We start from the raw sequence: 72,089 nt of genomic DNA, 5'->3' as shown, positions 1-72,089 counted from the left end.
AAATTCTCCACTTATAATTCTCTTCAATATTTCACCAAATTTTGATGCTACATAATCACAGGCCATTTTGTTCCCCTTTTTCCCATTTCTTTTTTTTTTATGATGAAAAAGTTTATATTTAGATTTATAGCCGGCTAGACTCAGTTTAGATGATCCCAATTTTGTCGGCAACATCCAGAGCATCATAGTCAGGAGCCAGTCGAACATATGCTTTCTTCTCTCCCATCAGTCCTGATCAAGGTGTTGGCCTTGGCCACATCAATGTCATACAGCTTCTTCACAGCCTGTTTGGTCTGGTGCGTATTGGCCTTGACATCCACAGTGAACAGGAGTGTGTTGTTGTCTTCTATTTTCTTCATGGCTGACTCAGTAGTCAGGGGAACTTGATGATGACATAGTGATCAAGCTTTTTTCTTCTGGGGGCGTTCTTTCGAAGATATTTGGGCTGCCTTCGGAGACGCAGGGGTCTTGGGTCATCGGAACGTAGGTGACATGCGGATCTTCTTTTTTTTTTTTTTTTTTTTTTTGTGACTGTGCACGCCTTTCAGCACTGCTTTCTTAGCTTTCAAAGCCTTTGCTTTGGCTTCAGCTTTGGGAGGGGCAGGGGCTTCCTTCTCCGCCTTCATGAAAGGCTCTTTTTTTTTTTTTAATTTTTATTTATTTATGATAGAGAGAGAGAGAGGCAGAGACATAGGCAGAGGGAGAAGCAGGCTCCATGCACCGGGAGCCCGACGTGGGATTCGATCCCGGGTCTCCAGGATCGCGCCCTGGGCCAAAGGCAGGCACTAAACCACTGTGCCACCCAGGGATCCCTCATTTTTTTTTTTAAGTAATTTCTACCCCCAATGTGGGGCTTAAACCCACAATCCTGAGATCAAGAGTGGTGTGCTCTACCAAGTGAGCCAGCCAGGTGCCCTTCCATTTCATTTTTTTTTTTTAAGGAATTATTTATTTATTTTAGAGAAAGCTCACATGCAAGTCAGGGGAGAAAGAAAGAGAGAAGCAGACTCCCCATGAGCATGGGGTGCAGAGCTCTATTTCATGACCCTGAGATCATGACATGAGGTGAAATCACAAGTCAGACTCGCAACTACTGAGCCACCCAGGTACCCCCATTTCATTATTTTCTGATACAGAATTCACATTTATTTACCCAATTAAAAATAGGAGCTCCATCATAAACTGTAAAGCAAAATTACAGAATTTCAAAATTAAATATTTTATCCTATTTGAGCTTTCAATTATTTATCCTGTTTAGCTTCCTTCTTATTTAAAAGTCAGATTTCCATGTTTTCCTGTTTGTAAGGCTTGTTATTTGCTAAAAGTTTCAAAATGAGAGTTTTTTGGCACACCATTCATTAAAATCATTAAGGATTCCAACTTAAAGAAATCAAAACATATAGGACCCATTTAAAAAACATGTTCACTACCAGTGGGGACAACGCAGGTTGATTTACAAAAGCTGCTCTTTAATACTTCAGACATTTTTAATGTCTGCCTAACACTGGGCAACAAAGTTCAGGGTACCATGTTTCTTTAAAAAAAAAAAAAAAATTATTGGGCAGCCTGGGTGGCTCAGTGGTTTAGCGCCACCTTCAGCCCAGGGCATGATCCTGGAGACCTGGGATCAAGTCCCACGCTGGGCTCCCTGCATGGAGCCTGCTTCTCCCTCTGCCTGTGTCTCTGCCTCTCCCTCTGTGTGTGTGTGTGTGTTTTATGAATAAATGAATAAAATCTTTTAAAAAATTATTTGAGGACGCCTGTGTGGCTAGTCAGTTAAACATCAGAGTCTTGATCTCGGTTCAGGTCTCAATCTCAGTATTCTGTGATGGGGCTCCACGCCAGACATGGGGCTTAAAAATAAAAAATAATTATTCAACATCACCTGCTCATAGATAATGTTTTGGGGGGTTATTGTGTATACATGTTTATAAATCGGTAAATTTTGTCAAAACTGCAATATCACTTCAGACCCATTAGAATGGCTGCTATGAAAAAAAAAGGGGCACCTGCTGGCTCAGTAGAGCATGTGACTCTTGATTTCAGAGTTGTGAGTGCAAGCCTCACCCTGGATATAGAGATTACAATCAATCAATAAATATCTAAAAAAATAGAAACAAGTGTTGGTGAGGATATAGAGAAATTGGAACCCTTGTACACTGCTGGGAGGAACATAAAATGTATGTCTGGCTGCTGCTGTGGAAAACAAATAGTATGGTGGTTCCTTAAACACAAAATGCCTATATTATCCAGCAATTCCACTCCTGGGCAGGGAATCAAACAGATACTTGTTTATCAGGGTGTACATTCAATATTGAGGGATGGATGGATGAATAAAATGTGTACATACATACAATGAAATATAATTTAGCCTTAAAAAGGAATGAAGTGCATGCTCTACACCACTGATGAAACTTGAGGACTTTATGCTAAGTGAAATCAACACAGACATAAAAGGATAAATATTGTAGGACTCCACTTATATGAGGTTTCTGGGGTCATCAAATTTATAAAGGCAGAAATTTAGAATTGTCATTAGCAGGGGCTAGGGGGAGGGAGCAATGAGAGGTATTATTTAATGGGTACAGAGTTTCAGTAAGATATGACAAAATTCTGGAGATGGGTAGTGGTGATGGTTGCATGATACTGTGAATATACCTAATGTCACTGAACTGGGGACACTTAAAAATGGTAATTTTTATCTTATGTATATTTTACCACTATAAAAAGTTTTAAAAATGTGTTAAATTTTAACAACTATAATATCTATTTTGACTGACAGCTTAGACACAATTACAAATTATATGTATATCAAAACAAATACCAAGTATATTCTGCTCTGTAGGTTTCTTAATTTAGTATAACATTATTTTTATCACAATAATCATTCAAATTTATGTAATGCTAATATAAAACTGACATCTTGTAACTATTTTCAAAGTTTTCTGCTAATAGAGCCAGTATATGAATAGCTGCCACTCTACTTTTTATTGGGTACAAGAAAATGAGCGAAATTAATTTAAAAGAACTCTGTTCTAAATGAAAACTAGGAGCACCTGGCTGGCTCAGTCAGTAGAGCATGTCTCTGGATCTCAGGGTCATGAGTTCAAGCCCTATGTTGGGCATGAGCCTATTTAAATAAATAAATGAAAACCAATTTTTCACATAATGATGTGTAAATGTACCTTCTGCAACTACACATCTTTAATTAATTTTCTGGAACACTCTTCTTAAAATAACTAGGAACTTTGGAGTAGATGATGTTGCTTCTTTACAAAGTCTGTCTCTCAGTTTCACATGGTCCATGTTATCACTCTGGCCCCAGTGGTAGATGGTAACATAAATAAGCATTTTATGCAGGTTACTAGCTTATTATCAATCTTCTTGAAAAATATTTGCTTTTTAAATTAAACATGCACTTTCATCTTATTAAAATTTTTGTTGCCTCAGTGATTCATTGTAGAAGTCTTAGAACACTTCCTCACTGGCCTCTTTGTCTATGGAGTTGTAGCCCTTAGAAGCCCCAGGTCTCAGGCATAGGTCTCAGGCCACAGTTTATGCACTAGTCTTGGTTTTAACTCTGTACTGCACAAGGCCTTTGAGTTGGCGAAGAAACATTCCTGGGATGAGCACAAACTCCAGAGCAGGCCACGGCTTCAGGGCATGGTCATCAGCCTTATTTCTGCTTCTGCTTTTGGCCCTGGTGATTTCCTCACTTTCTTATTAAAAGCACAGTTTAAAAAAAAAAAAAAAAGATGTTTCTTCTCTGTGAAACGGGCATGATGATGATGCCAATTCTATAGAGCTAATGTATGTAGAACACTTGGCATACTACTTGATAAATAATTAGCATAAAGTGCTAGATCATATTCTTCTACTAGTATTTCTTTGTATTTACTTTAGGAAGGTTTTTCAAAATTTTGAGTCTAGTACATTATTGGGTACAGCGCATGTTTATAGATTTCACAGTACCTATGAGAAATTTTTGTTTTGGAATGCCTGGGTGGCTCAGCTGGTTAGGTGTCCAACTTTGGTCTCTGCTCAGGTCATGATCCCTGGGTTGTGGGACTGAACCCTGCTTTGGGCTCTGTGCTCAGCACAGAATTTGCTCTTGTACCTCTCCCTCTGCTCCTCCTCACCCTCAAAAAAATAAAATCTTTAAAAAAATATTTTGGTTCTAAATATGTTTGTTTGGGTCAGCAAACCACTGCACTGTGTTTGTATAACTGTATCTCCCTGAAGCCACACAAAGAACATTTGATTCTTAGGGAAATGTGCTATACATTTACAAACATATGAAGTTTTGTGTAAACTATGATTCAGCAGTGTTAAGACTAAAATCAGCAGAGGGATCTGGGTCACCAGTGCTTCCTCAGTATAAAAAATAGCACAAAACTGCTTAATTTTAAATTTCATGAGAAATTTCATTTTTATTGATTAAAAACATGATTGTCTATGTGTATATACACAAACATACATTAAAATATTTGGAAACTTAAAATATATTTTTTGCATGTGACCTCATACGCTTGATATAAAAGCTTATAAAAATTCAAAGCAGTATATACTTGCTAATAATTACCAAGAGTTTGATCTTACTGTATTTTCGTCAGAATTTCTCAGAAGAAAATGCTCCGCATCACTTGCCATCAGGGAAATACAAATCAAAACCACAATGAGATACCACCTCACACCAGTGAGAATGGGGAACATTAACAAGGCAGGAAACAACAAATGTTGGAGAGCATGTGGAGAAAAGGGAACCCTCTTGCACTGTTGTTGGGAATGTGAACTGGTGCAGCCACTCTGGAAAACTGGTGTAGGTTCCTCAAAGAGTTAAAAATAGATCTGCCCTACGAACCAGCAATTGCACTGCTGGGGATTTACCCCAAAGATTCAGATGCAGTGAAACACCGGGACACCTGCACCCCAATGTTTACTTTTTATTTATTTTTTAAAGATTTTATTTTTTTATTTTTTAAGATTTTATTTATTTATTCCTGAGACACACACACACACTCACACACACAGAGAGAGAGAGAGAGAGAGGCAGAGACACAGGCAGAAGGAGAAACCGGTTCCATGCAGGGAGCCTGATGTGGGACTTGATCCCTGGTCTCCAGGATCATGCCCTGGGCCAAAGGCATGCTCTAAACCACTAAGCCACCCAGGGATCCCCCTACCCCGATGTTTCTAGCAGCATTGTCCACAATAGCCAAACTGTGGAAGGAGCCTCGGTGTCCATCGAAAGATGAATGGATAAAGAAGATGTGGTCTATGTATACAATGGAATATTACTCAGCCATTAGAAATGACAAATACCCACCATTTGCTTCAACATGGATGGAACTGGAGGGTGTTATGCTGAGTGAAGTAAGTCAATCGGAGAAGGACAAACATTATATGGTCTCATTCATTTGGGGAATATAAAAAAATAGTGAAAGGGAATAAAGGGGAAAGGAAAAAAAATAAGTGGGAAATATCAGAAAGGGAGACAGAACATGAGAGACTCCTAACTCTGGGAAACGAACTAGGGGTGGTAGAAAGGGAGGTGGTGGGGGTGGGGGTGACTGGGTGATGGGCACTGAGGGGGGGCACTTGATGGGATGAGCACTGGGTGTTATTTTATATGTTGGCAAATTGAACACCAATAAAAAATAAATTAAAAAAAAAGAATTTCTCAGAAACTTCCCAACTAAACCTACTAGAGAAATAAAAGAGGACAACAATACACTAAATAAAAGCCATCTGGCAATCAAAGCAGTATACATTTAAATTATAATTTTTTTTTAGTTTAAACAATTCTTAAAATCCTTTCAGAAAATATACTGAACCATATTTTAAAATATATGAGACTATTTTTCTCCTTTTACTGCTCCTTGCAAAAATCCTAGAGAAATGGATAGTGAGTGTGTTGGTACAAGGTGCTTTGAACACAGGCTATGCAGAAGGTCTGGTTTGCTGTATTTCCTCTGAGTAAAGCAATGAAGATAGAAACATGTGGACAGCAACCTACATAAATGCAACTTTGTGGAGCTTGCTATGTAGTAATATATTCTTCATATAATTTTTAAAGAACTTTTCCTAGCCAAATAAATGAATCATGCTCATTATAGGACAGTTCAGAGATTAAAGTATGGAAAAGAAAATAAAGACACCTCTACCACATAGAGGCACCTACTGACAATATTCTGGTGTGTTTATTTCCCATATTTTTTTCCCTAAGCAAACAAAAAATGTAAACATTGTATTATTTACAGAATTAAATATCCTGCTTTTTCCACTGGGTAAAATGGTAGTGAGTTGCTTACCTTTCCCTTTATATGTTCTTTGAAAGAATTTATTTTTTTAATGGCCAATAGAAACTTTCATTGAATGGATATACCATAATATAAAATAAAGAATGGTATTTCTAATTTTATAGCTTTTATTTTATATAAATAAAATTTTTATGTAAAATTTTAAAAGCTATAGAATTATAAATATATGTCACATTTTTGACAACTAATGCCTCCCAGAATGCAATAAATAGTACATGGTCTCTTCATGTTTTCATAACTCCTTAAACTGGCAAAAGCCAACAAGTTAGACACTGCACAAGGATACCACACTCTGAACATTTCAGGTCATATCTCAAGGGTCCATTTGAAAGTGACACGTGTCTATACCATCACACATGGATAATTGAAGGTCTGCTTGTGAAGTCCACGTGCTGAACTCCTACAAGCTGTAAAACAGAGTTGATGGGTTTGTGATCCAATCTATTTCTATCACGGTGTATAAAATGGATGTTGTTACCTAAAAGAGAATAGAATAAAAGGCAGAAGTTGACATATAGTATTATTCTTTTTTTTTAAATTTTACTTATTTACTCATGAGAGACACAGAGAGAGAGGCAGAGGCATAAGCAGAGGGAAAAGCAGGCTCCCTGTGGGGAGACAGATGTGCCACTCAATCCCAGGACCCCAAGATCACAACCTGAGCCAAAGGCAGACGCTCAACCACTGAGCCACCCAGGCGTCCCAGTATATAGTATTATTCATTAGATTTATTGCTTATTAGAATCAAGGAAGCCTTTCAACTTTTAATTAGTCTAAAGGGAAAAATTAATTGCCTGGAGTTCATAATATTCTCTATATAATGCCCTAATAATTTTTAATTAAGGTAATAAAGCATAACAAGGATTATGGTTTAAATGAGTGATACTTAATGTTTTATGAGATCCAAGGGGAAAGATTCTTAAATTATAACCTCTGTTAGGTTTTATTAGATGTAATTAAATAAAATGTCCTGTCAAACAGGCAGAATATGGAACTAATATAGATATCAAGCTGGAAAATCACATCTGTTTCTCAAATGTAATAATGGAATAAATCACTCACTTCAAAAAAAAATTCACTCCCAAACACTGATTTAATAGGCTATCTGCATTACAACCATAGACCAAAAGAGGCTGAAAAATCAGGACATTGACAAAGTCAGTTATAATACACTTAGATGTCCACAATCCTTTTATCTGTTTAAATAACAAATTCATAATTTATAGGTCTAGGGTCTTTTTTACTTTAATTTTTGGACTCAAGACTACAATTTTAATGTAAAACATACAATTAAGTAAATGTCATAAGAAGTATATTTTCTGCATTGTACTTACCTGTGGTATTTATAATAACTATAAATTTAATATCATAAATTGGCTGATTATCAAATAAGGCAAAATGAAATATAGGTTTAACCAGGAAAAGTTTGTATAAATATGTATACCCAGCTCTTTACTTAGAGGAACTACATTTCTTCCAGCAGGCAGTATCAAGATATTCTCCTTATTATGTTCCCAACTTGGCACACAAATGATGGTCTCTGTGTGCTCGTCACTTACACACCTGAACATGTGGTTAATTGATGCTGAGACATGGAGATTAGGGACTCAAAATAGGTCTGAAGATGGAAACAAGCCATCCAAAAATATGGCTCAATGTCATTCAGGGCTAATCTAGAGGACTTATTCTCATAAAACAGGGCCTCTTTTTTTTTTTTTTTCTCTAGTCTAACTGGTATAAATCCACAAGAGAAGGATAGATAAAATTAAAGGTTTTAGCTAGCCACAGTGCTCCAGCTGCAGAAAGCCCAAAAGCCATAATGTGTGGTCAAAAGCCTCCTTCTAAAGACTTCAGACATGTGGAGTTTATTAAAGTAAATGTTAATTTTATAACTTCTAGAAGCTACATTCACTAATGTGGACAATTTTAAAGAGGAAGAACAACAGAAAAATGTATTCACAATTTAGTGATTCACACTGTTATATGTGAGTGCCTGTCCCTGACTACAATACTTGATCATGGTAGAGATCCAACACTCAACCATGTAGCCAAAGAAATTCCAGGTGGTCCAAAGTGATCAATAAAGCTATTAAAACTATGTGGCTTATAGTAATTGTTACCAAATGAGCTGTCCCTGGAGCAGAGTTCCCTGACACTGAGCAAGTTTTGGAATCTTGTTAGATAGAAGTAACTGGAGTGATTTCTGCTATTGAGCAAAAAAGGAAGAAGAAAGAAGAAAGAAGAAAGAAGAAAGAAGAAGAAGAAGAAGAAGAATGGCTTGATGGTTTACTCTCTGTGAAAATGTTCACTTCCATGAACTTTTTTTAAGATTAATTTTTTTAAAGATTTTATTTATTCATGAGAGATAGCGAGAGAGAGAGAGAGAGAGAGAGAGAGAGAGAGGCAGAGACACAGGCAGAGGGAGAAGCAAGCTCCCTGTGCAGAGCCTGATATGGAACTCGATCCCAGGACCCCAGGATCATGACCTGAGCCAAAGGCAGATGCTCAACCCCTGAGCCATCCAGGTATCTGAAGATTTATTTATTTTAGAAACAAAGCATGCGAGTGTAGAGAAGTGGGGGAGGTAGAGAAAGAGAAAATCTCGAGCACGCTCCCCGCTGATTACAGCTCATGCAGGGCTTGATCCCACAACCTTGAAATCATGACCTGAGCTGAAATCAATTATCTGACGCCTAACCTACTGAGCCCCCCAGGCGCCCCACTTCCATGAACTGTTTGGTTTTTTAAAAGATTTTATTTATTTATTCATAGGGACACACATAGAGTGAGAGACAGAGAGGCAGAGACACAGACAGAGGAGAAGCAGGCTCCATGCAGGGAGCCGGACGTGGGACTCGATCCCGGGTCTCCAGGATCACACCTCGGGCTGCAGGTGGCGCTAAACCGCTGAGCCACCAGGGCTGCCCCCATCCATGAACTGTTTAAATAGTTTTATAGACATATATAATTCACCAAACCACTACGGATTTTTCTATCCCAAATACCTGAGATCATTCAGGCACATTACAACCAGTAAAAATACACAGATGCCTTTGAAAACAGAGGTGACCCCTACAAGCACAGAATCATGACTGTTACAATGTCAAATTGCTATTTTTACATAGTATCTATTTTATGAAGAAATGCACAAAAAGAGTGCTGGCTTTGGACTTTGCTGCTTACCTGGACCTAGGATGAGGGTTCCACCTTGCTGAGCAGGGTCTCCTTGAAAATCAAACAGAGGGCCAGTCACTGCCCTGCACAGGCTCCGAATGCTTCCTGAGAGTATATTTGATTTTATGTGAGGGCTCTTTCCTGAAATATTGGGAAGTGTCTTTAGATATTATCATTTTATATTCAATAAGATATCAGAAGATAATGGTAGTGCTCCTGTAAAACATTCTTGTTTTGAAGCATAGTTGACACAGAATGGACATCAGTTTTGAGCATACGATGTAGTGATTGCACAGCTCTATGGTTGGGTGAGGCTCCCCACAAGTGTAGCTGCCATATGTCACCACACAACACTGGTACAATACCACTGACTACGTTCCCTATGCTGTACCTTTCATCCCCATGATTTCTTCATTCCATCACTGGAAGCCTGTACCTCCCCCTCCTTCACCCATTTTTGCCCATCCCCCTTGAAATGTTCTCTTTCTGGTGTTATCTTACTTTCAACTTGTCTTCTTCCTTCAAAGAAAGGTTTCTCAGCCTTTCACTGTTGACATTCTTGACCACGTCTTTGTCCAGTGCCATGTAGGCTGCTGAGCAGCATCACTGCCTGTGTATCCACTAGACGTCACAGTACCATTCACTGAAGTTCTGACAAACCACAAATGTCTGCAGATAACACCAAATGTCCCCTTGGTTGAGAACTACTATGTTGAAGGAAGAAGTGATGAGATATCCCAGTCATCTGCCACAGAAAAATGTCAGCTGTAGGCACCTCAAACTGGCAGTGCTTCCCCCTACTTTTTCTTTCATACAAATTTTTTTAAATTTATTTATGATAGTCACAGAATGAGAGAGAGAGAGAGGCAGAGACACAGGCAGAGGGAGAAGCGGGCTCCATGCACCGGGAGCCCGACGTGGGATTCAATCCCGGGTCTCCAGGATCGCGCCCTGGGCCAAAGGCAGGCGCCAAACCGCTGCGCCACCCAGGGATCCCTCTTTTATACAAATTTTAAGTAATCTCCACACCTACCATGGGGCTCAAACTCTCAACCCCAAGATCAAGAGTCCCATGCTCTACTGACTGAAGCAGCCAGGTGCCCTTAATGCTTTCCCTTTTCATACCCCATTTCTTATCTGTTTAATCTCTCACCTACTACTATGTGTCTACACTCCTTTTCAAGAGACACTGTGGCACAGACTGGTATAGGCTCATCAAAACCCACTTCCTCTTTCTGGGCCCACAGCTAAACTGCATTTCCAGTCTTCCTGGCAGTTTGGTGTAGCCAGGTGACTATGTTCTAACTCATGGGTAAAATGATGTGGGTCTTTTCCTGGTCAGCAACTCAAAACTTTGGAGGCCTTGGGTTGAAAATGCCAGAGCCACGAGATGAGAGAGGCCCGGGTCCTTCCCCCTGTGTCCCTGCTGCTTGGAGGAAAGGCATCTCAATAGATACATACACCCGTCTTGAAATGAACAGAGAAGGAAATGGCCTCTCCCAGGCTCGGCTACCAAGACCTCGGGAGTGGTCTGTAACGACAGATAGTCCAGCTGCCTCTCCATCTTCCCATGGTTGTCAGCTTTTCTAACTCCTTTCCCACAGTGACTAATACTGCACTTTCTCTTCCTCTGAGCAAAGGGAACCAGTCTCTTTACCTTTCTTATAATTTATCTTTCTCCTATCCCTGCCTTTTATGTCATGCTTTTTTTTTTTTTGGCTTTTTGTTTTGATGGTTATGCTGCCTTTGACCTGCCTGAATCCTTAAGTATTTCCAGATATCTATCTTTTTCTTTCCTCTCTCTGAGTCTTCTATTTCCATGATGATGCACAGTCATCTTACCAAGAAACAAATATGGCCCAATAGCTTAGAGACCTGAGTAAAAGACTAAATTCTCCTGTTCCCTAGGATTTTATATCTAAAATATTTAAAAATCCAAATACCTAAGAAGGGGTCATTTAATATTTCCAAAATATTAGAAATTCAATTGAAGGAGATTCCATGACCTAAAATTTAACAATCTTTGCTTCAAACACAATCTAATTTTGCCCAGTTAAATTTAGTCCTTATGTACAAAACTCCTGTTTTTCAGTCTTCTACAAAACCATTACTCCCTGGTATTTAAGGGCTTTATTTTCTTATTCTTTGTCTTTATAAAATTTCTATTAATTTAAAGTTATTATATATTTTAGTTCCTTAATCTTCAAGTAGGACTATTCTCAGATTGATTCTGAGATTTCTGCTTATTCAGAGAGAAACTTTTAAGAGATTATTTTTTAAAAGATTTTATTTATTTATTCGTGATAGACACACTTAGAGAGAGGCAGAGACATGGCAGAGGGAGAAGCAGGCTCCATGCAAGGGGACTGATGTGGGACTCAATCCTGGGCCAAAGGCAGGCACCAAACTGCTAAGCCACCCAGGGATCCCTAAAAGATGATTTTATGAGAGAATACTATTTCCTGGTTGGAAATATAGCACTTTAACACAGGTCACAGGACTTTAAAAGATGTGAATATAACTTCTCTAATAATTATAAGCATATATTTTGTTCAGAATCCATTTTTACAATTCTGTATTTTTATTGTGTCAATGAACAGTGAGGTGTTACTAAGGTGAAACTCACAGTTTAGATCTGGAGTGCTAAATGATAACTTACGCTGGGACTGTTAGAACACAGAAAACAGTCTGCCAGTAAGTAAGGCTCTCAATCTATACATTGCCATTTCCTATACTGAGGAGAAACACTCTTGGTACACTCTACGTGTATGCTAGTTCATCATTAGTTTTAATAAAGTTTAGGTTGCTTTTCTCAAAAACAGCAGTAAAGGCATCATGTCAACTCTATGACTTGACAGTTCCCAACCCATCCCCTCCTCTCCATCTCTACTTCCTGCCGTTATTTCTTTCCAGCCTATTACTACCCCCCACTACTCGCTCTGATCTGGCAAGTTCCAACTACTCATCCACAGTGGACACATAACTATAACTTCTCCACCTCAAATGCCTGATGGTGCCCCCACTGCCTCCAGAACAAATCCAAGCTCCTTGACAGGTCACCCCAGACTCGGCCTGAATTAGCCACAACCTGTCCCTTGGCTCACACCAATTCCCAAACTGGCTCCTAAATTCTGGCCTGACGTAGGGACCCCCACTTCTCCAAGAGTCACAGTTTTTCATCCCTATCTGCCTTTGCATGTGCTACTTTCCGCCAGCAACACCCTTCCCCAGTCTCACTTCACCCAGCTAACTCCTTTTAGAGAGGGCTTAGATGACACCTCCTCTGAGAAGTCTTCCCAGATTCTTCTCTCCCCTCATATTTCTGGCATCGGTATTCCCAGTACATGTTCTCTATTACAAGCCCTTAAATTGTAATCAGCTGTTTGCCTCTGTCTCCCAGAAGAGAGTATGAGTTTCAGGATGGTAGGGTCTGTTTATCACTGTCCTCCTGGGAGCATCCACAAGGTGGAGATTAAGGACAAAAGCTCAACAATATTTGCTGAGGAAGAATTTGAGTCTGAGTTCTCTCAACTGGCATTTCAGAAGCCATTCTTTCTACCTAATACACACAGAAATAGTTCACCTAAGACTGATGAAGCTCTCTTAATTACAAAGAACTGCGTTAAAGGCAGGGAATGTGGACCTTGTGAAGACAAAATCTCATACTTCGACTAACTCTACTATCTGGCCACCTTAAGTGCATTAATAGGGCATATGACACAGTACAAGTTGCTATTCAAGTTCAATGAGGGAAACAGCTTCGGCTTGGAGGTGGGCTTCAAATGAAAACTAAGATTTCATCAGTTACAAAACATGCAGCTTTAAAAGCCATGGTGTTAAGAAAATATAACAACTCAAGCAACATTACTTTTCATTTAATGGCAGAAGTAAAATGTAGTCGTTGTTAAAAATACAAAAGCCAGTTTTCTAACTTCCATATTTTGGGGTAAGCATGGCAGTATCTTTTAAAACCTTTCTCATGACACATACACACATATGTACTCTCCATCTTTATGAAAATGTTTTTTATTTCCACAAAAATTGAATCATACTGAAAACACTGTTCTCCAACTTGCTTTCTTCACTCATTTAGTACTTCACAAACAGCTGTCTATGTCATTATACCCAGGAAACGAATCTTTGAGACTCCGGTGTATCGGGCCCACTTACTAGAATCATAAAAAGCAGCCTGATTTGTGAATTTACCATTTGTTTTCCTATGCACAAGTGTGAAAATGCACCATCAATGTTTTCTGATGAGATGTTTCATGTCTTACCTGAAGAGGCAATTCCTTCACCTCTTTTCATTCCCAATTTTTTATAGATTTCTCTCTCAGGATCAACATAGATTTCATGAGAATACCCAGTCAGTTTGCAGAAAGGCTAAAAAAAGATGTTTGGAATTTGTATAAATAAAAGTGAGAGAAAAGTAATGATAACCTATCTTTATTTTAGCAATGCAATCTACAGTTAGCGGTTCAAAAAAAATAATTTTTATGTCTGAAACAGATTTGTTAGTTTCTCAATTTCTGATATATTTACCTCAATATGATGGTAGGATGACTGTCCAATTACTATAAGGGTGATATCTGCTTCCTTTAGGAGAAAAAAGGGGCAGGTACATATTACCAGAAATTATATATATTTTATAAAACCTCCCCTTATCCAACTCTTCTGTTCCATTCGAATGCCACCTATAGGCTTCTAGAAGAATGGAATAAACAGCAAAATTGTGTGAGTCAAAGCAAAGCAATGTCTGCTAAAATGTTCATTCAGTCGATCTCTTGTTAAGAACTTCAAGATATTATAGTCAACATCTCCAAAAAAAATCTCAATGCTCCACCCAAAGGCATACACTAAAAAAGAATAAAAATTATTGAAGTAGGCTTAATCAGACAGGTTTTATTTTTTCACATCCCAATTAGTAAGGCCTGATGACAACAGATCTTAGTTTTACCAAGGTTGTCCAATTCTTTCACTCAAAAGCTCATCTGGGGCTCATCTGTGCCTGAGAAATAACATATATATGTGGTTGTCACAGGAATGTGGAAGGCACATCCTAACAAATACAAATGTTAACCTTTAAGATATTTTAGTATTTTCCTAAACAACTATTCCGAGTGGGTTTTTTTTTTTTTTTAAGGTTTTATTTATTTGAGAGAGTGAGCTAGAGAGAGAGAGAGAGACCCAGAGCGAACTAGCTGGGAAACAGGCTCCCCCACTGAGCAAGGAGCCCGATTTGCCTGGACCCCAGGACCCTGGGATCATGACCTGGGCGGAGGGTGGACTCAACCCACTGAGCCACCCAGGCGCCCCTATTTGGAGTGCTCTTATTTAAAAATAAATAAAGGGAATAAAATATCAATAATTTCTAGCATTTGCGCTTTTGGTTATCATTCAACATTGCAAATAGGTTACTAACATCAAAATTATTATGGTTGGTATGTTAAGAAGCAGGTAGTAGCGAATAAAGGAGGAGAGAAAAGACCTCGAAGGTCTCCCTCTCTTTCCTGAAGGTGTTGGAGAGATGTGTGGGAAGGCTGAGGGCCCGCGGCGGGGAGGGGTCGTACCCTGCACCTCACCCCACCGCGCTTCTTGTAAGATGACTTTGAAGCAGGGCGCGCTGCGGCTCTCAGGAAACTTACCTGTAAGACACTCTTGGGGATTTTGGCCAGATCTTCTACGTATTCCTTGCAAATGTAACACAGGAAATGCTGAAATCCCAACACGGCACAAAGGACAAGTTAGCGACCGATGCCCTCGGGCTCCAGAAAAGCCCGAGCCCTCGATTCGGCGTGACGCTAACGAACGCCCCTCCCGGCTGGCAGAAACGGTGTGGAGGGCGCCCGGAGGGCCTTAGACCCGGGGCGCACCCCCCCACCCCCCCGCCCCCGGGCTCCTCTGCGGCGCGAGGCCTCGGCTGCGCTCGGCTTGCAGGCCTCCGGGAGCCCGCGAGCGCAGCCGCAGATCGCCTGGGAGCCCCAGGACTCCGCAGGGGTGGCCCGGCCCCGGCTCCCGCAGGCCCCGACGGCCCCCGCCCCCGCCCCCCGCCCCGGCTGGAGGCAGCCTCGGCCCGGCCCTGCGCTCACCCGCACGAACACCACCACGGCCCGACGCTCCCGGAACAGCGCGCCGAACGGCACCCGCCTCCCGGAGGCGTCCAGCACCGGTAGCTCGGCCACCGCGGCGGACAGGGGCTGCCCGCGCTCGGGGCCGCTCGGGGCCGCGGCTGGGACGGCGCGGCCGCTGACCTGCTGCGTGACCGGGCCGGGGGCGGGGGCGGGCTCGGCCATGGCGCCCTGCACCTGACCCGCCGGGTTCGCGCCACCGGGCCCGGGCGGATACGGCCGCGAGGAGAGTCGGGCGGCGGCCGAGCTGGGCGCACCGGGCGTGGCGGGAGGACCGGGAAGGCGCACGGCCAGGGGCGGGGCGGGGCGGGACGCCGAGGGCGGAGCTGGGGTCCAGGCAGGCGCGGGGCAAACTTCGGGGCGGTGCCGGCCGTGCAGGCGGTGCGGGGGCTGCGCGGGGGCCCCCGCCGCCCGAAGGTTAGGCTCCGGGGGTCGAGATGCGCAGGCAAGAGCGGTTTTTTTTTTTTTTTTTTGAGATTTTATTTATTTATTCATAGGGACACAGAGAGAGGCAGAGACACAGGCAGAGGGAGAAGCAGGCTCCATGCAGGGAGCCCGACGTGGGACTCGATCCAGGGTCTCCAGGATCACGCCCCGGGCTGCAGGCGGCGCTAAACCGCTGCGCCACCGAGCTGCCCGGCAAGTGAGGTTTAAACCTCCTGCGCGTTTTCTGACTCCGTCTCCGGTCTCCGAGGCGAGAAAATGTTGTTGAGGAAGGAAGCAGGCTCCTCCTTCCGTAACTGCCTGGCTGGAGTGTTCTTAGCTCTCCTGCAGAAGCACTTACCAACTTAAAGAATTTTCTACTCAGAACAGCCAAATCAATGAACCAACAGATTTGTTCTATTTTACTTCTATTCCGTTTTTAACCCATCCCCTACTTAGTTCTTCTAGTGTTTTGTTTTTGTTTTAAGGTATCATTAATATATCATGTAGTGAACACATCTTAGGTGTAGAATTAAATTTTATTTCTTTTTATTTTATTTTTAAAGGATTTTTGCGGGAGAGCTTCTGGGTGGCATAATGGGTTAAACACAGTGGGACTCTTCGTTTTCGCTCATGTCTTGATCTCAGGGTCCTGAGATTGAGCCCCACCTCAGCTCCCCCTGAGCCCAGCGTCTGCTTAGGCCTGTCTCTCTGCCCCTGCCCCCCGGGAGCGTGTGCGCTTTCTCGCTCTTTCAAATAAATAAAAATTTAAGTAAAGAAACACTTATTTAGGGCAGCCCTGATGGCTCAGCGGTTGAGCGCCTGCCTTCGGCCCAGGGCGTGATCCTGGAGATCCGGGCTCGAGTCCCACGTCGGGCTCCCTGCATGGAGCTTGCTTCTCCCTCTACCTGTGTCTCTGCCTCTGTGTGTGTGTGTGTGTGTGTGTGTCTCATGAATAAATAAATAAAATCTTTTTAAAACAAGAAACACTTATTTGGGGGCACCTGGATGGCTCAGAGGGTTAAGTGTGTGCCTTCTGTTAAGGTCATGATCTCAGGGTCCTGGGACGGAGCCCCATTTAGGGCTCTCTGCTCACTGGAGACTGCTTCTTCCTCTCCCTCTCCCTCAGTGCTCTCCCTCTCTCTCTCTCTCAAATAAATAAAATCTTAAAAAAAAAAAAAAAAAAACACTTTTTGTTTAGAAGTAGACTTCACTCCCAAGCAGGGCTTGAACTCACCAACCACAGAGGAAGACCTGAGATGAGATCAAGAGTCAGAGGCTCTGGCAGCCCTGGTGGCTCAGTGGTTTAGTGCCGCCTTTGGCCCAGGGCCTGACGTCCGGCTCCCTGCATGGACCCTGCATGTGTCTCTGCCTCTCTCTCTGTAGCTCTCATGAATAAATAAATAAAATTAAAAAAAAAAAGTCAGAGGCTTAATTGGTTGAACCACCCAGGTGCTCCAAGTTAAATTTATTTTTAAAATAAATCTTTAGAGACGCCTGAGTGGTTCAGTGGTTGAGTGTCTGCCTTCGCTTCAGGGCATGATCTCGGAGTCCCACATCAGGCTTGCTGCGTTGTGCCTGCTTCTCCCTCTGCCTGTGTCTCTGCCTCTCTCTCCCTGTGTCTCTCATGAATAAATAAGTAAAATCTTTTTTTAATGATAAATTTATTATTTTCTTTATTGGTGTTCAATTTGCCAACATACAGAATAACACCCAGTGCTCATCCCATCAAGTGCCCCCCTCATGCCCGTCACCCAGTCACCCCCACGCCCCCGCCCTCCTCCCTTTCAGCCACCCCTAGTTCGATTCCCAGAGTTAGGAGTCTTCATCTTCTGTCTCCCTTTCTGATATTTCCTACCCATTTCTCCTCCCTTTCCTTCTATTCCCTTTCACTATTATTTATATTCCCCAAATGAATGAGACCATATAATGTTTGTCCTTCTCCGACTGACTTACTTCACTCAGCATAATACCCTCCAGTTCCATCCACGTTGAAGCAAATGGTGGGTATTTGTCATTTCTAATGGCTGAGTAATATTCCATTGTATACATAGACCACATCTTCTTTATCCATTCATCTTTCGATGGACACCGAGGCTCCTTCCACAGTTTGGCTATTGTGGACATTGCTGCTAGAAACATCGGGGTGCAGGCGTCCCAGCATTTCATTGCATCTGCATCTTTGGGGTAAATCCCCACCAGTGCAATTGCTGGGTCGTAGGGCAGGTCTATTTTTAACTCTTTGAGGAACCTCCACACAGTTTTCCAGAGTGGCTGCGCCATTTCACATTCCCACCAACAGTGCAGGAGGGTTCCCCTTTCTCCACATCCTCTCCAACATTTGTGGTTTCCTGCCTTGTTAATTTTCCCCATTCTCACTGGTGTGAGGTGGTATCTCATTGTGGTTTTGATTTGTATTTCCCTGATGGCAAGTGATGCAGAGCATTTTCTCATGTGCATGTTGGCCATGTCTATGTCTTCCTCTGTGAGATTTCTGTTCATGTCTTTTGCCCATTTCATGATTGAATAGTTTGTTTCTTTGCTGTTGAGTTTCATAAGTTCTTTATAGATCTTGGAAACTAGCCCTTTATCTGATACGTCATTTGCAAATATCTTCTCCCATTCTGTAGGTTGTCTTTTCGTTTTGTTGACTGTATCCTTTGCTGTGCAAAAGCTTCTTATCTTGATGAAATCCCAATAGTTCATTTTTGCTTTTTTGCTTTCGCCTTCGTGGATGTATCTTGCAAGAAGTTACTGTGACCGAGTTCAAAAAGGGTGTTGCCTGTGTTCTCCTCTAGGATTTTGATAGAATCTTGTCTCACATTTAGATCTTTCATCCATTTTGAGTTTATCTTTGTGTATGGTGCAAGAGAGTGGTCTAGTTTCATTCTTCTGCATGTGGATGTCCAATTTTCCCAGCACCATTTATTGAAGAGACTGTCTTTCTTCCAGTGGATAGTCTTTCCTCCTTTGTCAAATATTAGTTGACCATAAAGTTGAGGGTCCACTTCTGGATTCTCTATTCTGTTCCATTGATCTATGTGTCTGTTTTTGTGCCAGTACCACACTGTCTTGATGACCACAGCTTTGTAGCACAACCTGAAATCTGGCATTGTGATGCCCCCAGCTATGGTTTTCTTTTTTAAAATTCCCCTGGCTATTCGGGGTCTTTTCTGATTCCACACAAATCTTAAAATAATTTGTTGTAACTCTCTGAAGAAAGTCCATGGTATTTTGATAGGGATTGCATAAACGTGTAAATTGCCCTGGGTAACATTGACATTTCACAATATTAATTCTTCCAATCCATGAGCAGGGAATATTTTTCCATCTATTTGTGTCTTCCTCAATTTCTTTCAGAAGTGTTCTGTAGTTTTTAGGGTATAGATCCTTGACCTCTTTGGTTAGGTTTATGCCTAGGTATCTTATGCTTTTGGGTGCAATTATAAATGGGATTGACTCCTTAATTTCTTTCTTCAGTCTCATTGTTAGTGTATAGAAATGCCATTGATTTCTGGGCATTGATTTTGTATCCTGCCACACTACCAAATTGCTGTATGAGTTCTGGCAATCTTGGGGTGGAGTCTTTTGGGTTTTCTATGTAGAGTATTATGTCATCGGCAAAGAGGGAGAGTTTGACTTCTTCTTTGCCAATTTGAATGCCTTTTATGTCTTTTTGTTGTCTGACTGCTGAGGCTAGGACTTCCAGTACTATGTTGAATAGCAGTGGTGAGAGTGGACATCCCTGTCTTGTTCCTGATCTTAGGGGAAAGGCTCCCAGTGCTTCCCCATTGAGAATGATACTTGCTGTGGGCTTTTCGTAGATGGCTTTTAAGATGTTGAGGAATGTTCCCTATATCCCTACACTCTGAAGAGTTTTGATCAGGAATGGATGCTGTATTTTGTCAAATGCTTTCTCTGCATCTATTGAGAGGATCATATGGTTCTTGGTTTTTCTCTTGCTGATGTGATGAATCACATTGATTGTTTTATGAGTGTTGAACCAGCCTTTTGTCTCAGGAATAAATCCCACTTGGTCATGGTGAATAATCTTCTTAATATACTGTTGTATACTATTGGCTAGTATCTTGTTGAGAATTTTTGCATCCATGTTCATCAGGGATATTGGTCTATAATTCTCCTTTTTGGTGGGATCTTTGTCTGGTTTTAGAATTAAGGTGATGCTGGCCTCATAGAACGAGTTTGGAAGTACTCCATCTCTTTCTATCTTTCCAAACAGCTTTAGTAGAATAGGTATGGTTTCTTCGTTAAACGTTTGATAGAATTCCCCCAGGGAAGCCATCGGCCCTGGACTTTTGTGTCTTGGGAGGTTTTTGATGACGGCTTCAATTTCCTCCCTGGTTATTGGCCTGTTCAGGTTTTCTATTTCTTCCTGTTCCAGTTTTGGTAGTTTGTGGTTTTCCAGAAATGTGTCCATTTCTTCTAGATTGCCTAATTTATTGGCATATAGCTGCTCATAATCAGTTTTTAAAATCGTTTGTATTTCCTTGGTGTTGGTAGTGATCTCTCCTTTCTCATTCATGATTTTAGTAATTTGAGTCTTTTCTCTCTTCTTTTTAATAAGGCTGGCTAATGGCTTATCTATCTTACTAATTCTTTCAAAGAACCAACTTCTGGTTTTGTTGATCTGTTCCACAGTTCTTCTGGTCTCGATTTTGTTGAGTTCTGCTCGAATCTTTATTAACTCTCTTCTTCTGCTGGGTATAGGGTCTATCTGCTGTTTTTTTCTCTAGCTCCTTTAGGAGTAAGGTTAGCTTTTGTATTTGAGTTCTCTCCAGTTTTTGGATGGATGCTTGTACTGTGATGCATTTCCCCCTCAGGACTGCTTTTGCTGTATCCCAAAGATTTTGAATGGTTGTATCTTCATTCTCATTAGTTTCTATGAATCTTTTTAATTCTTCTCTAATTTCCTGGTTGACCCTTTCATCTTTTAGCAAGATGGTCCTTAACCTCCTTGTGTTTGAAGTCCTTCCAAACTTCTTGTGATTTAGTCCTAATTTCAAAACATTATGGTTTGAAAATATGCAGGGGATGATCCCAATCTTTTGGTATCAGTTCAGACCTGATTTGTGACCCAGAATGAGGTCTATTCTGGAGAAAGTTCCACCATGTGCACTTGAGAAGAATGTGCACTCAGTTGCGTTTGGATGTAAAGTTCTGTGAATATCTATGAAATCCATTTGGTCCAGTGTATCATTTAAAGCTCTTGTTTCAGGCAACCCTGGTGGCACAGCGGTTTGGCGTCGCCTGCAGCCTGGGGTGTGATCCTGGGGTCCTGGGATCGAGTCCCATGTCAGGCTCCCTGCATGGAGCCTGCTTCTCCCTCTGCCTGTGTCTCTGCCTCTCAGTTTCTCTCTCTCTGCATAAAATAAATAAATCTTTAAAAAATAATTAAAAAAAATAAAGCTCTTGTTTCTTTGGAGATGTTGTGCTTAGAATACCTGTCGATTGTAGAAAGCGCTACATTCAAGTCACCAAGTAGAAGTGTATTATTATCTAAGTATGTCTTAACTTTGGTTATTAATTGATTGGTATACTTGGCAGCTCCCACATTCGGGGCATATATATTGAGGATTGTTAAGTGCTGTTGTTGGATAGATCCTTTAAGTATCATATAGTGTCCCTCTTCATCTCTCACTATAGTCTTCGCGATAAACTTTAGTTTTACTGATATAAGGATGGCTACCCCTGCTTTCTTTTGAGGACCATTTGAATGGTAAATGGTTCTCCAACCTTTTATTTTCAGGCTGTAGGTGTCCTTATATCTAAAGTGAGTCTCTTGTAGACAGAAAATAGATTAGTCCTGCTTTTTTATCCAGTCTGAAACCCTGCGCCTTTTGATGGGGTCATTAAGCACATTCACGTTCAGAGTTACTATTGAAAGATAGGAGTTTAGTGTCATCAGGATACCTATTCAGTCCCTGTTTTTGTGGATTGTTCCCTTGGACTTCCTCTTTGTATTACAGAATCCCCCTGAGTATTTCTTGCAGAGCTGGATTCATGGTCACATATTCTTTCAGTTTCTGCCTATCTTGGAAGCTCTTTATTCGTCCTTCTATTCTGAATGAGATCCTTGCTGGATAAAGTATTCTTGGTTGCATGTTCTTCTCATTTAGGACCCTGAATATATCCTGCCAGCCCTTTCTGGCTTGCCAGGTCTCTGTGGAGAGGTCTGCTGTTAATCTTTCTCCCCATATAAGTTAGAGATTTCTTGTCTCTTGTTGCTTTAAGGATCTTCTCTTTATCTTTGGAATTTGCAAGCTTCACTATTAAATGTTGAGGTGTTGAGCGGTTTTTCTTGATTTTATGGGGGGATCTCTCTATCTCCTGGATCTGAGTGCCTGTTTCCCTTCCCAGATTAGGAAAGTTTTCAGCTATGATTTGTTCAAATACATATTCTGGACCTCTGTCCCTTTTGGCGCCCTCAGGAACCCCAATCAAACGTAGATTTTTCCTTCTGAGGCTGTCATTTATTTCCCTTAATCTATCCTCATGATCTTTTGTTTGTCTCTTTTTTCCTCAGTTTCCCCTCTTTGCCATCAATTTATCTTCTATGTCACTCACTCGTTCTTTTTTTTTTTTTTTTTTTCACTCACTCGTTCTTCTACCTTTTTAACCCTTTTCGTTAGGACCTCTAGTTTGGATTGCATCTCATTTAATTGAGTTTTAATTTCTGCCTGATTAGATCTAAATTCTGCAGTCATGAAGTCTCTTGAGTCCTTTATGCTTTTTTCTAGAGCCACTAGTAGCTTTATAATTGTGCTACTGAATTGGCTTTCTAACATTGAATTGTATTCCAAATTTTGTAACTCTGTGGGAGAGGACTGTTTCTGATTCTTTCTTTTGAGGTGAGTTTTTCCTTCTAGTCATTTTGCTCAGTGCAGAGTGGCCAAAAACAAGTTGTATCAGGAAAAGGAGAAAAAGAGAGTAGAGAAAGAAGAAAAGAGAAAAAAAAAGAAGGAAAAAAAAAGAAGAAAAGGAAAAAAATGGGGCGGGAAGCAAACAGAAAACAAAAAACAAGGGGGTATCCTCTGATTCTGTATACTGTAAATCCCTCCACTTTCCCTGGAACTTTTCAGTGCTGCTTGGTCAATAATTTGTTTTTCCCCTGTCCATCTAGCTGGTCTTCTGGGAGAGGGGCCCGCTGTGCTGATTCTCAGGTGTCAGCAGTTGGGGTCGCTGCTCAGCCTCCTGCCTGGTGCAGGGCTCAGTGAAAGTTGTTTATCCTGTTTATCCGGTGAGGCCACTGTGAGGCTCGGTGGGGGTTGTTTACCCCGTGAGGCCCCAGGAGGAACAACTACAGTGCCGGCGGCCAGCTCTGGAGCCCTGGACTCAGCTCCCGCAGTAACCACGGATCTCTCCGTCTGCAGGGCCTGGAGGCTCCGGGGCGGGGCCGCTGATCTGCTCAGCTCGGGGCTGGAGCGTCCTTGCTGTCCTGGGCCCTCCCGGCCTCTGCCTGTCCCGGGGGGAGGCCGGATCCTGGGCTGTGTCCCCGGCGCCCAGTGCCACACAGCCCCCTCCGCACGGAGACTCTTCCTCTTCCTCTGCAGGAGCCGCTGCCGCCGAGCTGCTCCCGTCCCGCAGCCCCCTCTGCGGAGCCGCCGCCCGAGCCCCTCCGAGCTGCTCCAGGTCCCGCCGTGCGCGCTGCAGCCCTCAGGGAGCTCGGCGCACTCTCCCGGGGCGCAGGTGTCTGTTAGTGTCCCCGGGAGCCCGAGGGCATCCCCGCCCTCCTGGGTCCTGCTCCAACTCCCTGCGAGCCCCTTTCCGCCCGGGAAGGTTGGTGCAGCTCCTGCTTCTCCGGGACGGGGCTCTCCTGTCCTGGGGACACTCGCCCCGGCCTCAGCCCGGCTCCTCGCGGGGCCCCTCCCCCTTGGAGGCCTTTTGTTTCTTTCTTTCTTTTTCCCCGTCTTCCTACCTTGATAGAAGCGGGAACTCTTCTCACTGTAGCATTCCAGCCGTTCTCTCTTTAAATCTCAGGCTGAATTCGTAGATTTTCAGGATGATTTGAAGGTTATCTAGGTAATTTGGTGGGGACAGGTGACTTGGGGACCCTACTCTTCTGCCATCTTGCCCCGCCTCAGATTCTATACTTTAGCTGAATCTTGAACATCGAGTAATAGGAGCTATAGACAAAGAACAAAGTGAGTCTCGCTGTTCCTTTTGTGGCCGGTATTCCATCTTCTAGAACTTATTTCCGTGTCTTTCCTGGAGCGTCTCCGTGTGCCTCTCTTGGCCCTTCCCCCAGCCCTCTATCATGTTAATAAACCTGTGCTCCCAGTGGAACCTCCCTGCTAGCACTTCAATTGTGCAGATGCCTATACCCGGTGGAAGTTTTGAGACCCGGTGCCCATAGCTGCAAATACCTTTCTACTTGGTGTCAAATTTTGTATTTTGAAATGTAATCCATTTTTTAAAGCTTAATGCAAAACAAGCCAGCAGACTATTGAACTTAAACCAGTCTGCCTTGTTGGCTCCTTAGTGAACAGTGGCTTTGTGTAAATATGTTTGACCTAAAGTCCTACTTTTCCTAAAATTATATTGTGTTCATACCTATGGCATCTTTCCCGGGCCCAGAATTTCACAGGAAGTCGTGTGTAGACAATTCATTGATATGAGAGTTACCTTGATAGTTCTTTACCAACAATTTGACACCCATGCCTATTCTAGGTTTGGGTTGCCATTGTCACATTTAAAATGGGGATTGCTCAGTTTGCTTTTTAAGGAAGGGACCTTGTCAGATTCTTGTCTCTCATGCTGCTGACACTCAGCTGGGATCCCACCATGCCCATGCAGACCTGAGGCCGCCTGCCTTGCCCTGAACACGCCTGAGCTGTGGCAGCCTGCAGAGCATGTCTTTGGGAACTGCAGCATGCTGCTTGATCTCCCACCTGTCCTCAGGTTGCTGGCTTGACTGGCAGCACTTGTTATCAACTGGAAGTGCTGGCTCTGGTTTCTTCCTCCTTATTTACAACTCTGGTATAGCGTTAGTTGGTATGGATATGATCCAAATGCAGCAGCCTGCTCAAATTGGAAGGCTGCCTCCACACCACCTGGGTCTTGAGCATTTGCTTTTGGTCTCGTAGTAAAGACATTTACAGTTGAAAAAATAAATAAAAATAAGTTATTCCAGTGACCTTTCCAGTTTAGAATATGGAGGTAAAGTTTCCTTAACAGTATGTCAAGTACCAATATCTTCAAATGTTGATATGCTATTGCATTGTTGAGTTCTATTGATTCACATTTTAATATCTTATACAGTACATACTCAAATTTTCAATCTTGCACAGCACATTAACAAAGTTACTAGGAAAACTGGATTACCACAACCAAGATGTTACGAAGTGCACAAAACTCTGACAGGGAGAGCCAAGATCAAGGAATGCTTTTCTCTAGGAAACAATTCTACCAACAACAATATGGGAATAAGAGTAACTTAAAATATGGAAGACATATTAAATGCATGACTGACTCCAAATTGCCATGTACTGTGCTTTGTATTATAGTATATAAAAACTACCCCATCTATGGAATGTTAAGCTAACACCCAAGACAATGAAAGCTTCCCCAAATCAATTTCCCACTATTTTCTAGTTTTACGAAAAAATAAATAACCAGAAATGATTTCACCTCTTTAAAAAAAGCATTTACACTTTAAAAAATGGGATGAGGGGATCCCTGGGTTGCTCAGCGGTTTAGCGCCTGCCTTTGGCCCAGGGTGCGATCCTGGAGTCCCGGAATCGAGTCCTACGTCGGGCTCCCGGCATGGAGCCTGCTTCTCCCTCCTCCTGTGTCTCTGCCTCTCTCTCTATGTCTATCATAAATAAATAAATAAATCTTAAAAAAATGGGATGAAGTCAGATTCCCTTCTTCTAAACACACTTCTACTAAAAAACTTGCATTTACAAGATAGTTGATAAAAATATTCCTCTGGATTATACAAGAAAAGAGACAGGGACTGCTGAAAGACCAGGTATAGGATATTAATCAGACCAGGCTTCTTTCTGTTCACCAGGAGCTGGACTCCTTGTTTTTAGTTTCTCCATTTTCTGCCAGGTAAATCTTCTTTGTACTTTTTGTTGTCTGAAGTTTTATCTTTTCCTGCTACCTTTTTGGCATCATTTCCACTCTTATATAGGAGCAGGTTTGGCCAACAAGCACGCTGATCTCTTGGGCTGTTCCTTAGCTGCCCCTCTGCCAGGCTGCCCTTCCTCTTGAGGATGGTGGCAAATATGTGCCCACTGGTGCAGACCAGGTGCATGAGGATACCCAGAGACTCTGTGATGTGGGGTGCATAGCTGCTGCTCCTCCTACCCCTGGAGCTCCCCTCAGAATAATTCTTAGTAATCTTGTCTTGGGCTATTACTTTGCAGTGTTTTGTCAAATCATATTCTAATATTTTAAATAAAATTGTATTAAATCTATATTTACCTAATGAGTACTGTTACATTTCCTAGTTGAACTAAACAAATCAGCTACATAAAACCTAAAGTGTCTGTATGAGGCTCTTAACCTCAGTCTTTTTTTTTCCCTTTTTTTTCATATTTTCTTTTTTATTTGAGAGAGAGCGAAAGCACAAGCAGGGAGAGGAGCAGGTTCCCCACTGAGCAGGGAGCCTGATGTGGGGCTTGATCTTAGGGTCCTAGGATCCAGTTCTAAGCCTAAGGCAGACTTTGACCTACTGATCCAGTGAGGCACCCCAGTCTTTTTTTTTTTTTTTTTTTTTAAAGATTGTGTCTTGAACCTAGTTATGGGTTTCAAACTCACAACCTGGGGATCAAGAGTTGCAGGCTGTCCTGACTGAGCCAGTCAGGTGCCTCAACCTCAGTCTCAACTATCAATTATCACTGCTTTAAACAGCTTTCCTGTCTCTAACAAAACAAAGCAAAACAATTAAAAAAGAAAAAAAGTTAATCACAATTCAACTACCTCATATAAGATTTTTTTAAAAACCCCAAACTAAACTAAATTAAATTGAGTTTGAGCCAAGCTGCTCCACTCCTCCAAGATATTCAGTGATTTTTTTTGTGGTATCTTATAAGGCTTACAAAGAAGTCTCATTTTGTACCTACAGTTTTGTTAGAATCATTCACATTGAAAACTAAACTCTATTGCCTGCAACTCACTAGCAACCAAACATTCTTCTCTAGTGTAATTTCACTGTACATAATACAGGCTCCAGAAAGGAGAAATATTCTCAAAGATATTGTATAGACAAATGCCGTCAAAGAAAATGTTCCAACGTTTCTTTCAAAACACAGAATTAGTGGGGAGTGCCTGCTGTAGTGCTGAGAGCTAGCCTCAGCTATCAAGAGTCATGCTGGGGAAGCAAAAGTCCAATTCAGATAAAGAAGAGAGAGAGAAAAAAAAAAAAGAAGAAGAAGGGCAGCCCCAGTGGCTCAGCGGTTTAGCGCCGCCTTCAGCCCAGGGTGTGATCCTGGAGACCCGGGATCGAATCTCATGTGGGGCTCCCTGCATGGAGCCTGCTTCTTCCTCTGCCTGTCTCTCTGCCTCTCTCTCTCTCTCTCTCATGAATAAATAAATAAAATCTTTAAAAAAATAAAAAAGAAGAGAGACCTCTCTGAGGACCCAAGGCATTTAGTTGATGTCCAGAAATGTCACACCTTAGCAATATGGACCACACTGAGAAAAGGCCATGCTGTCGGGATGAAAACACATAAGCCTGTCTTAATCAAGAATAAAACCAAACCTGAAGAGATCAAAAGGATTTATCAGTCATTTAACAGGAGGCCAGAACAACATATTTTAAAGGATGACAACATAATCCAGACTCCTTGTGATATATCACACAAAATGTCCAGCATAGGATAAAAAATTATGTGGTATGTAAAAGAGGAACAGTATAACCCATAATTAAGAAAAAAAAACAGCCAAAAGAATCAAGATGTTGGAATTAGCAGATAAGGGGCAGTGAAAGTATTTATAAACATGTCCAAGGATATATGGAAAAGCCTATAATGAGTAAAAAGATGCAAGCTGTACACAGAGAAGTGGAAAGAATTAAAGAACAAAGTGGAAATCCAAGAAATGAAAAGTACAATACCTGAAATGAAAACTTCACAGGATGGTCTTTTTAAAAAATATTTATTTATTTATTCATGAGAGACACAGAGAGAGAGAGAGAGAGAGAGAGAGAGTGAGGGAGGGAGGCAGAGACACAGGCAGAGGGAGAAGCAGGCTCCATGCAGGGAGCCTGATGTGGGACTCGATCCCGGGACTCCAGGACCACTCCCTGAGCCAAAGGCAGGTGCTAAACCACTGAGCCATCCAGGGATCCCCTGGGATGGTCTTTTTCTTCTTTTTCTTTTTTGTTTTTTGTTTTTAAACACAACATATACTGCATTATTAGTTTCATGGGTACAATTTAGTTATTTGTCAGTTACATATAACACCCAGTGCTCATCATATCACATGCCCTCCTTAATGCCATATCCCCCAGGTACCCCATACCCCCTTCTCACCTCCCCTCCAGCCACCCTCAGTTTGCTCCCTATAGTTAAGAGTCTCTGGTTTACCTCCCTCTCTGATTTTGTCTTATTTTATTTTTCCCTCCCTTCTCCTATGATCCTCTATTTTGTTTCTTAAATTCCACTTATGAGTGAGATCATATGATAATTGTCTTTCTCTGACTTACTACACTTAGCATAATACCCTCCAGTTCCATCCATGTTGTTGCAAATGATAAAATTTCCTTATTTTTGAAAGCTGGATAATATTCTATTGTATATAAATATGCCACTACTTTGTTATCTATTCATCTGTCAATGGACATCTGAGCTCTTTCCATATTTTGCCTATTGTGCTATAAACATTAGAGTGCAGGTGTCCCTTCAAATCACTATGTTTGTATCCTTTGCGGTAAATGCCCAGTAGTGCAATTGCTGGGTTATAGGGTAGCTCTATTTTTAACTCTTCAAGGAAACTCCACATTGTTTTCCAGAATGGCTGTACCAGAGTGGCTTTTCCAGAGATTGAATTCCCATCAATAGTGCAAAAGGGTTCCCCTTTTTCTGAATTCTCACTAACATTTGTTGTTTCCAGAGTTGTTGATGTTTGCCATTCTCACTGGTGTGAGGTGGTATCTCACTGTGGTTTTGATTTGTATTTCCCTGATGGCAAGTGATGTGGAGCATTTTCTCATGTGCTTGTTGGCCATATGCAGGTCTCCTTTGGAGAAATGTTTGTTCATGTCTTCTGCCCATTTCTTGACTGGATTATTTGTTTTCTGGGTGTTGAGTTTGAGAAGTTCTTTATAGATTTATCGATTTTGGCTACAGATACTAGTCCCTTATCTGATGTGTCATTTGCAAATATCTTCTCCCACTCTGTAGGTTGTCTTTTAGTTTTGCTGATAGTTTCCTTTGCTGTGCAGAAGCTTTTTATCTTGATGAAATCCCAGTGGCTCTTTTTTGCTCTTGTTTTCCTTGCCTCTGGAGACATGTCTAGCAACAAGTTGCTGTGGCCAAGGTCACAGAGGTTGTTGCCTGTATTCTCCTCCAGGATTTTGATGGATTCCTGTCTCACATTTAGGTCTCCAATCCATTTTGAGTGTATCTTTGTGTCTGGTGTAAGAGAATGGTTTAGTTTCATTCTTTTGCACGTGACTGTCCAATTTGCCCAACATCATTTGTTGAATAGACTGTCCTTTTCCCAGTGCATATTTTTTCCTGCTCTGTCGAATATTAGTTGACCATAGAGTTGAGGGCCCATTTCTGGGTTCTCTACTCTGCTCCATTGACCTATGTGTCTGTTTTTGTGCCAGTACCACACTGTCTGATGATTATAGCTCTGTGATACTGCTTGAAATCTGGCATTGTGATGCCCTCAGCTTTGGTTTTCCTTTTCAACATTCCTTTGGCTATTCAGGGTCTTCTCTGGTTCCATATAAATTTTAGGATTATTTGTAATAGCTCTGTGAAAAATGTTGATGGTATTTTATAAAGTAGTTTTTTAAATTTTTATTTATTTATGATAGTCACACAAAGAGAGAGAGAGAGAGGCAGAGACACAGGCAGAGAGAGAAACAGGCTCCATGCACCGGGAGCCCAATGTGGGATTCAATCCCAGGTCTCCAGGATTGCGCCCTGGGCCAAAGGCAGGCGCCAAACTGCTGCACCACCCAGGAATCCCTGTTGATGGTATTTTAAAAAAGATCTTATTTATTTGAGAGAGAGTGTGTGAGAGAGAGCATGAGCCAGGGGGAGGGGCAGAGGGAGAAGGAGAAGCAGACTCTCTGGGGCTGGATTCCAGGAACATGGGATCATGACCTGAGGTGAAGACAGTTGTTTGAGCCACTCAGATGAACCTGTTGATGGTATTTTGCTGGAAGTACATTGAATGTTAAGATTGCTCTAGGTAGCACAGACATTTTAACAATAATTGTTCTTCCAATCCATGAACATAGAGTATTTTCCCGTTTCTTTGAATCTTCCTCATTTTCTTTCATAAATGTTCTACAGTTTTCAGAGTATAGATCCTTTACCTGTTTGGTTAACTTTACTCCTAGGTATCGTATGGTTTTTGATGCAATTGTAAATGAGATCATTCCTTAATTTCTCTTTCTTCTGTCTCAGTGTATAGAAATGCCACTGATTTCTGCATTTATTTTATATCCTGCCACTTTGCTGACTTGCTTTATGAGTTCTAGCAATTTTTGGGTAATCTCTTGGGTTTTCAACATAGAGTATCATGTTATCTGTGATGAGTGAGAGTTTCACTTCTTCTGTGCAGATTTGGATGTCTTTTATTTCCTTTTCTTGTCTGATTGCTGAGGCTAGGGCTTCCAGTACTATGTTGAATAACAGTGGTGATAATGGACATCCCTGCTTTGTTCCTGACCTTCAGGGAAAATTTCTTGGTTTTCTCCTGTTGAGGATATTTGCTGTGGGTTTTTCATATATGGCTTTTATGATACTGAGGTATGATCCTTATGTCCCGACACTGTGGAGAGTTTTAATCAAAAAAGGATGCTGTGTTTTTTCAAATGCTTTTTCTGTATCTATTGAGAAGATAATATGGTTCTTGTCTTTTCTTTTATTAATGTGGTGTATCACATTGATTGAATACAGATGTTGAACCACCATTGCAGCCCAGGAATAAATCCCACTTGATCATGGTAAATAATCCTCTTAATGTGTTGTTCGATCTTACTGACTAGTATCTTGGTGAGAATTTTTGCATCTGTGTTCACCAGGTACATTAGTCTATAATTCTTTTTGATTGGGTCTTTGTCTGGCTTTGTTTTTTATTTTTCGTTTTGGAATTTTATTTTATTATTTTTTCTTTTTTTTAAATAATAAATTTATTTTTTATTGGTATTCAATTTGCCAACATACAGAATTCAATTTGCCAACATACAGAATTGTCTGGCTTTGAAATCAAGGTAATGCTGGTCTCATAGTGAGTTTGGAAGTTTTCCTCCCATTTCTATTTCTTGAAACAGATTCAGAAGGTAGGTATTAATTCTTAAATGTTTAGTAGAATTCCATTGGGAGGCCAGCTGTTCCTGGACTCTTGTTTTTGGGAGATTTTTTATTGCTGCAATTTCTTTGCTGGTTATGGGTCTTTTCAAGGCTTCTATTTCTTCAATTTATGTCTCTGGGAATGCATCCATTTCTTCCAGATTGCCTAATTTGTTGGCATATAGTTGCCTATAATATATGTTCTGATAATTGTTTATATTTCCTTGGTGGTGGTTATGATTTCTCCTCTTTCATTCATGATTTATTTATTTAGGTCCTCTCTGCTTTTAGAGAAGTCCAACTAGGGTTTTATTGATCTTATTAATTCTTTCAAAGAACCAGGTCCTAGTTTCATAGATCTGTTCTACTGTTCTTTTGGTTTCTATTATTTCTCTTCTCCTGCTGGGTTTAGGCTTTATTTGCTGTTCTTTTTCCAGCTCCTTTACATGTGAAATTAGCTTGTGCATTTGAGACTTTTCTTGTTTCTTGAGAAAGGCCTGTATTACTATATACTTTGCTCTGAGGACCACCTTGGCTGCATCCCAAAAGGTGCTGAAGTACCTGTTTTCATTTTCATTTGTTTTCATGTATTTTTAAATTCTTCTTTAATTTCCTGGCTGATCCATTCATTCTTTAGTAGGATGCTCTTAACCTCTACATATTTGTATTCCTTTCAAATTTTCTCTTCTGAGTGATAACAAGTTTTAAAGCACTGTGGTCTGAAGATATGCAAGGAATAATCCCAATTTTTTGGTACTAGTTGAGACCTGATTTGTGACCCAATAAGTGATCTACTCTGGAGAATATTCCATGTGCACTTGAGAAGAATGTATATTCTGTTGCTTTGGGATGAAATGCTCTAAATATATCTAAGTCCTTCTGGCCCAGTGTGTCATACAAAGCCCTAGTTTCCTTGATCTTCTGCTTACACAATCTATCCATTGCTGTGAGTGGGGTGTTAAACTACCCTGATATTATTGTATTACTATCAATGTGTTTCTTTAATTTTGATATTAATTGGTTTATATATTTGGCTGCACCCAATTTAGGGGCATAAGTATTTATAATTGTTCGATCTTCTTTTGGATAGACCCTTTTATTATGATGCAACATTTTTCTTCATCTCTTACTTCAGTCTTGGGTTTAAAATCTAGTTTGATATAAGGATGGTTACTACTTCAGCTTTGTTTTAATGTTTATTAGTATGATAAATGGTTCTCCACTCCCTCACTTTCAATCTGGAGGTGTCTTTAGGTCTAAAATGAGTCTTTTGTACACAGCATATTAATGGATCTTATTCTTTTTATCCAATCTCTTGCCCTACATCTTTTGATTGGAGCATTTTGTCCATTTATCTTCAGAGTAATTATTGAAAGATATGAATTTAGTGCATTGTATTACCTGTAAAGTCACCCTTCTTGGAAATTGCCTCTGTTCCTCTCTGGTCTTTGTTACTTTTCACCTCTCTCTTCACTTGAAGCATCTTCTTTAGTATTTGCCGGGCTGGTTTAGTGTTCATGAATTCCTTTAGTTTTTGTTTGTTTTGGAAACTCTTTTGTTTCCTTCTCCTTCTCTCCTTCTATTCTGAATGGCAGCCTTGCTGGATAAAATATTCTTGGCTACAAATTTTTCCCATTTAGCACATTGACTATATTGTGCCAGTCATTTCTGGCCTGCCAGGTCTCTGTGGTCAGGTCTGTTGCCAGTCTTGTTTCTACTCTTCTAGCTGCTTTTAGAATTTTCTCTTTCTCAAAAAAAAAAAAAAAAAAGAAGAAGAAGAATTTTCTCTTTCTCCCTGAAATTTGCACACTTCACTATTATATGTTGAAATGTTGATCTATTTTTACTCATTTTTAGGGAGGTTCTCTATACCACCTAGACTTGAATAGCCTGCTTCCTTCTCCAGGTTAGGGAAGTTCTCAGCTATAATTTGTTCAAATAAACCTTCTACCCTCCCCTTTCATCTTCTGAAACCTCCATAATCCATATTTTATTTTGCTTTTGTAATCACTGATTTCTCAAAGTCTCCCTTTATGACCTGGTAGTCTTTCTCTCTTCTTTTTAGCTTCCTTATTTTCCAACATTTTGTCTTCTGTATTACTGAATCTCTCTTCTGCCTCATTTATCCATGTTGTTAGAGCCTCTATTTTCACTACATCTCAATAATAGCATTTTAAATTTCAGCCGGATTAGATTTTAGTTCTTTAATTTCTCCAGTAAAGGATTCTCTAGTGTTTCAAGCCCAGCTAGTTTATAATCATTGTTTTAAAATCTAGTTCAGGGACCCCCGGTGGCTCAGCGGTTTAGTGCCTGCCTTCCACCCGGGGTGATCCTGGGGTCCCAGGATCAAGTCCCACATGGGGTCCCTGCACGGAGCCTGCTTCTCCCTCTGCCTGTGTCTCTGCCTCTCTCTCTCTCTCTCTGTGTCTCTCATGAATGAATAAATAAAATCTTTTAAAAAATAAAATCAAATCTAGTTCAGACATCTTGGAGATAGGAAAGATGGCGGAAGAGTAGAGTCCCCAAGTCACCTGTCCCCACCAAATTACCTAGATAACTTTCAAATCATCCTGAAAACCTATGAATTCAGCTTGAGATTTAAAGAGAGAACAGCTGGAATGCTACAGTGAGAAGAGTTTGCACTTCTATCAAGGTCGAAGATGGGAAAAATAAATAAATAAAAGAAATCCAAGGGGGAGGGGCCGCGTGAGGAGCCAGGCTAAGGCCACCTGGGGAGTGCCCCCAGGACAGGAAAGCCCCAGCCAGGAGAAGCAGGAGCTTCACCAATCTTCCCGGAGGGAAAGGCACTCGCAGGGAGTTGGAGCAGGATCCCAGGAGGGGAGGGGATGCCCTTAGGCTCCCAGGGACAGTAACAGAGCACCTGTGCCCCGGGGAGAGCGAGCCACACCTCGCGGCCAAGCTCCCTAAAGGGCTGCAGCCCGTACCTGGCTCCCCGCGGAAGCTGCAACACCCTGGAGCGCGATTCAAGCAGCATAGGCCCCAGAGCCCAGGGCGCCGGGGGACACAGCCCAGGATCTGGCGCTCCCCCCGGGACAGGCAGAGGTCAGGAGGGCACAGAACAGCGAGGATGCTCCTGCCGCCTGGCGGCCCCGCCCCAGAGCATCCAGGCCCCTGGGACTGAGAGCTTTGGCGGTTACTGTGAGAGATGACTCCAGGGCTAAGAGCTGGTCTCCACACTGTTGTTATTCCTCCTGGGGCCTCACAGGATAAACAACCCCCACTGAGCCTCACAGTGGCCTCACAGGATAAACAACTCCCAGTGAGCCATGCACCAGGCAGGGGGCTGAGCAGCTCCCCCAGGTGCTCACACCTGAGAATCAGCACAGCAGGCCCCTCCCCCAGAAGACCAGCTAGACGGACAGGGGAAAAGCAAGTTATTGACCAAGCAGCACTGGAAAGTTCCAGGGGAAGTCGAGGGATTTACAGTATATAGAATCAGAGGATATTGCCCCTGGTTTTTTGTTTTCTGTTTGCTTCCCCCACCTTTTTTTTTTTCTTCTTTTCTTTTTTCTCCTTTTCCCAATACAACTTGTTTTTGGCCACTCTGCACTGAGCAAAATGACTAGAAGGAAAAACTCACCTCAAAAGAAAGAATCAGAAACAGAGTTACAAAATTTGATTACAATTCAATGTCAGAAAGCCAATTCAGAAGCACAATTATAAAGCTACTAGTGGCTCTAGAAAAAAGCATAAAGGATTCAAGAGACTTCATGACTGCAGAATTTAGATCTAATCAGGCAGAAATTAAAAATCAATTGAATGAGATGCAATCCAAATTAGAGGTTCTAACGACGAGGGTTAATGAGGTGGAAGAACGAGCGAGTGACATAGAAGACAAGTTGATGGCAAAGAGGGAAACTGAGGAAAAAATAGACAAACAATTAAAAGATCATGAGGATAGATTAAGGGAAATAAATGACAGCCTCAGAAGGAAAAATATACGTTTAATTGGGGTTCCTGAGGGCGCCAAAAGGGACAGAGGTCCAGAATATGTATTTGAACAAATCATAGCTGAAAACTTTCCTAATCTGGGAAGGGAAACAGGCATTCAGATCCAGGAGATAGAGAGATCCCCCTCCAAAAAATCAAGAAAATAAATTTCAAAAAAAAAAAATAAATTTTATTTTGGGTGACAAATATTTGAAGAACAATACTGTATAATTCTGAATATTAAGAACATTTAGGCAACTTTTGAAAATATCCTAAACACAAGAGTCTTTAAGTAGAGGTCACAGCAATAATTGTCAACTATTAATAATATATGATGAACAATCCTAAAAGATCATTTGCAGTATCAAGGGAAAATATGTTCAGATTTCATTTTGACAGTTCCACCTTCACCAAGTATTTCTGAGTGCCCAATATTTAGAGGGTATGTTTCAGTTGCTTGGGATATACTATAAACAAAACATTAAAATTCTTGCCTTAAATGAAGGCTTTTAAAAATTAGCAGAAAGACCCTCACTAGGCAAGGATAGAAAATGGACTCTTCCAGGGTCTCTAGATGTGGCATCCACCTGTTGGAATAAAAGCTGGAAAGGTGATCAGCCAGGCAGGGAGAAGGAAGCCTTTGTGGCTGTAGCATAGACTATGGTCTCCAGTTGATAATGTATTACACAGAGAGGTGTTCTTGGGCCTAACCCAGCAACGGGACAGCAGATAAAGCCTAAGTGCCCAATAATGGGACTGTCACCTGGACTTCCAATGAATGACTCAGACTACTTATGTGAATTCATTTCATCCTATTGGGTAGATGATTTTGAACTTAATAGCAAATCCAATCATAATTCTAAAAGTATATATATATAAAGGAGTATGAAGGGGATGATTTGAAATATTTTGAGAAACTGAGAAAAAGTTCTAAGATGAATGACTTTCTTTATATTCCACCTAATTATAAAAACAGAGCAAACAGTAATCTCTTGATTATTTTCAGGGAACACAGCACTAATTAGTTATTATCCTCTGTTTTTGCAGATGCATCTTGGCAAAGGTGTTGGCAGCTCTAGTGTGTGATGTTCTATTTCCAAAGTTCTAGGTGTTCTTCGTTTCCTGATTGAAACACTTCAGTGAAAAATTCAGTATCAGGCTAGAAAGTTGTAATATTTCAGTTCATATGAGGTATATGCCAGCCCTGATCCCAAAAGGATATGTTGCTAACAGAATGTAGGGATTGGGTCATGAGCAGTCTTGTGCAATGTCTTTAAGAATGACAATTTAGTATGTGATCATATTTAAAATCAGTAGGAAAGGCGTGAATTATCAAATGGTATGTGGAATTGGGTATTAATACACAAGAAAAAGACTGTAGATTCTTAGGGCAATTGACATCAAAGGGAGCACTGGATACAGAGGATTTTACTTTGTATGCAGTTAGGATGGTGAATATTTTGCACTGTCAGTATGATGATGGATCCAGGTAGCAATGCTGGCCATTAGTGTAGTGAAGTCTTGCTCAGTAGCTTGATTCCAGTGTTATCACAGAATAGTCACTCACCAAGGGCATCTAGTTTGACAACTCAGATGTGTTCAGCAGCTGACTTTCCTCCCACAGTTGACAGCACCAAAGAGGGGTGCTTTTGTCAGCAGTTTTACTACTGGTGTGTCAAAAACCTAGGCAGTATAAGGACCAGAGTCAGTAAAAATGCCCAAAGTTTCAAATGGAGTATTTGCCAGTGTTGAGAACATCCTTAAGTCCTGCACAAGGAGAGCAGCCACATCAATTTCTAGGTCTGCATCATGGCACTGAAGTTGAGTAGTCAGTGTCCAGTGATGCCCACTAGCCTGTCAGTTAACCAGGCCCAGTTCAAGTAACTTCCATGAATGAAGGGCCCTACCAAGCCAGCAGCTTTGCTTCAGGCAGCAGAATGGATGGTAAGTTTCCTTTGCTACAATTCGACATACAGCTGAGATACTGTTGGGACCAGTACAGCTGTATTCTTAAATATACCATGTGCATTTTACACAAGGCTTGTATCCTCTGTATCTTTTTAGCCAGTTAAGATAACACACTCTAAAATTGGAATATCAAGTCAGAAGCTCCTCTGAGTCAGGTGTCTAGTGTATAGAGTCCAAGAGTAAGCTAACAGTTGCTTTACAAAAGAAATATACTTGTTAGGGTATCAAGTCAAACTACCCTTTCCCCCACCTCCAGGCCATCTCCTTTTGCCAGAAATTCCAATCAACAGAATGACCAGTCACAGAGACTGAAGCCCAAAGTGGTCATTAAGGGCTGTGGGAACTCAAAGGTATTTTCTTTACACACAACTCTTCCTGGCTGGGAGAATCCCTTCTGACTTACGGGAAGGGTAAATATGACATATACCACACTCCTACTACACTTTCATATTTAGATGTAACCACAGTACACAGCACTGGCCTAAAGGCCTCATTTATTCACAGGGCCACATTAATTTCACCCCCTCCTACTGTAACCCTTGCCCTAACAGCATTTTCTAAATCTAGATACTTCTTACTTCCACGTAAAGTGGTAAAATTTTGACTTGGGCACTTGTATCCCATAAAACCATAAAAGTTTGAGCCTCTCTTCTCCCTTAAAGTTCCCCCAAATATTTGGGTGGGTGCCAATGAATATATGTCCCCTTTGGAGTCAGGAAAATTTATTTCCCTTGAAACAGCTGATATTGGGGCATAGAGAGGTACAACAAAGCGTGAAGGGAGAGCAGCTTCAAAGCATTAAACAAGTATTTACTTTAGTTGCATAAGCTGTGCTCACATTTCAACCAAAAATTTTTTCAACTTTTTAGGTTCACTGAAAGCCTTTTAACAGGTGGCATCTATTTCATTACACTGAAGGGAGCTTTTTTTTTAAATGAATTCTCTGATGATCTTAGAGAGACTCCTCACAACACCAACCCTTTAATAAGTGTTGTACCCATTGACTGATGTAAGCTTGGCTTACACAGTAACTTTCTACCTCCCCAACAGAGGGATGGCTAAATTATGTTCAAAAGGAAACAGACATGAATATGTGAGAGCTCAACAGAATACAAGCTTACTGCTTGATCACAAAATGTTCAAAAAGTAAAGATATGAACGAGAATTTTGTTGTACATTTCAGGCACCCTGGCTTTTACCTTGTAAAAGCTGTGCCATGTTACAACATGATACTTCAGGTTGTCCTGGGTCATCTCCACTCTATTCTGACAGCATCCTAGTAGTTCATCAGCGAGGTCTTTTGTCATGACTGGATGTGGCATAAAACATGAAAATCCACAGTCCCAAAGCCCTACTTGGAGCAAAAGGAGACCTGGAAATTTTGTGTGAGTTATTTAAAGGACATGGCTTCATTCAAAAGGGCTTTCCATAGTATCCTAAAAGAATTATCAGTCTATGTGTATTCTCTGATATCCTTTCAGGATTGCTTTTTGGATAAAATTCTTCCTACGTTCATATTTATATAGTTTCTCTCCTGTGTGGGTTTCCTGGAGTCAAATGGCTTGGTCCTTCAACCATACGGATTTTCCATAGTTATTCTATCAATGGGGTTTTCCACCCCCCTGAATTCTCTGGCAAACATTTAGAGTTGACTTCTTATATAATTTTCCAAATTCATTACCTTCATAAGATTTCTCCCCATTGTGAATTCTCTGATGTATTCTGAGGTTTGATTTCTGGCCAAAAGTTTTTGCACATTTATTACACTGAAAAGGTTTCTCCCCTGTATGAATTCTCTGATGATCACTAAGGATCGCCTTCCGGACGAATTTTTTGCCACATTCATTACACTTAAATGGTTTCTCCCCAGTATGAATCCTTTGATGCACTCTAAGGGTTGATGTCCGGGCAAAAGTCTTCCCACATTCATTACATTTAAATGGTTTCTCTCCTGTGTGTGTTTTCTGATGTTGAATAAGATGGTCTTTTCGCCAGAAGGATTTTTCACATTCGTTACATTGATATGTTTTCTCACCGCTGTGAGTTCTCTGATGTATTCTAAGGTTTGACTTCTGACCAAAAGTTTTCCCACATTCTTTACACTGAAAAGATTTCTCTCCTGTGTGAATTCTATGATGATCTCTGAGGGTTGACTTTTGAACAAAAGTTTTCCCACATTCGCTACATTTATAGGGTTTCTCTCCTGTATGAATTCTCTGATGTCCCCTGAGGGTTGACTTCTGGACAAATGTTTTCCCACATTCATTACATTTATAGGGTTTCTCTGCTGTGTGAATTCTCCGATGTGTACTGAGGTGTGACTTCTGGGAGAAAGTTTTTCCACATTCATTACATTCAAATGGTTTCTCTCCTGTGTGAGTTCTCTGATGTTGAATGAGATGTCCTTTTTGAAAGAAGGATTTACCACATTCTTTACATTTATAGGGTTTTATCTCAGAGTGAGTTCTCTGGTGTACTTTGTGAGCTGATATCTGGTAGGATTTCCTGCTTTTATGATACTCAGAGGATTTATCCTCAGTTTGTGTTCTGTCATTACACACCAATGGGTTCTCTTCCGTGATAATTCTCTGAAATTGAGTGAGGTGTGACTTCCTGTTGAAATTATTTCCACTTGCATTACATTCATTTTGTTTCACAGCCATGTTAAACTTACTATATTCCTTAAGAGCTGACTTCTCACAGATGGATTTCCCATATTGGTTAAAAGGAGAGTATTTCTCCTCTATCCCAGTTCTTTTACAGTCAAAGATAGTTGTTTTTTTGTTTTCCCTACATTCATCATCTTTATAGGATTTTTCTCTTGTATGAATACTCTTATGTGTAACACAAGTAGCCTCATCATAGAAGGCTTTTCCAATTGCATTATATTTAAAAGCTTGCTCCAACGTTTGACACTTTTGATTCTCAGGAAGATTTTCCTTATAACTAAGAGCTTTCCCATTTTTATTATATTCATGAAATTCCTCTCCAGTATGAGTTCTCTCAAACTTAATTTTGAAAGACAAATTTTCACATACACTATAGCAATTTGTTTTTTTGGTTAGGTAAGTTCTACTATTAATGACAAATTGGGAAATTTTTTGCAAATTTACTCCCCATGAGTCATATTTATGGGACATTTTTGTTGAAACAGGAGCTATGTGCAGATTAAATTGTTTTCCCCAAACTTCCTCTTCCTCTCCAGTCAATGGTTTATTATTGATGAATATTATTTCCTGCAAGTGTTTATCTTTGATTTTCTTGTTCCTCTTCATCAGGTCATCATCTCTGTAATCTTCTAAAACAGAGATAAATTGAAAACATCTTAAGAATCTTACATTTATTATGGGTGGGACCTATAGACAAATAACCTATATTGCATTTTGTTTTTTCGTTTTCCAAGATGAAATAATTTATGTGTGTGTGTGTCCTCACCCTTCTTTAAAAAACGTATTGGTATAGTGAAAATGAGAGCGGAAGCTGGTAATAAATACCTATCTGTTTTGGATTGTGATAAGTTGCCCTTCCAACTGAGGTGGAGAAAGAATAGAAATTAGACTTTATAGGAGTGGTTATTTTGAGCAACAGGAAAACCAGATAATGGGATGAACACAACAAAACTATATAAACTTAAGTTCAGCAACAAAATAATTAGGAGATAATGAACACTGATAGATTAGGACCAACAGGGGAAGAGTTTGCTTTGAGGAAATATATTATAGTCCTATGCTACCTAGGATATACTGATAGACTACTCAAGAGTCTACTACTTCCAATTTGATATCTCTTATTTCTATTCAATCCTTCAACATCAAATCAAAATTGATTTCAACTTTCCTCATGATTAAATGAAGCAGCTCAGGATCTAATCCATCTCATAGTAATAAGTCATGGAAGTACAAACAAATATAAAACTGACAAAAGGAAAATCCTTCTTGCAACTAAATTAGATTTGCTGCTCAATTCTGCTTTGGTACCTTTATTTTATCAAAATTCAATGATAAGTGAACCTGATCATCTCATCCTAAATTTCCACACTTTAATTTGATATGAGGAGTTCATGTATTTTATGTATGCATGTATATATGTAGGCTCTATGCCCAGTGTGGGGTTTGAACTCAAGACCTTGAAATCAAGAGTTGCATGCTCTACCAATTGAGCCATTGAAGTGCTCCAAGGGATATGATTTTAAATGGGATATCATGGAAGGCTTTACTGCAAAAACGGCACTTAAGAAAGTCAAAATAATTTATGCATTATAGATGGCTGTCCTTTGAGAGTTTTAGGAGTTGTAAATACCATCTATTATTTTTGGTTCATCTCTTCACTTTCTTAAGTATGAAACATAATTTATATCTGCATAAAACTTATATGTGCAACTTAACAGTACAGAGTTAACACTAGTGTAATATGAAACAATGTCAAACTGAAACCAATACTACACTGTATGTTAACTTGAGTTTAAAAAAAACATGCCCAGAAACACAACACAAAAATGGCTCTGCAAAAATCCCTATTTATCTCTGCCTAGTTACAATTCTTCATGCTTAAGAGTTGACTATGCTTCTAATATTTATGTAATTGTTTCTTTGATTTTTTTTGAGGTTTTACCATCAATGTATGAATTCCCAAAAACGTAATTGAGTTTTGCATTTCTGACATCTACACAAATATAACCATACATGCATATTTACATTGTTTGGTTTCTTTTAAGATTATGTACCTAATTTTCCCTGAAGGAATATAACTCTTCATCTACTGCTGATGAACTCAATTTTTAACAAAAACAATCAATATTTCCATAAATATTGTTTTATTCATCCTAGGGAATACAATCATGCCTTTTGGGAGGGCATATAGTTAGGAAAAGAATTCTTTGCTCACAGGTTATATAAAACTTTAACCTGACTTGGTAACACAGGGGTTTTACCAGTTTACATTTTCCATCAGAAAGATTCTTTAATATTTCATATCCCCATCAGGATTTGGCTTTGCCATAATGTTAATCTCATCTCATACTGTGTTTATCCTTTTGCTTTGTATTTTATTTTGAACTCCATGAAAGCTAATGAGAGCTTGAACATATTTTCCAAGATTTAATGGCCATTTAAAAGTTCCTGTTCAGTCTTCTGCCTATTTTTCAATTGGGTTGCCACCTTTTCCTGTATTGACTTGTGGAAGTTTTAACATTTTCAGGATACTAATCCTTTCAAGGATACTTGTACTATATACATATTCTGGTACTCTGTGCTTGTCTTCTCATCCTTTTTTTTTTTCTTCTCATTTTTTTAATAGTATCTCTTATAAACAAAGTTCTCAATTTTTATGTAGTCAGGTTTATTAATCATTTTCTTTTGATTGGTGCTTTTTTGGTCTTTGAGCCTAAAAGAAAAAGTCTTGAAATACAAAGGTGTTTATTGCTAAACTGACCTTCTGGAGTTTTAAATACCCCAAGAGAATTCTGTCTGCTAGTGCTTAGTAACTCACCTAGGTGGCTCTGGTTTGAGAATTCTTCCTCCAACAACCAAGGCTCCTCTCCTTGCTCCAACTTGAAGATTACTGCTGGTTTAAAAATGCAGTTCCCTGTAGACAGAGAACAATGGAGTACTTAGGACAGATGATGAGCTTTTGGTTTCTTTTTTTTTCTTTTTTTTTTTTCTTTTTTTTTTTTTTTTGAGCTTTTGGTTTCTTAATTGTAAAAAGATACAGCTTCAGAAGTAGCACCCTGAAGATCCTGATTTAAAATCATCATGTGGAGTTGACAACTCCTCTTATTTCTCAAGAGGCTTAGTTAATTTTATACTCCTGAATGAAATGCCTCAATGACATTAAAATCTAAATAAAGTATTCATATATATTAGTGCATAAAAAGGAAATGCCTTCAATATGGTGTGATGAGGGTAAGTTATATTTATATGCTCACCCACTGAGACTAGGTTGTTGTAGTTCTCCAGCATCACATCTCTATATAGGGTCCTTTGAATAGGACCCATTTGCTGCCACTCCTCTTGGGTGAATTCCACAGTCACATCCTTGAATGATATTGATGCCTGTAACAGTACACTTCTGTTCAATCTGAAGGGTTCAAAATTAGGTGACATACTCATAAAAACAATTCTTAACTTTACTGTAAAGAATTTAAAACAAATGAATAGGGCACCTGGGTGGCTCATTGATTGAGCATTTGCCTTTGGCTCAGTTCATGATCCTGGGGACCTGGGATCAAGTTCCACATTGGGCTCCCCACAGGGAGTCTGCTTCTCCCTCTGCCTATGTCTCTGCTTCTGTGTGTCTCTCATGAATAAATAAATAAAATCTTTAAAAAAATGAATATAAAGAATGCTTATTTTGAATCTAACTTTAACTTACATTTTGGAGGTATTCAATGAGTAAAAATGTTTATAACTTAATTTCTATATATTTATGAGTTCTCTGCACATACTATAAGTATATTGAACTTTGTTTTAAAAAAACTTTTTAAGCAAAAAATGATAAATTTCCTACTATTTTTATCCAACACCCTAATATCTACCCTGGGCATATTCTAGGGTAAGAGTCAACAGATTATGACCTGTGGCCAAATCTAGCTTGCCACCTCTTTAATAAATAAAGTTTTCTTGCAACATAGCCACCCACCCACCCCAATCATTCTGTACTGTTCATGGTAGTTTTTGTGCTGTAACCACAGAGTCTAGTAATTCTATTGGAGATCTTATGACTATCAAAACTATCTGACCCATTACAGACAAGATTTGCCAACTTTTGGACTATCCAATCAATTAAAGGAAAGACTAAAAACAACAGAGAAAACACAATTAACAGAGAGGGATACATGTAGATCAAAAAAATATACATAATTATCAGCCAAAAGAAAGTTGGTGTGGTTATGTTACTATGAAAACAATAAGAGTAAGAAATTATCATTAAACATGGTAACTGGGCAGCCTGGGTGGCTCAGCGGTTTAGTGCCGCCTTCAGCCCAGGGTGTGATCCTGGAGACCCGGGATTGAGTCCCACGTCAGGCTCCTTGCATGAAGCCTGCTTCTCCCTCTGCCTGTGTCTCTGCCTCTCTCTCTCTCTCTGTGTCTCTCATGAATAAAATCTTTTAAAAAAATAAAATGGTAACTATTTATGATCCTTTTAACAGAAGATGTAAGAAACATAAATTGTTATGCATTTGAAAATTTAGCTTCTAAATACAGTCAATTCTCATTATTTGCAGGTGCTGTATCTGTAAATTCACTTCACTAAAATATACTACTAACCTCAATACTCATGACTTTGTAATATTTATGGACACTTGGAGAAAGGTAAAAAATTTGAGTGTCTAACACATTTTCCCAGCTGGAGCTGAACAGGATAATGCTTTGTCAAATGTCTGTTTTGCAATCTATTTATCATATTCTTTGCATTTTTGTGCTTTTGCTTGGTGTTTTCATTTTTAAAATGCTCCTCCACCCATGTAATGCAGATATGCTGTCTAGTATTCCTGAGTGCAAGAAGGTTGTGATATGCCTTAGAGAGATCAAGGGTGTTAGATAAATTTTGAGAATTAATTATGCTGCTCTTAGACTATAGCTAAGCTAAACATACAACCTTGTTTGTATGTTGAATGGTTGACCAAAATGTGACTAGAAACACAGGAACTTAACCTTGTCTTTACTCTAGAAGCAATGATTCAGTATTTGCTAATTTAGTGATCACAGCAATTTTATAGAAAACCCCTGAGAATAGTGAGAATCAACTATATATAAACAAAGTTGATAGAAATGAGAGATGGATCCATAATTAATTATAAATAATTTTAACACAACTCACAGGGCAAGCTGACTGAAAACACCAATAGAGATTTAGAAAGGGGTCAGCAGCAGCCAAGAGGGAAAATCTGGTCTGCTCATTTTTGTTTTGTTTTGTTTTGTTTTGTTTTGTAAGTAAGATTTTATTGGAACACAGTCACATTCATTTGTTTATATATTATCTATGACTGCTACAGCACTACAACCATAGAGTTCAATATTTCCAAAAAGACTGTATCTCCCATAAAGCTTACTATCTGACATTTACAGATGAAGTTTGCTGATCACTGGTACAGAAGGTTTAAATGATATAAATAACAATTTGAGTAACTGAAACATATAGGATAACCTAATTATAACAAATCATTTTCTGGTGCATTTTGCGTATTGGAAATAAAAACAGTAAGTCTCATCAAATTAGAAAAGACTACAATCATACAGTGTAGCTTTGGGTTTTAGCTCAGATGTAGAGAGCTGAAAAGAGCAATACTATCATCCTTACAATAAAAGCAAAGATAGGCAGATTGAAAAATGAAGGTTTTTTTTTTTTTTTTTTTTTTAATTCATCAGAGAAATGAAATGGCTTAACAATTTGAATCAGGAGAGAGACAGGTATCTGCAGGGAGAATCAGGACCTGCTTGTTTGTTTACTGGACCATATGCTACCAAACTTCATATAAGATGAAAGGAAGATAAAGCTAGAAAAATGTTAACAACCTGCTAAAGGCCACATGTGCACAAATGTTAGAGTATGAAGTCCCTGAGGGGGTGGTGTGTGTCACAGACATAGTGTGATTTCTAGCTTTTAGTGAAAATTTCTCCAGGAACCTAGTCTGTTCACAGAGATGACTGGGGGAGAAATTCAAGGAAGTCCTTTCCTGCCCCATGTGCTACGTGCTAGTGTAGGGAAATAATAGTCACTGCTTAAATCCACTCATATATATATAGATATATTGCTTATTTAGGGAAAGGCCAATAAAACAAGTAACTGTGGAAGGAGTCTCGGTGTCCATCGAAAGATGAATGGATAAAGAAGATCTGGTCTATGTATACAATGGAATATTACTCAGCCATTAGAAATGACAAATACCCACCATTTGCTTCAATGTGGATGGAACTGGAGGGTATTATGCTGAGTGAAATGAGTCAATCGGAGAAGGACAAACATTATATGTTCTCATTCATTTGGGGAATATAAATAATAGTGAAAGGGAATAGAAGGGAAGGGAGATGAAATGGGTAGGAAATATCAGAAAGGGAGACAGAACATGAGAGACTCCTAACTCTGGGAAACGAACTAGGGGTGGTAGAAGGGGAGGAGGGCGGGGGGTGGGGGTGAATGGGTGATGGGCACTGAGGGGGGCACTTGGCGGGATGTTATTCTGTATGTTGTTATTCTGTATGTTGGCAATTGTTATTCTGTATGTTGGCAAATTGAACACCAATAAAAAATAAATTTATTATTAAAAAACAACAACAACAAATAACTTAATGTATTGATTGTGTCCCGTTGCACATAGTTTTCAAATGTTGCCCAGACCCATCTACTTTATCTCTCCTAAGTAATAAAGTATCTAAATGGTGAGATGTAAATTCTTAGTGCCTAAAACTGAGGTTAAATTAGAAGATAAGCCTCAGAGAACTGTCATTATTTGACTTGTCTTGTAGCTCCCTGGAACATCCCACTCATATAGCTGTCTTCATTTCACATAACTCAAAGCTTGCCCACTGCAAACAGCATTTTCTCTGGGGAGCATGACATTAGTTAAGAATGAAAAAAACTCATGAGATATTGTTTACCATCATAGCTATCTCAGGCAGTTTGTAACAATTAAAGGAAACAACAGTCTAATTAAAAAGCTTAAAAGGAAAAGCTGAAGCATGATATATACAGAAGGGGCTTTGAAAAGCTCAGATATCTCTCTGGGAATCTACAGGGTGGCACATATGCCCTGGGCTATGAGAAAGTACTAAACTTGCTTCTCATTAACCTTGAGGCTCTGTGAAAAGTGAAGGTGAATACAAAATAGTTAAATGCCAGGCTAACTGTTGAAGGGATGCCCCAACATATACATCTTGGCAAAGATTAGAGCCTTACCGGTTACATGTCCTTAAGGAAATCATTGTCCAATTATCAGCTGACTATTTAGCTAATAGAGTGGAGACTTCAGTGGCCAGACATGACAAAGAATATAGGTTGTACAGAATCCATTCAACAGAGTCACTAAACAAATGACAGCTGTGGTGGAGTGATATTATGATGATAAATCAACACAATATATTTTAAATGTCAAGTTTTCAACAAAAATTTAAGACAAACAAATGAAAAAGTATGGTACATACATAGGAAAAACAAACCCAAAACTATGTATAAAACAGTGTAGAAACTGTCTCTGAGGAAGTCCAGACACTGGACTTACTAGACAAAGACTTTCAATAAACTTAAATATATACCAATAACTAAAGAAAACCGTACCTAAAAAAAACAAAAAAAGGTATAAGAACACATTTTCACAGAATAAAGGATACACATAGACAGAAAATAATATATATATGATGAAAAAGCAAGCTGAAATTCTGAAATAACAGAATTTGAATATTTGAAATCCAAAGTATGAAAATGCAGTAATAGAAGTGAAAAATTCACTAGAAGTCTTAACAGTAGATCTGAACATGAAGAACCAATTTTGAATATAAACCTAGTGAGATGATACAATCTGAGGGCAGAAAGTTAAAAGCAGGGAAAATGAACAAAAAGCCTCAGTGAACCTGTGGGAAAAAATCAAATATCCAAATACAGCAATATCCACATGAAAGGAGGAGGAGGAGAGAGGAAAAGGGGCAGAAAAACAGAGTGAATCTTGAAAGCAGCAAAAGGGAACTGACTTATCACTTTTAAATGCTCCTGAATAAAGTTAACAGTTGATTTGTCATCAGAAACTGAGGAGACCAGAAGACAGTGGTATAACAAATTTTAAAGGATGAAAGGAAAGTCTATCAATCAGGACTTCAACATTTGGCAACAGTGAAGAAGAAATCATGGAAGTCCCAAATAAACAAGGACTGGGAAAATCTGTCACTAGTACACCTGCCATATAAGAAACATTAACAGAGAAGCCATTCACTTTGTAATGAGAATGCATTAGATAATAGCTCAAATCAATATGAATAAAGAAAACTATGTAGGTAAAAGTTACTACACAGCTGAAAATATAAAGGGCTCTATAAGCATATTTTTTTGGTATTTATTTTTCTCCTATATGATTTCAAGAAAACTGCATAAAACAGTAATTAAAAATCTCACACAATGCATAAAAATGTAATTTAGATAATAACAGCACAAAGAAGAAGGGGATGGAACTATAGAGGAGGAAGGTTTTAGAATATTCTTGAAATTAGGGATCCCTGGGTGGTGCAGCGGTTTAGTGCCTGCCTTTGGCCCAGGGCGCGATCCTGGAGACCCAGGATCGAATCCCACGTCGGGCTCCCGGTGCATGGAGCCTGCTTCTCCCTCTGCCTATGTCTCTGCCTCTCTCTCTCTGTGTGTGACTATCATAAATTAAAAAAAAAAAAAAAAAAAGACTTAAAAAAAAAGACTTAGAATATTCTTGAAATTATAAGTTGGTATTCATCTGAATAAGACTGTCATGGTTAAGATGTTAGCATTAAGATAACAACTAATGGAAAAAATGTAGTAAAGTCACAAGGTAATTAAAATGGTACACTAGGAAAATAATAAAATGGTACACTAGGAAATATTAGTTCAATAAAAAAGCAAAAAATGCTGAAATATAAAAACAAAAAGGACTTGTCATATACTGAAAAGAAATGTCTAAATGGAAGACATACATGCTACTTATTGGTAATCACATTAAATGTTAGTGGCTAAATACTTAAATTAAAAAGTGGAGACTGGCAGAATAGATTTAAAAAAAAAAAAAGACCATTATCCAATTATATACTGTCTGTTAGAGACACTTTACATTTAAAGACACAATAGCTTGAAATTAAGACTGGTGAAAGATATACTATGTAAGCAGTAACCAACAGAACCCTGGACTGCCTATATTAGGAACAGACAAAATAGACCTTAAGGCAAAAATAGGAGAGAATAAGGACATTTTATAATGGTAAAAGCATCAATACATGAAGACAATATAATTATAAACATACCTAAAATACAAACACATGAAGCAAAAACTAATAATTAAAAAGACAAACACTTCAACAATAACAGCTGTAAATTTTAATGCCCCACTTTCATAATGGATAGAACTACTAAATAGAAAACTAATATGGGAAAAGCACACTTAATACTGTATCAACTAGACCAAGACAAGATACAAAGGTAAATATCTACAAGACTACCCAGGCCAACACCTGTGGCATACACATTCTTCTCAAGTACACATGAACACTCTCCAATATAGATTACACATTAGGTCACAAAACAAGTCTTAATACATATTAAAGGTTAAAATTATATATCTCCTATGATGAAAATAAAATAAAACAAGGAATCAATGCGAAGGAAAATTGGAAAGTTCAAAAATATGTGAAATGAAACAGCACATTCTAAAGAAACCCCCAAAAGATTGAAGAATACTAACAAGGGAATTACAAAATACTTTGAGACAAATGAAAATGAAAACACAACATACATCAAAAGTCATGGGATACAGCTAATACAGTACTTATTGGGGAAATTTATAGCTGTAACACCTATATTTTAAAAGATCTTAAATTAGAAGCACCTGGGTGGCTTGTGGTTAAGTGTCTGCCTTTGGCTCAGGGTGTGATCCCGGGGTTTTGGGATTGAGTCTCACATCAGGCTCCTCGCAGGAAGCCTGCTTCTCCCTTTGCCGTGTCTCTGCCTCTCTCTCTGTCTCTCATGAATAAATAGGCAAATTTTTAAATAAATAAATAGATCTCAAATCAATAACCTAATTGTACACCTTAAGCAACTGGAAAAAATAAGTGTGAACTAAACAAACCAGCAGAAAGAAATAATAAAGATTAGGGCAAACAAACAAAAAGAACAGAGTAACAATAGAATCAACAGAACAAAGCTGGTTCTTTGAAAAAATCAAATGAATTGATGAACTTTTAACAACACTCAAATTTGCTAAAATAAGAAATGAAAGTGGGGGATGTTACTACCAACTTTTCAGAAACAAAAAGGACTATCAGAAAGTACTATAAACAATTGTATACCAACAAATGAGATAGCCTAGAGGAAAAGGACAAATTCTTGGAAACATACAAAGTACTTAAGCTGACTCAAAAAGAAATGGAAAATATGAACAGATCCATAGGAGACCGAATTAGTAATTAAAAACCTCCCAATAAAGAAAAGCTTAGTACCAGATGGCTTCACTGATGAATTCTACCAAATGTCTAAGAAGAATTAACATAAATCCTTCTCTAACTCTTCCAAAAAATAGAAGAGGGAATCTTCTTAGCTTATTCTATGAGTTACTTTGAACTAAAGCCAGACAAATCATAAGAGGGCATTAAGGATCAATATCCTTTATGAATAAGATGCAAAATTCCTCAATAAAATACAAGCAGATAGAATAGCAGTAAAATGATTATACACCATGACTAAGTAGGATTTATCCCAGGAATATGAAGGTGGCTCACTGAATGAAAATCAATCTATGTAACATAATACAGTAATAGAATGAAGAAATACACCACATGATCATCTCAGTTGATTACAGAAAAAGCATTTAACAAAATCTAATACCCTTTCATGATAAAAAAAAAGAAAAACACTCAACAAACTAGGAATAAAAGAGAACTTCCTCAACACAATGAAAAAAGCATTTATGGGGAACCGGGCTGGCTCACTCAGTAGAGCATGTGACTCTTGGTCTCAGGGCTGTGAGTTCATTGTGGACATTGGGGGTAGAATTTACTGGAAAAAAAAAAAAAGCAGTTATGATAAACTCAGAGCTAGCATCATGCATAATGCTAAAAGACAGGATGCTTTCTTCCAAAGATAAAAAATAAGACAAGTATGCCTACTGTAACCAATTCCATTTATTACACTGGAAGTTCTAGCCCGAGCATATAGGGAAGAAAAAAAATCAAAACTGGAAAGGAAAAACATATCTTGTATACATGTACACAAGTCTTGAATGTTAATAGCAGTACTATTCACAACAGCCAAAAGACAGAAACAACCCAAATGTCCATTAGTTGATGAATGGATAAATAAAATGTAGTATATCCTTACAATGAAACCTTAAAAAAATTATGTTAAGTGAAAGAAAGTCACACAGTCCAAATATTATATACAATTTAACTTATTTGAAATGTGCATACTAGGCAAATCTATAGTGACAAAATTAGTGGTTACTTTTGGCTGGAGTGGGGAATGTTGGGATGGAGGGGTGATAGCTAATGGTACAGCTTTTTTTGGTTTTGTTTGTTTTCTTAGGTGATAAAAATATTCTAAAATTGATTGTGATGATGACTGTACAACAGCTAATAAACTAAAAATCCACTGAACTGTATACTTTAAACATATGAATTGTATGATACATGAATTATACCTCCATAAAGCTAAAAAAAAACACAAAAATAAGATTATTCAGATTTTCTTATGCTTATTAAAGAAATTGAATTTATAATTAAAAACCAACTACAAAGAAACCTCAAGGCCAGGTTGCTTTATTGGCATATTTTCCCAAACATCTAAGGAAGAATAACAGCAATCTTAAACTCTTCCAGAGAAAAGAAAATGAGGACCTGCTTCCCAACTCATTTTATGAGAGCATAATATTGATGCCAAAACTCAACCAAGACATTACATGAAAGGAAAAGTTTGGGCCAATTATCTCTCCACTAATGCACATTCAAAAATACAAACTGAAATATAAAAAAATTGAATTTAGAAACATATTAAAGGACAGTATTTTATGACCATATGGGAATTATCTCAGGAATCCAAGATTAGTTAAACATTGTTCACCTAGTTAACAAAGAATAAAGGAAGAAAATGATATGATCTCACTAGATGTAGAAAAAGCATTCCACAAAGTTTAATATCTATGTATGATTAAAAACTCCCAGGAAACCAAAAACAGAACTTTTTTAAAAAAAAGATTTTATTTATTTATTCATGAGAGACACAGAGAGGCAGAGACACAGGCAGAAGGAGAAGCAGGCTCTCTGCAGGGAGCCCGATGTGGGACTCGATCCTGGGACCCCCGGATCAGGCCCTGAGCTGAAGGCAGATGCCCAACTGCTGAGCCACCACCCAGGTGTCCCAGAACTTCTTTATTCTAACAAATGGTGTATAATAAAATCCTATAGTTAAATCCTGACTCAATGGTGAAATATTGAGCTCCTCCCTCGGGTTGAAGTATAAGAAAAGGATTTCTATTATCATCACTTGTATTCAACCTTGCAGTGGAAAGACAAGAATAAGGCTAAAAAGAAATTAAAGATATAAAGATTGGAAAGGAACTAGTAAAAATGTCTTTATTTGCAAAAGATATGATTGCACATACTTAAAATCCAAAAGGATCTACAAATAAGTTACCAGAATAAGAGAATTTAACAAATAGCTTGATATAAGAATATTAAAAATCCATTATATTTTAATAAACCAACAATTAGAAAATGAATTTAAAAAACAGTATTTGGGCAGCCCCAGTGGCCCAGTGGTTTAGCGCCACCTTCGGTCCGGGGTGTGATCCTGGAGACCCGGGATCAGGTCCCACATAGTGCTCCCTGCGCGGAGCCTGCTTGTCCCTCTGCCTGTGTCTCTGCCTCTCTCTCTGTGTGTGTGTGTCTGTCATGGATAAATAAAAATATTTTAAAAAATAAATAAAAATAAAAAACAGTATTTATAATAGTATCAAAATGGGGGGCCTGGGTGGCTCTGTTGGTTGAGCATCTGACTCTTATCTTTATTTAGGGTCAGGTCATGATCTCAGGGTCATGAAATTGAGCCTTGCATCAGGCTCCGTGCTCAGTGTATAGTTGGCTTATGATTCTCTCTATGCCCCTCCCCACACTTGCACGCTCACTCTAAATAAATCTTAAAAAAAAAAAAAAAAGACTAAAACAAATTAGATCAAATACATAGGAATAAATCTAATGAAAAATGTCAAGAGACTTCACCTCTACTTTGAAAAATTACCTAGCCAGAGTTTTTATGGAAACTGATGAAATTTCTATGAAAATACAAAGGACTTAAATTAGCCACTAAAGTTTTTGAAGAAGTAAAATTTTAAGGCCTTCGACTACTATACTTTATGACTTAATGCAATGCAATAGTAATTATGGCAGTGAAGTACCAGGAAAAAGATAAATAATTGGATCAAAGAAGTAGAATACATAGTCTAGATATAGACATTATATATATATATATATATATATATATATATAAATAGTCACTTAATTGACAACAAAGGCCTTGCTGTAATTCAGTGACAGAGGATGGTCTTTTCTACAAACGGTGCTAGTACAACTGGATATCCACATGGAAATATGAATCTTGACACTACCTTATACCATACACAAAAACAACTGCAGGTGGATCAAGCTCAAATAATCAAGCATCTGCTAAGAACATAGGAGAATATTTGTGTGATCTTGGAGAAGGGAAAAAGCTTTCAAACAGATGCAAAAAGAGCTATCATTAAAGAAAACCTGATACTGATCTTTATTAAATTTAAGAACTTGGTTTATCAAAAGACATTACCAAAAAACCCCAAAAAGTCAAGCCACAGAATCCAAAAAAGTTGCAACATACACATCTAGCAAATGACTTGTATTGATAATACAGAAAAAACTCTGATCAATATAAAAGCAAATAATCTAATTAAGATAAAGATCTGAACAAGTATTTTACATAAAAGAATATCTATACAGCCAAAACACAAATATGGTACTTGCAATTAGTATTTATTACAGAGAAGCAAACTATTAATTTCAATGAGAGACCATGATATAGCCTCAGGATGACTAAAATAAAAAACACTGATTGTAGCAAGTGTTGGTGAGAATTTGGTATAGCCAGAACACTGGTAGTATTAATTGGTTCAAGCACTTTAGAAAGCTAATTGTTGTATATGTTAAAGCTGAACATATGTTCATTCTATGAATCAGCCATTCTATTTCTAGGTAGAACCAAAAGAAATGAAGATATACCAAGAGACAGAAAAGAAAGTTCACAGTGGCTTTATTCATAATAGTCCTCAAATGAAAAAATACAAGTGAAAAACTCACCAACAAAAGAATAAGCAAATAAATCATCATACAGTCATATAATGAAATACTGCCCAGCAATAAAAAGGAAGTAGTGAAACACAGCAAGACTGATGATCTCAACAGTGTTATGTACAGAGAAGCAACTCAGGCCTCCCCTATCTCTGAAAAAGAGTACAGATTATATATGATTCCATGGTTAAAAATGAAGTTATTCTTTTTTTCCTGACATATGATGTTAGAATAGTAGTTGTCTTTGCAGAGCAGAGCAGTAGTTATCATCTGGAAACTTCAGGGGTATGAAAATGTTCTTCATCTTAATCTGAGCAGTAAATTACATCTGTACATATGAATACAGATGTAAAAATCCACCCAGTTCATACATAAACATGCACTTCACTAGTTTTAAAATTGTACCTCAGTTAAAGAGATAAATAAAAGGAAAAAAAATAAAGAGTGCATGGAGAAAAATTAACAAAATTTTAGTTAATATTTTGGGAAAGTAGGAACATGTCTATTACATTATCCCTTTGTATCTTTCCATAAGTCAAAAATTTCCCAAGACGTCACTGGTAAAAATAAAAGAACCTGGTCTAGCAAACTATGTTGAGACAAATGATGAAACAGGGAAATATATGTCACACATGTCAGAAAAAGGATTAATTCATTAGTAATTAAAAAGCTTTTTTTTTTTTTTTAAAGATTTTATTTATTTATGCATGAGAGACTGAGAGAGAGGCACAGGCAGAGGGAGAAGCAGGCTCCATGTAGGGAGCCCGACATGGGACCCAATCCTGGGTCTCCAGGATCTCACCCCGGGCCGAAGGTGGCGCTAAACCGCTGAGCCACTGGGGCTGCCCTAAAAAGCTTTTAAAATTAGCAAAAAGAAGGCCAATTAACAACTGCACGTGCATGCCCATGTGCGCACACATGCAGACACACACAACTTAGAAATATACTAAACTGTGCATGATCTCTGCTCTCATTCACTTCTGGAACAGGGATCATCATCATTCTGCCCCTGTGTCAAGAAAAACTTAAGTCATCTTGACTCTTATCCCTTTCACATTGTTCACATTCTGCTTGTACTTCCAGATTAAAAACAAATTAAAACAGATTAAAAACAAATAAAAACATTATAAACAAAACTGCATTTATTGTATGAATTTCTTTCCCATGTTCTGTTAGAACTCAGATGAAAGGATGGTATCCAAGGACTTCTAGTGTTATATGCTTTTTGTCTGATGCAAAATGCATATATTGAGGTTGTTAGGGTGGGCCCTAACCCAATTTCATTAGTGACCTTTTAAGAAGAAATCAGGACGCAGATGTGTATGGAGGGGAAATTGTGTGAAGACACAGGGAAAAGCCCTCCATAAGAGTCTTCTCTCACATCCCTTAGAAGGAACCAACCCTGCCCATTCCCTGATTTTGGACTTTCAGCCTTCAGACTGAGAAAGTAAATCTGTTGTATTAATCACACAGTCTGAGATACTTTATTATGGCAGCCCTAGCAAACTAATAGACCTAGTCTGGTCCCAACTTTTATCTCGATCTCTATCTCTTATTATTCCCTAAGAGGAATTCCAGAGCATAAGATTCTCACTGGACCTTGGATGCTGTTTAGGCCTTCACATTGTTCCCTCAAAATGCAATAACCTCCCTCTTCTCTACGCCAATTAAAATCCCACCTGTTCTTCAGGACTGACGATCCTTTCCAACTATCTGCCTTTGATCAACTAAGCCTACCACATCAATCTTTGACAATTATAAATTCTTTTTTTTTTTTTTTTTGACAATTATAAATTCTGATGCTGATTCAATTCAAATGCTCAATTAATCAACTAGTTCCTTTAATTATAACTTGTTTTCTATTTAGGAGGAAGAAATGTTCACATTATTCCTATTACCTCCTATGTATCATCTCCTACAAGGGGATTGTGCTTGCCCACAAGAAGTTCAGTACTTCTTTATAAGCATGCAAGCAGTCTGGAGATGATCTGGTTTTAAAGATGAAGAGGCTAATTGACATTTTGGAGAATGCAAAAGACAGGGACAGTCAGGAAAACTTTCTTTTGGAGAGTCCTTCATTCAAAAGAATAGGTCTTTTTGTCATGCACAGAATAGGTATGCACAGATTTCTAGAACAAAATATAGTAACTGCTTGGGATCTGTCCATCTTGTAAGAAATGAGGTATTTTTCCGAGAAGAATAGAAACCCAATTTGTTCAGTGGCCCATTCCCTACAGAGAGGGAATAATCTTTTATTCAAAACAGTTTAATGAGCAATCTCAACTAGAGAAACTCAGGGTTTAGAATGGAGCCTATGAAAATGAACCCATGGTAGTTCCCAAACTTGGAAGATAATGGTCTAACTGGACAAATACACTATCAGGTGACTTTTGCCAATGTTATGAGATAAAGTTGGGGCTGTGCAGATTCAGTAAAGGGGAAACTAGCCTAGAAGGAGACAAGGGGGAAAAAAGAACACTGTTTCCTGGACTTGGGAACCCAAGCTGACTTGGGATAGATCAAAAGTAAAGAGCCAGACCTCACATCCATTAGAATGGTCATTATCAGTAAACATCAAGTGTTGGCGAGGATGTGGAGCAACCAGAATCCCTGTGCAATGCTGGTGGGAATTTAAAATGGTGTAGCTCCTGTGGAATAGAATGGTGGCTCCTCAAAAAACTAAACAGAGGCCATGTGCAAAGATGGCAGAAGAGTAGGGTCCCCAAGTCATCTGTCCCCACCAAGTTACCGAGATAACTTTCAAATCATCCTGAAAATCTACGAATTCGGCCTGAGATTTAAAGAGAGAACAGCTGGAATGATACAGTGAGAAGAGTTCACGCTTCTATCAAGGTAGGAAGACGGGGGGGGGGGGGGTGGTGGAAGAAATAAAGAAACAAAAGGCATCCAAGGAGGAGGGGCCCCGAGAGGAGCCAGGCTAAGGCCCCGGCGAGTGTCCCCAGGACAGGAAAGCCCCATCCCGGAGAAGCAGGAGCTTCACCAATCTTCACGGACAGAAAGGGACTCCCAGGGAGTTAGAGCAAGACCCCAGGAGGGCAGGGATGCCCTCAGGCTGCCTGGGACACTAACAGTCACTTGCGCCCCGGGGAGAGTGCGCCGAGCTCCCTAAAGGGCTGCAGCGCACACGGCTTGACCCGGGAGCAGCTCGGAGGGGCTCAGTGGCGGCTCCGGAGAAGGGGCTGCCTGGCCGGGAGCACAGGGCACTGGGGACACAGCCCAGGATCCGACCTCCCCCGGGACAGGCAGAGGCCAGGAAGGCCCAGGACAGCCAGGACGCTCTTGCCCCAAGCTGAGCAGATCAGCAGCCCTGCCCCCGGAGCTTCCAGGCCCCTGCAGACGGTGAGCTCTGTAGTTACTGCAGGAGCTGAATCCAGGGCTCCAGAGCTGGCCACCACCACTGTGGTTGTTCCTCCTGGGGCCTCACAGGGTAAACAACCCCCACTGAGCCCTGCACCAGGCAGGGCAGGCAAGGGGCAGTGCAGCTCCCCCAAGTGCTAACACTTGAAAATCAGCACAACAGGACCCTCCCCCAGAAGACCAGCTAGCCAGAAAAGTTCCAGAGGAAGTCAAGGGACTTAAAGTATACAGAAATAGAAGATACTCCCGAGTGTTTTTTGGGGTTTTTTTTCTTTTTGATTTCTGATTGCTTCCCCCATCCTTTTTTTCCCTTTCTTTTTCTTTCTCTTTTTCTTCTCTTTTTTCCTTTTTTTTCTTCCTTTTTTCTTTTTTCTTTTCCTCTTTTCTTTCCTTCTTTGTCTCCTCTTTTTCTCCTTTTCCCAATACAACTCGTTTTTGGCCACTCTGCACTGAGCAAAATGAGGAAAACCTCACCTCAAAAGAAAGAATCAGAAACAGTCCTCTCTCCCACAGAGTTACAATATTTGGATTACAATTCAATGTCAGAAAGCCAATTCAGAAGCACTATTATAAAGCTTCTGGTGGCTCTAGAAAAAAAGCATAAAGGACGCAAGAGACTTCATGACTGCAGAATTTAGATCCAATCAGGCAGAAATTAAAAATCAATTGAATGAGATGCAATCCAAACTAGAAGTCCTAACGACGAGGGTTAATGAGGTGGAAGAACCAGTGAGTGACAAAGAAGACAAATTGATGGCAAAGAGGGAAACTAAGGAAAAAAGAGACAAACAATTAAAAGACCATGAGATTAGGATAAGGGAAATAAGTGACAGCCTGAGGAAGAAAAACCTACGTTTAATTGGGGTTCCCGAGGGCGCCGAAAGGGACAGAGGTCCAGAATATGTATTTGAACAAATCATAGCTGAAAACTTTCCTATCTGGGAAGGGAAACAAGCATTCAGATCCAGGAAATAGAGAGATCCACCCCTAAAATCAATAAAAACCATTCAACACCTCGACATTTAATAGTTAAGTTTGCAAATTCCAAAGATAAAGAGAAGATCCTTAAAGAGGCAAGAGACAAGAAATCCCTGACTTTTATGGGGAGGAGTATTAGTATAACAGCATACCTCTCCACAGAGACCTGGCAGGCCAGAAAGGGCTGGCAGGATATATTCAGGGTCCTAAATGAGAAAAACATGCAACCAAGAATACTTTATCCAGCAAAACTCTAATTCAGAATGGAAGGAGAGATAAAGAGCTTCCAAGACAGGCAGGAACTGAAAGAATATGTGACCTCCAAACTAACTCTGCAAGAAATTTTAAGGGGGACTCTTAAAATTCCCCTTTAAGAAGTCCAATGGAACAATCCACAAAAACAAGGACTGAATAGATATCATGATGAAACTAAACTCATATCTTTCAATAGTACCTCTGAACGTGAATGGGCTTAATGACCCCATCAAAAGGCGCAGGGTGCCAAACTGGATAAAAAAGCAGGACCCATCTATTTGCTATCTACAAGAGACTCATCTTAGAAGGACACCTACAGCCTGAAAATAAAAGTTTGGAAAACCATTTACCATTCAAATGGTCCTCAAAAGAAAGCAGGGGTAGCCATCCTTATATCAGATAAACTAAAATTTACCCCGAAGACTGTAGTGAGAGTTGAAGAGGGACACTATATCATACTTAAAGGATCTATCCAACAAGAGGACCTAACAATCCTCAATATATATGCCCCGAATGTGGGAGCTGCCAAATATATCAATTAATAACCAAAGTTAAGACATCCTTAGATAATAATACACTTATACTTGGTGACTTCAATCTAGCTCTTTCTACACTCGATAGCTCTTCTAAGCACAACATCTCCGAAGAAACGAGAGCTTTAAATGATACACTGGACCAACTGGATTTCACAGATATCTACAGAACTTTACATCCAAACTCAACTGAATACACATTCTTCTCAAGTGCACATGGAACTTTCTCCAGAATAGACCACATACTGGGTCACAAATCGGGTCTGAACCGATACCAAAAGATTGGGATCGTCCCCTGCATATTCTCAGACCATAATGCCTTATAATTAGAACTAAATCACAACAAGAAGTTTGGAAGGACTTCAAACACATGGAGGTTAAGAAACATCCTTCTAAAAAATGAAAGGGTCAACCAGGAAATTAAGGAAGAATTAAAACGATTCATGGAAACTAATGAGAATGAAGATACAACCGTTTAAAATCTTTGGGATACAGCAAAAGCAGTCCTGAGGGGGAAATACATCTCAATACAAGCATCCATCCAAAAACTGGAAAGAACTCAAATACAAAAGCTAACCTTACACCTGAAGGAGCTAGAGAAAAAACAGCAAATAGATCCTACACCCAGCAGAAGAAGAGAGTTAATAAAGATTCGAGCAGAACTCAACAAAATCGAGACCAGAAGAACTGTGGAACAGATCAACAAAACCAGGAGTTGGCTCTTTGAAAGAATTAATAAGATAAATAAACCATTAGCCAGCCTTATTAAAAAGAAGAGAGAGAAGACTCAAATTAATAAAATCATGAATGAGAAAGGAGACATCACTACCAACACCAAGGAAATACAAACGATTCTAAAAACATATTATGAGCAGCTATACGCCAATAAATTGGGCAATCTAGAAGAAATGGATGCATTTCTGGAAAGCCACAAACTACCAAAACTGGAACAGGAAGAAATAGAAAACCTGAACAGGCCAATAACCAGGGAGGAAATTGAAGCCGTCATCAAAAACCTCCCAAGACACAAAAGTCCAGGGCCAGATGGCTTCCCTGGGGGAATTCTATCAAACGTTTAAAGAAGAAACCATACCTATTCTACTAAAGCTGTTTGGAAAGATAGAAAGAGATGGAGTACTTCCAAACTCGTTCTATGAGGCCAGCATCACCTTAATTCCAAAACCAGACAAAGATCCCACCAAAGAGAAGAATTATAGACCAATATCCCTGATGAACATGGATGCAAAATTTCTCAACAAGATACTACCCAATAGTATACAACAGTACATTAGAAGATTATTCACCATGACCAAGTGGGATTTATTCCCGGGACAGAAGGCTGGTTCAAACACTCATAAAACAATCAATGTGATTCATCATATCAGCAAGAGAAAAACCAAGAACCATATGATCCTCTCATATATGCAGAGAAAGCATTTGACAAAATACAGCATCCATTCCTGATCAAAACTCCTCAGAGTATAGGAATAGAGGGAACATTCCTCAACATCTTAAAAGCCATCTACTAAAAGACCACAGCAAATATAATTCTCAATGGGGAAGCACTGGGAGCCTTTCCCCTAAGATCAGGAACAAGACAGGGATGTCCACTCTCACCACTGCTATTCAACATAGTACTGGAAGTCCTAGCCTCAGCAATCAGACAACAAAAAGATATTAAAGGCATTCAAATTGGCAAAGAAGAAGTCAAACTCTCCCTCTTTGCCAATGACATAATACTCTACATAGAAAACCCAGAAGACTCCACCCCAAGATTGCTAGAACTCATACAGCAATTTGCCAGCATGGCAGGATTCAAAATCAATGCCCAGAAGTCAGTGGCATTTCTATACACTAACAATGAGACTGAAGAAAGAGAAATTAAGGAGTCGATCCCATTTACAATTGCACCCAAAAGCATAAGATACCTAGGAATAAACTTAACCAAAGAGGTAAAGGATCTATACCCTAAAAACTATAGAACACTTCTGAAAGAAATTGAGGAATACACAAAGAGATGGAAAAATATTCCATGCTCATGGATTGGAAGAATTAATATTGTGAAAATGTTAATGTTACCCAGGGCAATTTACAGGTTTAATGCAATCCTTATCATAATACCATGGACTTTCTTCAGAGAGTTAGAACAAATTATTTTAAGATTTGTGTGGAATCAGAAAAGACCCCGAATAGCCAGGGGAATATTAAAAAAGAAAACCATAGCTGGGGGCATCACAATGCCAGATTTCAGGTTGTGCTACAAAGCTGTGGTCATCAAGACAGTGTGGTACTGGCACAAAAACAGACACATAGATCAATGGAACAGAATAGAGAATCCAGAAGCGGACCCTCAACTTCATTGTCTACTAATATTCGACAAAGGAGGAAAGACTATCCACTGGAAGAAAGATAGTCTCTTCAATAAATGGTGCTGGGAAAATTGGACATTCACTTGCAGAAGAATGAAACTAGACCACTCTCTTGCAACATACACAAAGATAAACTCAAAATGGATGAAAGATCTAAATGTGAGACAAGATTCTATCAAAATCCTAGAGGAGAACACAGGCAACACCGTTTTTGAACTCGGCCACTGTAACTTCTTGCAAGATACATCCACGAAGGCAAAAGAAACAAAAGCAAAAATGAACTATTGGGACTTCCTCAAGATAAGAAGCTTTTGCACAGCAAAGGATACAGTCAACAAAACTCAAAGACAACCTACAGAATGGGAGAAGATATTTGCAAATGACATATCAGATAAAGGGCTAGTTTCCAAGATCTATAAAGAACTTATGAAACTCAACAGCAAAGAAACAAACAATTCAATCATGAAATGGGCAAAAGACATGAACAGAAATCTCACAGAGGAAGACATAGACATGGCCAACATGCATATGAGAAAATGCTCTGCATCACTTGCCATCAGGGAAATACAAATCAAAACCACAATGAGATACCACCTCACACCAGTGAGAATGGGGCAAATTGACAAGGCAGGAAACAACAAATGTTGGAGAGGATGCGGAGAAAAGGGAACCCTCTTACACTGTTGGTGGGAATGTGAACTGGTGCAGCCACTCTGGAAAACTGTGTGGAGGTTCCTCAAAGAGTTAAAAGTAGATCTTCCCTACAACCCAGCAATTGTACTGTTGGGCCCAAAGATACAGATGCGATGTAACGCCGGGACACCTGCACCCCGATGTTTCTAGCAGCAATGTCCACAATAGCCAAACTGTGGAAGGAGCCTCAGTGTCCATAGAAAGATGAATGGATAAAGAAGATGTGGTCTATGTATACAATGGAATATTACTCAGCCATTAGAAATGACAAATACCCACCATTGGCTTCAATGTGGATGGAACTGGAGGGTATTATGCTGAGTGAAATGAGGCAATCGGAGAAGGACAAACATTATATGTTCTCATTCATTTGGGGAATATAAATAATAGTGAAAGGGAATAGAAGGGAAGGGAGAAGAAATGGGTAGGAAATATCAGAAAGGGAGACAGAACATAAAGACTCCTAACTCTAGGAAACGAACTAGGGGTGGTGGAAGGGGAGGAGTTCCGGAGGTGGGGGTGAATGGGTGACGGGTACTGAGGGGGGCACTTGACGGGATGAGCACTGGGTGTTATTCTGTATGTTAGGAAATTGAACCCCATAAAAAGTAAATTTATTATTAAAAAAAATTAAACAGAGAATTACCACATGATATAGCAATGCCACTTCTAGGTATATATATCCATTAGACTGACAGTGTTTCAAAGAAGTATCTGTACACTTGTGTTCATAGCAGCATTATTTGCAATAACCAAAATGTGGAAGTAACCTAAGTGTCTATCACCTGATGAAGAGATAAATAAAATGTAGTATATACACACAATGCTGTATTACTCAGCCTTAAAAAAGAAGGAAATTCTGATACATGCTATAACATGCATGAACTTTGAGGATTTTAAGTGAAGTAAGCCAGTCACAAAAAGACAAATACTCTATGATTCCACATATATGAGTAGGGAAATAGAAAGCAGAATGATGTTTGCCAGAGGTGAATGGTGGGAGGAATGAGAGCTGTTGTTTCACAGGTATACAGCTCCAGTTCTGCAAGATGAAGAGTTCTAGAGTTTGGGTGCACAGCAATATGAATGTACTTAACATTACTGAACTGTACAGCTTAAAAAATGGCTAAGATGATAAATTTTATGTTATCTGGACTTTACCATAATTAAAAATAAAATGAAAACAAAGAGAAAGTAAAGAGCCAGGGATCTTAGTTGCACAGGCTATCATAATGAAATACCAGTGACTGGCTTATTTGGTAGACATTTCTTTCCTCACAGTTCTGGAGGCCAGAAGTCCAAGATAAGAGTATTAGGATGCATGGGTTCTGGTGACATTCTTTTCCAGACTTACAGATGGCTTCTTGCTGTGTCCTCACATGGCCTTTGCCTGGTGCCTATGTATTGAGAGAGAGAGAGACAGAGAAAGACCTCTTCCTTTTCTTGTAAGACCATTAATCCTATTGGATTAGTATCCTACCTTTATGACATCACTTAATCTTCATTCCCTTCTAAAAGCTCTATTTCTACATACAGCCACGCTGGAGGTTAGGGATTCAACATATGGATTTGTGGGGGGACACGACTCAATCCATAGCATCAGGTGAACAGAATGAGGATGTGGTTCTAAAGTCAATCCAGAGAAGACAATGAGAAGATGATATGAAGCAGTTAGGAATAGGAGGATATGTTTAAAAAACCAAATGAGGCTTTGCTGTACAATAAAGTCACATAGTAAAATTTTAAATATTGCACCCCCTACTAGATTGTGAACACTGTTTGGAAAGAAAAACATCTGTATAGTTTAAGCTTTAACTATAGCACATATCACTTCCTTGGAACATCTTGGCTGCTCAGTAAAAGGCTGTCAAAAAAGTCAGAGCACCAATAATGTAAAAAACAGAACTAGGAGCTGGTAAGGCCTCTAAAGCCTAAACGTTATTCTGAGAAACTGGGAATTTTATTGTGTGGGGTGAGGAGCCAGTGAGGTGATTTAAATAGAGATGAGACATTACCTCACTAGCATTTAGATGAACTACCCATGTGGAAGATGTGCTTGAGTAGGTAAAGAAAGAAGCAGGCAGGTTAGTAAAGAAGCTATTCCAACAGTTCAGGTGTGAGACCATGAGACAGCAGTTTGAGGAATAAAGTAGAGGAATGCATTTAAAATACATTAGGTTTGGGGGATCCCTGGGTGGCGCAGCGGTTTGTCGCCTGCCTTTGGCCCAGGGCGCGATCCTGGAGACCTGGGATCTAATCCCACATCGGGCTCCCGGTGCATGGAGCCTGCTTCTCCCTCTGCCTGTGTCTCTGTCTCTCTCTATCTATCTCTGTGTGACTATCATAAATTAAAAAAAATAAATAAATAAAATAAAATAAAATACATTAGGTTTGACAATGTAAAATTGGTGTTATCTTTGACAAATAGGAAAAGTAGCAAGACACAATTACACACCAGATCATGGCAGGAGTTGAGACAGTGAGAACAAGAGAAGCCAGGGATGTACTGCACTTCCATGGCTTGGGTGTCTGGTTGACCAGGGATATTCTATTTCCCAACGAATAAGGAAAGATGAGGGGAATTAGTTTGGGAAGGACTGTAAATATTAACTTTTACTTTGAATCAGTTGAGCTGGAGATGCCTTTTAGATACTTGCACAGAGATGTTGAGTCACCTATGTTCAATAGGGCAATCCCTAGCCATGTGAGACTATTTAAAACTTAAATTAAAAATTTGGTTCCTTAGTCACACTAGCTGCATTTCAAGTATCTAACAGGTATATATGGCTAGTGGCCATCATTTGGGACAATGCAAATATAGACCATTTCCATCATCATAAAAAGTGCTATTGGTGGGGCACGTGGGTGGCTCAGTTGGCTAAGCATCCAACTCTTGATTTTGGCTCAGGTTGTGAGATCAAGGCCCACGTAGGGCTCCACACTCAGCCGGGAGTCTGCTTGGATTCTCTCTCCCTCTCTGATTGTCCCTCTCCCTATTCATGCTCTCTCTCAAAAAATAAATAAAATTAACAATAAAAAAAATGCTATTGGTCACAGTGGGCCACAGAGTTCTATCTGTGAGAACTAGGAAATACATCATTGTTGAAACCAGAGTGGGGATGAAATGAGTCAAGAAGACCAGTTTGAAAAATAGTGAGAAGGCACGGAAATTGTGATGAGACACATGAAAGGGCAAAAAAAAAAAAAAAAAAAAAAAAAAAAAAAAAGATGATTCCATGAAAGAAACAAGAGGCAGGACAGTAGCAGAGGCTGTCACAGACACTAACATGGGAGACCTTCCAGAAGGACAGAGTAGGGGTAGAGTCAGGCACTGCAGACAGGTCTGTGAGGTAAGCACAAGGTGAGACTCACTGGATTTGACTGTAGTTAGGTCACGGATTTGTGCAGGTCACAGGCAGAGGAGAAGAGACTGAAACGTGAAGAGACTGAAACGTGAATGGCCATGTGATAGCATTTGCTAGAGAACAGAACTTTTAAGATCTCTGCTAAACAACTTGTTTGAGTCAGGGACTTGAGAGAAATATTTAAAAAGAGCTATTTTTAGGACATGAACATATGACTTATTCGTGCTGACCTCCAATTAGTTTCAGTATTACCTCTGGATCTAGCAGGATGATCAGAAAAAGGTCTACTTCTAATTTATTTACATTGACAGCTGTATTAACAAAAACCCTGCTTTGGCAACGTGCCCCTTACTTCCACTGAGGAAAAAGTGGAAACAATATTCTACAATTATTTCTGGGTTGTTATTGGAAAGATCTGGACTATCCTCTATCTGAAGACCAACAAAGACACTGTGCCTGACTTTAGGATCATGAGGAAGGTCTGATTTAAGATTCTTATCGATGCAAATCTTGAAACAAATACTGTCCGACTCTCTTCCATGGCTATCTGAAAGGTCAGGAAGAGATCTGCACCTGCACTGGGGACAATGTGTAACTTCAGAGAGCAGCATCTATCTATAGGCCAACTCTGCTGAACTACTCATCTGCTTTTTTGTACCTTCCCTGAATAGTTTGGATCCATTTCTATTGCTACTTTTCTGTGTTAACTACCTTTAAATTCATTATAAAATAGGTATATATAGGGGATCCCTGGGTGGCGCAGCGGTTTGGCGCCTGCCTTTGGCCCAGGGCGCAATCCTGGAGACCCGGGATCGAATCCCACATCGGGCTCCCGGTGCATGGAGCCTGCTTCTCCCTCTGCCTGTGTCTCTGCCTCTCTCCCTCTCTGTGTGACTATCATGAATAAATAAAAAAAATAAAAATAAAAAATAGGTATATATAAATTAACTCACCTGAGATGTGTTCATTTTCTGCTGTTGTTGGGGGAGTACAGAGAACTGTGAAGGATAAGCTGGGGATAAGGAAAGAGGAATGGAATTATAAGAGGTCTGGTGAGCTTCCAGATTCAGTTGCCTAAAAATCTCATCACATCAGCTGGGGAAAGGGCCTCCCTATGGAATAATGTTCTGTTGACATTTGAGAAGGGGCAAGAAGCACCACATAGAGACAGCACTCCCTGAATATGTAATACAGTCTGATGTGATCCTATGGATGTAACCTTGCTGTTTTTCACTGGGTCACTGTAAATTATTTTCCTATTAATTTTATGTCCCCCTCTAATTAACAGAAAATTAAAAGAGGGTAATATTAATATCCTATTATTATTTATACCTTGAGTTATAAAATCAACAGAAAACTCTGGGGGAAAAAAGATGCTTAGTGCCAAAATATTTTAAAATCATTTTGTCGGGATCCCTGGGTGGCGCAGCGGTTTAACGCCTGCCTTTGGCCCAGGGTGCGATCCTGGAGACCCGGGATCGAGTCCCACGTCGGGCTCCCAGTGTATGGAGCCTGCTTCTCCCTCTGCCTATGTCTCTGCCTCTCTCTCTCTGTGTGTGTGACTATCATAAATAAATAAAAATTTTAAAAAAATTTAAAATCATTTTGTCCTTTTGGTAAGATTTTTGATAAGGCACTTCTAGTGACTTATGTGTGACAAAATGAACCACACTTTGCTTTGCTCCTAGCTCTGTCCTGAGTGACTGGGGATATACATCTCAGGCTCCACTTTTTTTTGTTTTTTAAATTTCAAGTCAGAGATAGAAATCCCCTCTGATACTGTCATTTTATAATTCTATGTGTTCAAGATAAAGGAAGCCTCAGCCTATATTTAGATGCCACTTGTGACAGACACAATGTGAAAGTGGCTCAGAATCTGGCAAGAGGGAAAATGAAGAAAATGGGGGGCTGTTTAAGAAGGACTGGACTAAATTTCCTCAGCCCTGGCTGTGGCTTCTCCCATATGGCCTGATAGTCACCCATCTCTTTCAACCCCAGCTCACTACTTTCTGCAACCTGGTCCAGTTTCCACTGTCACACAGTCTGTAATGGCTTTTGGATGTGGTGACATCATCAAGTCTGGCTCTTTCTGGACAAGGTAATTTAAGAACTGCTTCTGTGGAGCAAATTAGGAACAACTCCTTTCTGGGTTCTTCTGCATCTGTTCTGAAGTTCTGGTGAGGGTGGTTCCTGCCAGATGAGCTCTTCCTCCAGGACAACTCTTGTCCCCAGGGCTCCTCTCCTCCCTGCTACACAAGAGCTACTTTGTTCCAGAGGCATGGAGACTTAGGCCTAGGAAACAAATTCCTTTTAAATGAAACTTTAATTGAGAGGAGTTTCTCAACTTCAGCAATGCTGACATTTTGGGCTGTTTAATTCTTTGTCATGTGGGGGCTGTATAAGGTCTACCAGAATTTCTGGTTTCTACTCACCAGATGCTCTTAGCACTTCTCCTCTGTTGTGACAGCCCAAATCATCTCCAGCCATTTCCAAAAGTCCTCTAGAGAGCAAAATCATCCTGGTTTGGACCCACTGGTAGGGCTTTAAACTTGATTGTCTTCAAATTCATTAGAACTCCTTACCCATTATTGTAGCCATTTGCCACATCCCATTGTTGAGCATTTGAAATGTGGCTAGTGCCACATGTTGAATAATGTTTTGTATATATTGAGATAAAGAGTACGCTCTTAAAACTAACTTCATGTTTTAGTTTTTAATGTGGCTACATTTAAAATTATATATATGGCTCACTTTATCTATTGGACAGCATTGCAGTACAGTATCAGACTGAGCCTTCAAGACAGAGACAGCCTGAACAGTACAGGAGGTGCCAGGAGGCTGTCTTATCCAGCTCTGGAGACATGACAGAAACCCCGGAATATATATACCTGTCACAGAGTGACATTTAGTTAATGTTGACTTTATAGTCATAGTCCTGGGAATATGGGGACAAGTCACTTTACTAGTGCTGTGAAGGCTGCAGTACTGGGTTTCTGGTAGGCAGGATATTAGGAATAGCTAAATTTGGGAGTAAAGCATATCTGTATTTATATCCTGGCTTCCTTATCTTTTTGACCTTCAGTCTATAATTTCCCTCTTCTCAGTCCATTTTGTCTTTTTATAATTATATGGTTAAAACTATGGAATGAGCCCAGATGTCCATCGACAATAAGTGGATAAAGAGGAAGTGTATATATATACACAACGGAGTATTACTTAGCTATCAGAAAGGATGAAATCTTGCCATTTGCGATGATGTGGCTGGAACTAGAGGGTATTATGCTAAGAGAGATAACTCAATCAGAGAAAGACAATTATATGATTTCAGTCATATGTGGAATTTAAGAAACAAAACAGGATCATAGTGGAAGGGAGGAAAAATAAGAGGAAATCAGAGAGGGAAACAAACCATAAGAGACTCTAACTATAGGAAACAAAAGGGTTGCTGGGGGAGGGGGTAACTGGGTGACAGGCATTAAGGAGGGTATGTAATGTAATGAGCACTGGGTTGACATGCAACTAATGAATCACTGAACTCTGCCTCTGAAACTAATAATACACTGTGTTAACTAATTGAATTTAAATAAAATAAAATTTAGAAAAATTCTGTGGTTATACCTATAAAGAGTGGCTGTGAAGGTTAAGTTAAATATTAAATAAAAAAAGAGCAAAGTGTCTTCTAAATATGATGGGAGACAACACTACCAGTCGGCTTATACCTTGAACTTATTACTGTTTAGTAACTCACACTGACAACATGCTTCATAGATGATGACTTCTCTCTTTCCAAACAACGCCAGGAAGCAGTTTTTACTAATATCTTTATTTTCAGAGGAGAACCTGACTTATACCTGAGTGACAAAGGCGGAATTCACTCGGTCTTTCTGGCTTTGAGGCTCAAGTCCGTGCTTCATGCTAGCTAGGTTCACGGCCAACATCCAGTATCCTAAAGGCACACTGCGCACCGCCGCCAGCAAGGCATCTTCCCCTGCCCGCGCAGTCAGCGCCCGTGCTCGGGCGACGGGGAACGTCGTCTCACAGCACTCGCCCCATCCAGGCCCCAGAGCCCGCGGGGAGAGCCCGCGGGGAGGGCCCCCCCGCCCGCCCCGCAACCGCCTCCGCCAGGGCGACGCTCGTATCTGGCTCGGGTACAGGCGGGGTGCTCCCGCCTTGCGGTCAGCTGGGATGCCCCTAGTCGTCCGGGTCCCTTCCTCTGGGAACAAGCCCACCCCACCAGGCGCGCGGAGGACCAGGCACCGGCTCCCCTCTCACCTGAAAGTAATGAGGCCGCGCCCGCAGGGCCAGAGAGGGCGGAAGCCGGGAAGTGAGGAGAACTTCTCACGCGCAGGGAGAAATCCGGGATATCCGTTCCCACAATGCCGCGCGCTGAGCCAGGACCTTCAGGACTACATTTCCCAGGGAGACACCGTGGCTCCTTGCGGATTTCCGGTGTGTTGGGTGGGCTTGGGGCCAGTAGGCAGAGGGTTAGCACCGGGTATGAATATCTTGCGCCCTGGTCCTACCAAAGCCCCAGAGGTTATGGCTTAGACTTTGACAAAATGTCAAATATAGGATGTGTTCATGGATCAGATCCTGGTTGGAGAAAACCAGAAGACATTTGGGAACAACTGGGGAAATTTGTGTATAGATCTGATATTAGAAATATTAAGGGAAGTTATTGTTATTTTTGTTAATTCTGATAACATTGGGATTATGCAGGGAAGGTTAATTTTTAAAAATTTTTTTTATTGAAGTTTGATTTACCGACATATAGTATAACACCCAGTGCTCATCCCATCAAGCGCCCTCCTCAATGCCCATTACCCAGTAACCCCATCACCCCACCCACCTCCCCTTCCACTACCCTTTGTTCATTTCCCAGAGTTAGGAGTCTCTCATCGTTTGTCTCCCTCTCTAATTTTTCCCACTCAGTTCCTTTCCTTTCCCCTGTAATCCCTTTCACTATTCCTTATATTCCCCGTATGTGAGACCCTATAATGATTGTCCTTCTCTGATTGACTTACTTGACTCAGCATAATACCCTCCAGTTCCATCCCCTCAAAGCAAAGGGTGGGTGCTCGTCCTTTCTGATGGCTGAGGAGTATTCCATGGTATATATAGACCCCATCTTTATCCATTCATCTACTGAAGTACATTGAGGGTCCTTCCACAGTTTGGCTATTTTGGACATTGCTGCTGTGAATATTGGGGAGCAGGTGTCCTGCTGTTTCACTACATCTACATGTTTGGGATAAATCCCCAGTAGTGTACTTGCTGAGTCACAGAGTAGCTTTATTTTTAACTCTTGGAGGCCCTCAACACTGTTTTCCAGAGTGGTTGCACCAGTTCACAAACCCATCAAGAGTGCAAGAGTGTTCACCTTTCTCACATATTCTCCAACATTTGTTTCCTGTCTTGTTAATTTTCCCCATTCTCACTAGTGTGAGGTGGTATCTCATTGTGGTTTTGATTTGTATTTCCCTGATAGGAAGTGATGCAGAGCATTTTCTCATGTGCTTCTTGGCTGTATGTATGTCTTCCTCTGTGAAATTTCTGTTCATGACTTTAGCCCATTTCATGATTGGATTGTTTGTTTCTTGGCTGTTGAGTTTAATAAGTTCTTCATAGATCTTGGATACTAGCCCTTTATCTGATAGGTCATTTGCAAATATCTTCTCCCATTCTGTAGGTTGTCTTTGAGTTTTGTTGACTGTTTTTGTTTGTTTGCTGTGCACAAGCTTTTTATCTTGATTAACTCCCAATAATTCATCTTTGCTTTTGTTTCCCTTGCCTTCATACATGTATCTTCATACTTGTGGCCAAGTTCAAAAGGGTGTTGCCTGTGTTCTCTAGGATTTTGATAGCTTCTTGTCCCGCATTTAGATCGTTCATCCATTTTGAGTATCTTTGTGTCTGGTGTAAGAGAATGGTCTAGTTTCATTCTTCTGCATGTGGATGTCCAATTTTCCTAGCACCATTGATTGAAGAGACTGTTGTTTTTCCAGTGGTAATCTTTCCTGC

The 72,089-nt window shown here is 39.8% G+C and overlaps 2 protein-coding genes across 12 annotated transcripts; both read right to left on the bottom strand.

Annotated features, from left to right (window-relative positions):
- Window positions 1–6,181: 6,181 nt before the first annotated feature.
- Window positions 6,182–15,787, bottom strand: PRXL2C (peroxiredoxin like 2C). Its single transcript, XM_038525502.1, has 6 exons — window positions 15,584–15,787; window positions 15,140–15,208; window positions 14,037–14,090; window positions 13,772–13,877; window positions 9,504–9,635; window positions 6,182–6,798 (listed from the first exon to the last, which is right to left on the bottom strand). The coding sequence occupies exons 1-6, from the start codon at window positions 15,785–15,787 to the stop codon at window positions 6,671–6,673; spliced, it is 693 nt and encodes a 230-aa protein (XP_038381430.1). The 3' UTR covers window positions 6,182–6,670.
- Window positions 15,788–35,664: 19,877 nt separating this feature from the next.
- Window positions 35,665–70,584, bottom strand: ZNF510 (zinc finger protein 510). 11 transcript variants are annotated; one of them, XR_005353938.1, is made up of 7 exons: window positions 70,341–70,424; window positions 68,501–68,568; window positions 67,022–67,080; window positions 43,388–43,514; window positions 42,952–43,047; window positions 38,664–40,762; window positions 35,665–37,179 (listed from the first exon to the last, which is right to left on the bottom strand). XR_005353938.1 is itself a non-coding variant. In XM_038526815.1 (7 exons), exons 5-7 carry the CDS (start codon window positions 43,455–43,457, stop codon window positions 39,066–39,068), a joined length of 1,863 nt encoding a protein of 620 aa, XP_038382743.1. In that variant the 5' UTR covers window positions 43,458–43,539; window positions 64,058–64,100; window positions 66,076–66,133; window positions 67,022–67,080; window positions 70,341–70,431; the 3' UTR covers window positions 35,665–39,065. The 11 variants fall into 11 exon arrangements, 10 of the variants coding, with proteins under 10 accessions (XP_038382743.1, XP_038382739.1, XP_038382740.1 ...); XM_038526815.1 differs by lacking the exon at window positions 68,501–68,568 and adding exons at window positions 64,058–64,100; window positions 66,076–66,133 and having other exon boundaries at window positions 35,665–40,762; window positions 43,388–43,539; window positions 70,341–70,431; XM_038526811.1 differs by lacking the exon at window positions 68,501–68,568 and adding exons at window positions 64,058–64,100; window positions 66,076–66,133 and having other exon boundaries at window positions 35,665–40,762; window positions 70,341–70,431.
- Between the last annotated feature and the right edge of the window lie 1,505 nt (window positions 70,585–72,089).

Source organism: Canis lupus, chromosome 1, assembly GCF_011100685.1.
Source record: "Canis lupus familiaris isolate Mischka breed German Shepherd chromosome 1, alternate assembly UU_Cfam_GSD_1.0, whole genome shotgun sequence".
Classification (NCBI taxonomy): domain Eukaryota; kingdom Metazoa; phylum Chordata; class Mammalia; order Carnivora; family Canidae; genus Canis; species Canis lupus.
This window is presented reverse-complemented; position numbering and strand designations above follow the sequence as displayed.

Bases quoted from the DNA above. Each gene is read 5' to 3' on its own strand.
- PRXL2C (XM_038525502.1), bottom strand. From the start codon at position 15,787: ATGGCCGAGCCCGCCCCCGCCCCCGGCCCGGTCACGCAGCAGGTCAGC. The intron at 15,209-15,583 runs GTGAGCGCAGGG...TTGGGATTTCAG, and splicing joins CCGTGGTGGTGTTCGTGCGG to CATTTCCTGTGTTACATTTG. The intron at 6,799-9,503 runs GTAAGCAGCAAA...ATTCTCTTTTAG, and splicing joins AACCCTCATCCTAGGTCCAG to GTAACAACATCCATTTTATA.
- ZNF510 (XM_038526810.1), bottom strand. From the start codon at position 68,555: ATGGCTGGAGATGATTTGGGCTGTCACAACAGAGGAGAAGTGCTAAGA. The intron at 43,515-67,021 runs GTGAGTTAATTT...GTACTGTTACAG, and splicing joins AGAAAATGAACACATCTCAG to GCATCAATATCATTCAAGGA. The intron at 40,763-42,951 runs GTGAGTTACTAA...TCTCTGTTTTAG, and splicing joins CTCAAACCAGAGCCACCTAG to AAGATTACAGAGATGATGAC.